Source organism: Gymnodraco acuticeps, unplaced genomic scaffold (genome assembly GCF_902827175.1).
Source record: "Gymnodraco acuticeps unplaced genomic scaffold, fGymAcu1.1, whole genome shotgun sequence".
NCBI classification, from domain to species: Eukaryota; Metazoa; Chordata; class Actinopteri; order Perciformes; family Bathydraconidae; genus Gymnodraco; species Gymnodraco acuticeps.
In genome coordinates, this window is record NW_022991154.1 from 1,007,357 (window position 1) to 1,077,634 (window position 70,278).

The 70,278-nt window shown below is 40.6% G+C and overlaps 2 protein-coding genes and 1 pseudogene across 4 annotated transcripts; 2 read left to right on the forward strand and 1 right to left on the reverse strand.

The window, feature by feature from the left end:
- The first annotated feature begins 24,900 nt into the window (after positions 1-24,900).
- glrx2 (glutaredoxin 2) lies at positions 24,901-28,622 on the forward strand. Of its 3 annotated transcripts, none has more exons than XM_034237384.1 (4): positions 24,901-24,941; positions 26,109-26,169; positions 26,532-26,708; positions 27,694-28,622. In XM_034237384.1, exons 2-4 carry the CDS (start codon positions 26,110-26,112, stop codon positions 27,853-27,855), a joined length of 399 nt encoding a protein of 132 aa, XP_034093275.1. In that variant the 5' UTR covers positions 24,901-24,941; position 26,109; the 3' UTR covers positions 27,856-28,622. The 3 variants fall into 3 exon arrangements, with proteins under 3 accessions (XP_034093275.1, XP_034093274.1, XP_034093276.1); XM_034237383.1 differs by lacking the exon at positions 24,901-24,941 and adding an exon at positions 24,948-25,151; XM_034237385.1 differs by lacking the exon at positions 24,901-24,941 and adding an exon at positions 25,249-25,324.
- A 256-nt stretch (positions 28,623-28,878) lies between these two features.
- Positions 28,879-35,237, forward strand: uchl5 (ubiquitin carboxyl-terminal hydrolase L5). The gene is made up of 11 exons (XM_034237382.1): positions 28,879-29,108; positions 29,549-29,612; positions 29,694-29,799; positions 30,151-30,276; positions 30,873-30,934; positions 31,740-31,870; positions 32,040-32,103; positions 32,338-32,440; positions 34,035-34,148; positions 34,399-34,497; positions 34,895-35,237. The coding sequence occupies exons 1-11, from the start codon at positions 29,033-29,035 to the stop codon at positions 34,937-34,939; spliced, it is 990 nt and encodes a 329-aa protein (XP_034093273.1). The 5' UTR covers positions 28,879-29,032; the 3' UTR covers positions 34,940-35,237.
- A 20,483-nt stretch (positions 35,238-55,720) lies between these two features.
- Positions 55,721-57,579, reverse strand: LOC117560572 (annotated as a pseudogene).
- Between the last annotated feature and the right edge of the window lie 12,699 nt (positions 57,580-70,278).

Consider the following 70,278-nt stretch of genomic DNA (forward strand, 5'->3'; position numbering starts at 1 on the left):
CGTGGTTCCATCCCATTTCAAGTGCTGTTCGACGCTCGACGTAACCCTCTGAGCACACTCTCCAATCACAGAGCTTGAGGACTATCACGGGGTTTGTAAAGCGAAGCGGAGAGAATACTTACTTCCGGGTGTAATATTCTCTAAAGCAAATGAGCTGCTCCGACCCTCGGTCCTGACGGACTCCAAATTGTGTTTATTAATCAAACAAATAAACACAAGGATAATGTGTTATTGTTGAGTAAATGCAGAATTGCACAGGGGAAAATAACGTATCTATACCACAATTTTAGATGCGGATTTTGTTAAACTAATACGTTTGCGCTGTGGACCAACACTATAAATTGAAAGGGAAGGGGGTAGCAATAAAGATAACACCATTAAACAGTTACACAACATAACAGAAATAATATCGATAGCAGCGTCCCTAGCAACCACCTTGGTAACAATGAAAATGTTGTATAGACACAATTTCCTGAAGTAATCTTCGTAATAACTAGCAAACTAAAGATCATGTACATCCACTGTACACATAATCTGAAATAACAACTCATATTTCTCAAATCAAATTACATCAAAACGCATTTTAATGGCCAAACTAACTTTAATAGGCATTTTCCACCGAGAATAAAACGAAGTTCGGCCATGTTTTTTTTTTCTGCAGGGAGAAATTTGAAGATCACGTGACATAGATGACCCGGAAGTCCCTCAGTGGCAGCCATGATAAGTGCCGTTCGAATTCTCTAGAATGATAGGAAAGGAGGTTTCAAACTTACTTTATAACCTCCTTTAGCTTAGGAACCACTGGACCTCCCTAACCGAAAGGAGGAGAAAATGCTTCCCCACAATGCCTTGCAGCCGCAGCATTTGACGTCACACAACAGTCGGCCGTTCACGGACACAAACGATTATGACGGAGAAATTATATCATGAAAGTTACGGTGCTTATTAAGCATTTTAAAACGTATGTGGTAAGTTGCCAAAGTGCTTTGTTTTGAACGTTCATCAGTATTATAATCAAAAAGAGAAATATGAACGTTAGTTTTTACTGAAATGATCAAATAAAGTCAACATTCCACTGAGCTGTGTGGGGTTTGTTCAACTTTTAAAAGATGTTTGAATGGTGATATACACAGTGATAGGTGTTAAGGACTAACGTTTATAATAAATACATTTGTATTGATTTTAAGATATTTTCATAGTTCATACAATCATACGTATTGGGATCATTTGTATTAATGTGGACGGAGGGAGAGGGTTTTTTTTTTAATTTCAATTACAACTATGGTCATGAATAATATGTTTCTCTGTTGTTCATAAAGCATAAAGCAACAGCATCAGAGCACAGTACAGTATGAGTCCGTCGTTCTTATTATACATCCATGTTGTAGTCCGCTGCTGTATAGAAAACTGTAGCAGACGCACACAATGACGTCCGCTGGCGCATCATAAACACGTCGGATAGTGAAAGTGCATTCGGATTCTCTAAAGTAACGCAGTCTCTTCTCCTAAGTCCTTTTGAATTCTCCTATCCACTATCCCTTAACCCCGTGACGTTTCACTCAGAGGTCAAGGAATAGGAGATAGGGTTAGAATTTAGGAGCTGATTTTTTAAACTATCCGAACGCAACCTGGGTTGGAAACGAGTGTTCAGGGACCGTCTGCAAAGTGCAACTCCGAAAAAAGAGAATACAATAATATTAAATCACTATTATACAGCTTCTTATTACCAAACTCACTACACACACCAATAGTCTCCTGTGTGTCATACTACAGCAACGAGTTTGGAAGAATATGCTTTTGAATAATTTTGGGGAATATTTATAACGTAAAATCTTCAATAAATGGCATCATCTTAAATAACTTCACTATTATACAGTATATTTCTACCAAACTCACTATTTGCATTGTTGTTGTTTGCATCTGGTTAGCTTAACAGATATTAGAAGCTGTTTCTAAAACAAGGAAATGGAGAGCTCTGTCCTGTCAGACTGATAACTATAGCTCAGTGAGGTAAGGGACTCTCTGTTTAGATAGTTCACTTTAGTCTAGTTATCTCAGTGGGTCTCAAACGTTTTGGTCACCATTTATGAGAATAAATTAAAAACAGTTATGAAATACTATATGACAGTAAAACAAGAATACAGTTTAAAAGGGGAGTGATTTGTAAAATATCCATAAAGAAAAAGAAAATCTGTTTACCATAAATTCATTTTGCTCTCAAAGTGCACCAGGTTGATGCATTTAACTTCAATATTTAAAAAAAAAAAATTCCCAGGGGAGCATGCCCCCGGACCCCCCTAGAGGAGGTGAGGACCCCCCCCCCCCCACACACACTTATAAATAGCACTTTACCTCTGCTTACAGCTATATGCCATGTTATATGCTGTGAGCTGATTATCGAGCCTTCATTGTGAGTCGCGGGTACACTGTATGTGCGTATTCCACTGTAGCACCCGGTACATTAATGGGAAACCCTAGTTTGTACATGTTTAATACATTTGTAACACTGTGCACATGAACGTTTCTTTTTTCGGTTCACCAAAAAAAAAAATCTCACTCCAAGCTGAACTCAAATGTTGGCAGCCCTGGCTAATGGGGAGAAGAGTCTGAAGTAGTAAAGCTCACAATGTCTTGCTCTGTTGTTCCAATTTTCATTCTTTAAAAAAAGAATGTATGTGTCATGCAAGACTCCTAACTTTAGAAATCTATCTAAATGAGTGTGTGTTATAATCTTTCATCTTTATGAAATACAGTGGCGCTTATTCCATTGATTATTGGCCCATTTTAGAACCATTACAACAACTTCATTTGTCAGAGAAGGTGGCACAAAATCAAAGGTGAAATCTGTAGACCGTCATTAAAGTAATGACGTTTGTTCGAACATTAAGCAGTGGATGGTTGGCTGAGAATCATTACTATTTTTCTTACAATATCATCGAGGTACAGTGGTGTATAGTACTGATCGCCATACATGCCTAAAACAATAATTGTATAATGCAGTCCATGCTCTGTAGACTTACTTCACATCCATTTTTGTTGAAGAATTTTCTTGTTTCCACCCCATTTTGCAACTCAATTTGTCAATTTTAGATCTTAACCATAATATTGTGTGCAATCTCCAGTTTTTTCCCCCCCACTATTGATTATTTAATCCAGCAATCCTCTACACGGTTTAACAGTAATGAGGAATGCACATATTTTACCAGAGAACTGAATAAATGAATCTGACAGGGTCACAGGGGCTGGAGACCATCCCAGACGGGCAGATCACCAGACCATCACATGTCTAACATGAATATTGTTGTGACTCTGAGACATTCGCTGTCACTGTTTAACCTTTGTGGGAGGAACTGGAAGAAAACGGGATCACCCCTAACCTGCAATCTGTGGGAGGAAGCTGGAAACAAGCCAACTCCATAATGGGAGCCACTGCCCATGTTGAGTGTTTAAAGCATATTCAAAATGAGTTGTAATTAAATAATTTTCTGAATAATGATAACAGCAGGGCTCCCTGGTGTCTTCTACATCCACATATGCTTTTGGGAGGTAAAATAAAGCTACTTTTTTAGATGCAATGCAAATGCAGTCAACACAATGGTGGAAATAGAAAAACAAGAAACGGAGCCTGCAGGTGTGAGAAGAAGAAGAAAATGATTGTCTGTGAGATGCTGTACAGATTGAAGTTATAAAAAATGCTTAATCTTTTGTAGACAAAGAAAAACCTTTAAAAAATGAAAAACCTGTCAATTACCGGGGTTTATTGGAACATACACTGCAGACCATTCGTTCTGATCAAACGCTTATAATCCTGTTGAAGAAAATCAGCAACACCACATGTAAAAATAACACAGGCGCAATTCTGTGGCAACATGAAAGGATTCACTGTCAGTCACACTTGCTTTTCAAAGGAATAAATAATATGCATAATAATGACATCACTTTCTTACATATGGAAGACATTTATTATTTATGCATTTCTTCCCGTTAGCAATTATTTATGGTTAAAAATTGCTGCTATAAACAGAAGCCTTTTTGTTTCCTTTCTTTGAGCACAATGAGGCTCAGCATGCCGAGAGCTCGCTGTGTCTGACTCGAGGCAAGCGGCACTTTAACCCCACAGTGCAAACCTGGAAACCTGCAGGCCTGCAACTCGTTACATTTGTTTAAATCTGCTTTCCTGCCAAGATTATTGTGCTTCTGATAAAGTGTTTAAGTTGCCGCAAGGTCAATGTAATTCCTGCTCCAGAAAAAGCAACAGAGACCTGGCGCACTGCTTGTGGGCTCAGAAGCCAGCTGATAATACTACACTGGGGGAAGGATTCTTGAAAGATAAGAAAGAGAGAAAAGGAGAAGAAGGAGAAAGGAGAGTTTGGGGGGGGGAGATGGATTGCCAGCTTCTATAGCCAACAGGAAGTCATCTGTGATTGCTGCAGGCCACCCACACAGGAACAGTGGCAGCGACAGGCCGTTTACTTATCTACCTTGGCCTACCGAGCCTCAGGGGTCGAGGATTATTAGAGATAAATGCTGCATTTCCTCCTGATGTGTGCTACCACTGTGCACTACAACACCGTATTAGTACTGCTCCTGTTTATGCCCGTTTTGTGCACACAATGGTGATGTAGAAATAGACAAATGCATGTAAAACATATCGTTGACTGTAAGTATGAACAGAATAATAATTAAAAAGGTGTTAACAGTGCCTGTTATATCTGTTGCAAACTACGTTTTTTCTGCTCTTGAAAGGATGTTTCACATCTTCAGTGTCTGGCTTCCTCTGCATTCTGGCGGTTGAGCAACAAAGCAACTCTGCCCTCTTCAGTTTGAAAACAGAGTTGCACTTGACTTGTCAGATTTGACAGAGTAAAAAAAAAAGTCCCCCACTTGATAATCCAATTAAAGCCACTCCTTCAAATTTGAATGAAAATGTGTGCAAAATTCAAAGGAATTAATGAATCCGTCAAACATTCATCCAATCCAATTATTATAATCCATTTTGTATGGTGTTGAAAAGACAAAATAAATCAAACATATTAATGGCTTGAGTCAACTTAAAACTTGAAGGTATGGTTGAAATATTAATAATGTTAGAACTTCGATACCCGGTTGTTTCTCTGATTTGAATGACAATCAAGTAAAAATGCCACACAGTGGGATAGTTGTGGAGCACATCAAGCACCTTCGAACATTTAATGAATGTTTCCAGGTTAGCATTTTAATGTGCAGCTTGAGTGGTTGTGTCATGAAACGAATGTATTTAATCCAATCAGAGAAAATAACACTGTATTGCAAGGTGTGGTTGACCTTATTTGTAGGGGACAAGTGCACTTCACGTTGTATAGTGATACAGAGCGGTGAAAGTAGGGTTCAGTGAGTGTTTCAGCATCGTTCATGGGGCCGTTTTATTTGCCATCTTGTATCAAGAGCTCCAGGATTACTGTGCTCAAGGAGCTGTGAAATCTCTTCCGACACCCCGAGACACTGAAACAACTAGTGTCCGCCTCTCCTATTCAAGAAAGACACTGGCCGGTGTCCATCCTTGAATAACAAGGAGAGAACCCACACACATATACTACCTTTCTCTGCGCGCACACACAGGAAACAAATTGGAACCTGTCCTTTTTAGACTTTTAAACACTAACCTAACATGCCACCAATCCAATTTGTGTCAAAAGCAGTCCCTCCACCCGTCAGTCCCCGTGACAAAAAAAAAAGAAGCAATTGGAGTTGACAGCAGTCAGGAGAATACTTACTTGACACATTGTCGTAACCTTCCCTAAAACAAATGTCACCGTCAATAGCACGGCCCCTCTCTGCTGACACGAGCCATGTCTAATCTTTCAACGGAGACATTTAAAAAAACATGGAGGATGCATGTTCAACATGTTGTTTTATACAAGCCTTCATCAAGATCACAATTTGGTAGATTTCTGTTAAATCAGAAAACTGTTTTTTTTCTTTACCTATTGAAAGGGTCCAATTTAGTTTTTTTGCCCAGTCTAGACATATTGGACCATGAAAATGATAATGTATAGAATAAAATAATTCCACCCGTATCTAGTCTACAGAAAATATTTCTTATAAAACATTTCTCAAAAATAAAGAAAAACAATACAATCCACTGTGTCCTTCCTCCCAAAAAAAGACACAAAACCCGCAGAAAGACACAAGTACACTATCCATAATGAAGTACTACGGAACCATGTGTACTAAAATGACATAGTATTAAGCTTACGAGGTGCTTTTAATTAAGTATTTCCTCCTTAAAAATGTCCTCCTTAAAAATTCCTCATACCCCGTTAGTTATGAAGTGTCTACATTAAGATTTATAATAATCCTATAAGAAAAGAAAAATGATATAAAATGGCAGTTATGGCTTTACCTTCAAAGCAGTTCACACCAAACAGACTGTCAGCAGAGATTAGGGTTGAGGAAATACAACTGTGAGTCTGAAAGGGTGAACATACATTGGGAATTATTTAAAGCCTCTACACACCCACACAGGTGTTTTCACTTATATTGATTGGATGGAGGTCTAATCAGGCAGCCTGATTAGAAACACCTGTGTGGGTGTTCAGGGCCTGAGGGTAAGTTTGTCACAAGCACGAGTATACGGTCGTGATCCATGCTCATAAGCAGATTCCCAGGTGTTAATACAAACAATCACTGGACTCAAATCCCTATGTGTATCTGAATTAACGGTGTGCATTGTAAGTATATATTCCCAGAGTGCTTCGTTTAAGACACTTAAAATGCAATATGAAAAAATTCAAATGTTGAGTATTAGTGCCAGTAGGCAGCAGAAATTAGTATTTTTGTCGTGACCTCATTTTACATAGTTGACCTTTTATATTATACGCTCTTTTAATTATTTACCTTTTCTCTTCTGTTTAACAGCAGTGGTGCCATTTTTATTCCACTTTGTTGTAGTCTTGCACAGCAGTATGATAACAAAAAGTAGCGCGTTTTCTCTCAGGTAATTATCTTTCAATGGACTAATCAAGTGATCTCTGCTTTTGTCGTTTCTTTGACTAGACTCTGTCTTGATATTGCCTATTCTGCTATTTACCAAAGACTTCAACCCACCTCCCCAAGTGAGACATTTTATCACAGGTATTATACTGAAGATCTTTTATGGCATGATTCAGGAGCTGACATGCACTATTCCGAGTCAGACTAAAACACTTGAGACGATATGATGCCATTCATTGTGAAGTTGACCTTAAAAACCATGACAACCATGACAACCATAATAAAAGGACTCAAAGGCCACGGGGAGAAAGGGAACAACAAAAGCAACAAATAAGTGGGCTCCTTTGACTCAAAGTCGTATGGTTATTTAAACTGAACAGCCTGAAAGAACTTCTAACTAAATGGAGGAAAGGCTAAATGTTCAGAATCAGAACTCATTTATTAGTCCCATGGCAGGGAAATGGACAGTGTTTGAGCAAAAGTTGAATAGCAGGTACAAAAAAAGAGACACAAAAAAGTAAAAGCACCCATTAGTAATAAAAGATTACAAATAAAAAATAAAAAATAAACCTATCATGCTATTTTTAGGCAATAGCATAGGTCTCAGATATATACAAATATATAAAGAACCAACAGTCAAACGGGATCGAAAGATAACTTTTCTCTTGCCATTGACTTCAATACATAATTGTCCATGCCTCATATCCCTCTATTTCACTTCCTGTTCCAAAAGTGCTGATTTTGGGTATAAAGCTTTTTTATTTTTAAAATAATTGATAAAAAAAAAGAGGAGGGGGCTGAGCTCATGCGGGACCCGGCAGCTACTGTCTAAACTAAATACTGCCGTGATGAAGCGCCATGGATTATCAAGGATTATTTCTGAAACAGTATGGAGCTCAGAGTGTTAAGGCCCTGACACACCAACCCGATTTTGGGAGTCAGAGGCCGTCAGAGGCTGTCGGGCATTCGCGGCGCCGTAGTCAGGTTGGTGTGTCCCGCACCGTCTGCCGTGACACGCCTAATTTGGACTGCCTGACCCGATGCATGGCCGATTCAACATGTTGAATCGGCCATGCATCGGGTCAGGCAGTCGGACCAAGCAATCACTCTGATTGGCTGTTCAGCTAGCGAATCAGAAGCGAAACGGAAGTGAGGGACGTAAACAAACGATTTAAGAAGTCACACACAGACCAGACACAGACCAGTGTTGCCAACTTGGCGTCTTTGTCGTTAATTTTGGCGGCTTTCCAAACCCTCCGGCTACTTATTTTTGTCAAAAGCGACTATCGACTGATCTAACGACTTGTAATGGTGTTATTAGGGACTTTTCTGGTGTTTGGAGACTCACGTATTGTTCTGCAGTTAACGAGCTGCCGTGAGCCCCTCAGCCCTCCCATAGTACTGACAGGCGCGCAGACTCACAGTTGCCTCCCGCAGCAGCTCAGCTGCAGTCAGAGCAGAGAGGAGACAGCCACACTCTCCCGCGTCGAGACAGCTTCAGTCACTTAATCACCTCGTCCACTGTGTGTGTGCCTCTCTGTGACAAGCTAAACATCCACGTAGGTCATCATGTCACAGTCTAAACTGTATTCACAAAAGTACAGAAAGGAGCAGTGGCGTTTTCTCCCGGAGGCCAAGGGAAGCCAGGCTTCCCCTGTTTTTTCGGATTGTAGTTATAACTTAAATAAATAAATAAAAACACTTTGTTTTGTTTCTGTAATTCTACTTTCCTGTGTGTTCCTGCCGGACCGTCTCTCCGTCTCTCCCCCATTCTCATTGAGTATTTTACAAAGAGTGAAACAGCGCCCCTCTAGATGTCATGGTGAAACAGTAGATTGCATTCACTGTTGCGAGAGGAGGCCAGCAGAATCTAGCTTCCCTTGGTGAAAAAAAATTGAGGGATTAACCAATCAGATAAGGCCCACGTGATGCCCCTGCCAACCTGTGATTGGTCAGGGCCATGCCAGGGGAAGCCAGCCGCCTCTAGCTTCCCTTCAGGGGCGGCTGGCGGCTGGCGATTTGATTGGACACTGCCATCCAATCACATCAACATCAATTTGAATACTGTAACTGTCATCACCGCCGTTAGAAATGATCAAGCAAATGAAGCATTATGGAGGGAGGAGATTTGGCGTACTTAATTAAGCATAACTTCACTAAACTTCCGCTACAGCAGCAACTAAAAATTAAAGCAGATGGCAGGACAACGCCCACACTCGAGCTGTGTACACAGAGGAATAAGGGATCTAATCGGACGTTCAATGAGGACAATTATGTCCGCACGGAGTGGCTAACTGGAAGCGCTAAACTTCAGCGTCTATTTTGCTGGCCATGTCTTCTTTTTGACAAGGGTTCGTGCTCCCTGAACAATCCTTGGGCAACTTCAGGATTCATCGACCTTGCCAACCTGTCACGGGCAATTGAGAGGCACGGTAAATCTAAAAATCATATAGATTGTGCTGTGAAATTAAAGCTTTTTAGACGCGTCAGGATTGACGAGGCTCTGGATGTAGCAAGAACCATTAGCACAAAGAAGCACAACGAACAAGTAAAAAAGAACCGGGATATTCTGAGGAAACTCATCATTGCTGCCCTGTACCTTGCACGTCAAGAGCAAGCATTCAGGGGACACAATGAGGCCGCTGGCAGCTCTAACAGGGGCAATTTTGTAGAGCTGGTACGTGCATTTGCAGAGTTTGACACTGCACTCGCGGAGCACTTGGGATCGTCAACAGTCTTCAGTGGTATGTCAAACACCATACAAAATTACATAATTGAGAGCATAGCTCGTTGTATCCAGGATGAGACTGATAAAGAAATACACATTTCTCCTTTCATTGCTGTACAAGTGGATGACACATCAGACATCTCCAATAAGTGCCAACTCACTATCATAATCAGATATGTGAATGAAAAAGGCAGTGTGTGTGAACGTTTCCTCGGCTTTTTTGATGTCAGCTTAGAAAGAGATGCAAAAGCTGTAACATCAGTTGTCATGAGAGCCATCGGGAACTACAGCCCAACAAACAAACTGATTTGTCAGACTTATGACGGAGCAAGCTGCATGAGTGGACAGCACGGTGGCGTTCAGGCTTTAGTGAAAGCACACTGCCCCAATGCGCTATTCATCCACTGCTATGCTCACAAATTAAATTTGGTTTTAGCACAAGGCACAAACAACATCCAAGCAGCCAAACTGTTTTTTGCCAATCTCGATGCCTTCCACAATTTGTTCTCACGTTCATGTAAGAGATCAGCACTACTGTCTGAAGTTGATCGAGCTGTGCGTGTACCAGGGGGTTCTGCTGTGAGGTGGAATTTTAAAAGCCGCGCAGTACACGCCATCCATGAAGGACGCGGGTCGCTCTGTATCGCTTTTGACAGGATAATGACAGAGCCGGGATGGGACAAAGAGACCATTGCACAGAGTGCTTCCTTGAAGCAAAAACTTGAGGATTTTGACTTCACCTTCCTGCTCGGGGTCTTTCAGTCCATTTTCGGCCTCACAGAACCACTCTTCCAGGTTCTGCAAAGCAAGACGGCGGACATCAAAAAATGCCAGGATCGGATCATGAGCACTCTCAGCGCTCTCAAAGCCACAAGAACAGATGAGACATTCAGTCGCATTTACGATGACACGGTCAAAGCAGTCGGCGATCCTGTGCCCCGACGTAAACGACGTCGCCGCGGCTGGGACGACCTGGAGCAAGGGTTTAACCAGCACCAAGAAGGAGACGAGGAAACGGTTGTGTCTTTCCGGCGTCTTTACTTCCAGATTGTTGACGGCATAGTGTTGCACATGACCCAAAGATTTGCAGATATGGAGCACCTGCACTTTTTTCGGATACTGGAACACACATCATTCACATCGTTCTGCAACCCTGATGCATTTCCCAGCAGTGAGCTGGCTCAGCTGATCAACACGTATCCATTCTTTGATGAGCAGAAGTTAAGGAATGAGCTGCACACGCTGTACAACAACAGGTTGTTTCACAAGCCACCAGGAGAGCTGATACAGCTTCTTATTGAGGATGACCTACAGGGCACACTCTCCGAGGTCTACAAGCTGCTCCAGCTCATGCTCACGATACCAGCCACCAGCACATCAGCAGAGCGCTCCTTTTCCTGTCTAAAAAGGATCAAAACGTATCTGAGGAACACGTGTGGACAGGACAGACTTGTCAACCTAGCCACAATATCCATTGACTCTGTTGTTGTGGAGGACCTAAAGGCCGCTGGGAAGTTCTATGACATTGTTATTGACCACTTCGCTACCATGAAAGACAGGAGAATGGCCTTCCTCTTCAAATAGGGTGAGTGAAATGCACACCCCTTTCTCTCTGTGCATACCTGTTGCCTGAACTGCCCGTGTAGCTATGTGTGCCATTTCTGATGTGGTTCTGTTGGTTATTGTGCATTGCTTGCCTGGATTTAGCTGCAGGTGTTCAGTCTGAAGTAGTTGTTTTATTGCAGTTGTTTAATTAGCACAGGGTGCTGCTATCCGAAAATCAGCACCGCAGATAGCATGCCATATAGGGCCCGATCACCTGAATAGATGAGATTGTTTATATTTTTGTGTTACTTTTGGACTACGGACTGAACTAATTACAGAGACGAGGACTGTTGCTGCACTTGCAGTGTGTGTTAGTGTAACAGATGTAAATATGCAGTGGGGTTTATTTAATTTAATTTTGTATAATCACACACATTCTGTGTTTTATATTATTGTATTCTGTGTTCTTCATTTTATTGAATGTTAAATACCTGGCAAGGTCGGAGAGCTGTGCTCAGGAGTTTATTGTTGTGAGGACTTTAATTTCCTTTCTTTGTGATTTTACTTTTTGTATATATTGTGTCCCTCACGTTTCCTCTTCCCTTTTTGTAAACGTTCCAAGCAATGAGAGGAGTCACTGAGGGAAATGTATGTAAAACTGATCATTTTATCTGTTATCAGATTCAGACATTAAACAGAGATCGTCTCAACTCTACGCTGACTCGGCGGGTCTCGTACATTATCAACACAACGCATACTGATACTTTGATGTGAACGTAAAACTTTAAAGGTCTCCTGATTTAGTTTGTGAATGAATGCTTCTTATTTATTAATTACCGAATCTGCACTGCGCATTGAGCGGCTGGTATTGCATTGGTGGGGGGAGGTTGGCATAAATTAATAAGAAAATGCTTAAATTAATAAGAAAATGCATAAATTAATAAGAAAATGCTTAAATTAATAAGAAAATGCTTAAATTAATAAGACGAGAGAGTTTCAGCTGGAGAGTGCATGCGGACCTGTCGCTTAGATAACAGGCGTGTACAAGTCCTGCATCTGTATGATACAAATGTGTGTAAAATGTTACCGGGCGCTGTAATCACTCATCTGGTTACGTTATTGACCACCCCCCCCCCCCCCCCCCCCCCCCCCCCCCGACCCAAAAACATTGGCTTCCCCTACATTTTTCCCCACCCCACGCTACTGGAAAGGAGTGGGAATCAAACCCTGAGTTTAAAGGATGGTTGAAACCATTTATTGGAGATGACACACGGGCATACTATACTGCCTTTATTGTAAGGGATATTTCTACTAAAAACTACTCAAACTATTTCTACTTTCTACTATAATACATGATAAAATATGTCTTGATTATATTTTGTAGTGTTCGGAATCTTCAAAGTTAACTGAAGTTATCAAATAAATGTAATGTAAAACTGAATCAAACCATAAACAAGGTGGCCTGTTGGGATTACTATATATATATATATCTGCATTATTTTATCCCACTTTATGCTTTGCTCTTGCTGCTTATTTTACACTGATTTTATATCTTATTTCTTACTGATGTAAAGCACTTTGAACTGCAATCCCCTGTATGAAAGGTGCGATACAAATAAAGTTATTATTATTATTCAGATGGATGTTTCTGCCCCTCTGTTCATTCTCCCATTATCCTCCTCAATCTGCCTAGAAGTATTTTAATGTTGAAGCTGTTACTATAACCAATACTAATGCTAGGGCTGCAACTGAGTTATGTAGGCACATTGTTATTGTTTCTTATCGCTAACCCCTCTTATGGCTGATAGCTCCAGTGCCGCACGAAACATGTTTTCGATGGACTAGAAGGAAATGGAACGCACACGCTATTTGTTGTTTGTTTACAGGGGTGCCCAACCTTTTTTGAACCGAGAGCTACTTTTAAATATGCCAGTCTGCCGAGATCTACCAGTCCAAATAGAGAGGCGTAGCCATTACTGACAGCCTACTAACAGCCTATTACCAGGTAAATACACACTTCTACTTGTATAAAACTAACCTTTGTACGATTAATACTTCATAAAATACTGCAGATCCTTTATCTTACCTGCTCTTTCTAATCTACACACATACAAGTATTTAACTGAAGTTACACAACAGTGTTGTTGATACAGAGTTGGAGTTTATTCACACGTCACATACTACAGTGGGTAATGTTTTCAAAAAACATTGAACAGTGCTGCCACATATGACACAGGAAAAAAAGAAAATACTCTGAACCCTTTCTTTGCCATTATATAAAAATAGTGTTGCTACAAAAGTATAAATGAGGCTTACTAATAAGACAACTCAGATCTGAAGCTACAAAGGAATCTGCTGCCAAAGTGCAATAAAAAAGACAAAATTAATAGAATCAAACCCTTTTTTTGTTGCATTTTAGTAGATTACAAAAATAAATGCCTTTTAAAATAGGATGCAAGCAACACTAGTTTCTTAACCTGAATTGATAATAGACTATAATCAATTTAAGTTTGCATTCTTATACCATTTTGTACAATAATTATAATGAATAAGTTCAAACAAACTAAAACTTACAGCTGGTTAATAACGGTATCTAACTTGAGTTTTTATTATATCAAAAACCTGTTGAAATGCTACTGTTATTTTTACTGTCCCCAAAAAGCGCGTCGGCAGCCTCCAGGAATGCTTCTTTCACAACTTCGCCGTCTTTGAAAGACTTCATGTGTTTCGCAAGAACGTGACTGACACGATAAGATGCTATGGTAGCAGCCTTGCTCTTGTTGTTGGGCCTGGTGAAAATGGACTGCTGTGCATTTAGCTGTCCTCTCAGGCCCCCCCCCCCCCCTTTTGGAGCGTAGGGCAGAATTAGGAGGGAATTCCGTCTCGTAGCGTTTGTGCACTGATTTGAAATGCCGCTCCTAAATTACCCTTCTTCGATAAAGCCACGCTCGCATTGCAGATTAGACAGATGGACTTTGAATTGGAATAGATACAAAAATAATCATCCTCCCACTCGGAGTGAAAATTATATATGTTTTGCTTCTGCCATAATTGCGGTCTTGTTTGTGTGCGGACTGTCACTCCTGTTGACACGGACAACGTTAGCGAACTAGTGCACTGCCCACCAGCCACGCCCAGACACATGGGGTCACGCCGGCCAATCACAAAGCTTTGATGCGTTCAAGTGCATTATTCTGGCACAGGAAGATTATGTTACAGGACATTAACGATAAAACAGAATATTGTTGTTCTATTTTTAGACACATCTCGCGATCGACTGGTTGGGCACCCCTGGTATATCATGCAGTCTGTTCTTCTTCTCTGTCTTCCGGTTGTTGCCTCTTTTGAATGACGAATACACACTATCGCCGCCTGTTGGTAAGGAGAGTTATTGCCACTCATGCACTGAAGTCTTTGCGGTGTGTTCCCGTGCGACACATGGCCAAGACGCAGGAGGACACGGCGACGCAACAGTCGGCGTCGGCTTGGTGTGTCAGGGCCATAGGTCAGGGCCTTGAGCGATGCTAATGTGAACACCGACCATATTACGTCCAAAACAGTCGGGCATTGTTTCTGATAGCAACTTTCTGATAGGGCCGTGGGTCCACATTTCCAATATTACGTCATATCGGACGCACATCTGGATCAGCTCTGTTGTACCCCCGTTTTTAGAGATTTGGGTAGGGAGGAAAAGAGAGAGGGTTTTATTTTCTGACACTGCATGAGTTCCCTGACACACAGGGGAAACATATTTATGTATAAAATACATCAACAAGTGCATTTTGAATCAATGGCAGCGCCAGATATTTTCTTTTGGGGATGCTGTGGGGTAGCTTGACATTTCATAGAGGGTGCTCAAACATTTAGGGTTTCCCATTAATGTACCGGGCGCTACAGTTGAATTTTCTACTGCAAAACTCCCCACATGCACATACACTGGCCCTTTCTCATTTCTCTAACACCCCTCCTCGACTCCTATCCTCGATACTTAGTCCCGCCCACAGGAGATGCGAGCGGAGGACTGAGGAGGGGAACCGAGGAGAGAGGAGGGGAAGCAGCAGGCGGTTAGAGAAATGAGAACTCCTCTCCTCTGAGCGCTCATTTGAAAGAGAAGTCCATTAATGATGACAGGAGGCACAGCAGCCCTCTGTCTGATGGACAGATGTGTTCATGACGACTTATATATTTACTTTTAATTCATTCACAGTGCGGTATAATGAGACAATAACAGGCTACAGATGCGGACACACACACACACACACACATATATGTATATATTTATATAAATATATACAATTTCAGAATCAAACAGAGCACTCATAATAACGTAACACTATCAGAGACTGGATATATCCCCCCCTCTCTGGTCGCTACAATGAGGAAAATAAATTACGGGCCAAAAGTTGTATTTACAATTATTAAAAGTAAGCAGAGGACACCAAACCAACTGAGACCTGTCTGTCCGCTGCATCTACGCACACACTGTACCTCACACACCTACACATAATCAGGCTACAGCCGTTGTGTATTTTATTATGTGAAGCACTGAATGGTTTTAGAAAAAATATCAACTCTTTGTTTGTAGATATCTACTAAACTAAAGCAAATAAAGAGAGTAGGCCTGTTATACTGAGTGATATTATACACACTGCTCTGCTTTCTGCATGGACCTCACAGCTGTTCTCACTGTAAACATCGCGTTGCGATGAGAGCAGTTAATACAATAATATCCAGGGGATGCATGCAGAGCTGTGATTGGCTGAGATAAGTCCGGCCGTGCGTCACGACTCTCATTCTGTTCCCGGAAATGCATCCGCGAAGGAGCCGTGGAGGACCCATCAGTGTATCCTCGGTTATAGCTCCTCCAGAGAGCCTCCTCGATGCTCGATGCTCGGTCCTCGACGTGCATTTAGAGAAATGAGATGTCCTTCAACGTGGCGCGCTAACATTCATTTCCGGGTCACTACCGGAGGACCGAGGAGTCGAGGAGGGGGATTTGATGAAATGAGAAAGGGCCACAGTGTACCTGCGACTGTTACAATGAAGGCTGGATAATCAGCTCACGGCATATAGGTTTTTTACAAGTGGGGGTGGACCTAACATCCTCTAGGGGGGTCCGGGGGCATGCTCCCCCGGGAAGATTTGTTTTTAAATATTGAAATATTAAATGCATCATTCTGGTGCACTTTTTGCAAAATTAAGAGACCTATGGATACATCTCTCAACACCCATATGAAACAGAACTGTAAACCGATTTTCTATTTCTTTGTGGATATTTTACAAATCACTCCCCTCATATAGTATTTCATACCTGTTTTTCATTTATGCTCTTATTTTTGTATACCTATAATGATCATATAAACGTGTGCCTCAGAAATAGCCTACTTATTTACATTAATCGTGACCAAACCGTTTTGAGACCCACTGAGATAACTTAGACTAAAGTTAACTATCTAAACACTGAGAGAGTTCTTTACTTCACCTGAGCTGACGTTATCTGAGACTCTCAGTCTGACAGGAGAGAGTTCTCCCTCCACCTTCTTGTTGAAAAAGCTCCTTATATTAGCATAGCTAGCACAAAATGCTAACCACAACGATCTCCGGTACCGGTGCACGCTCTCACTCTCTCTCTTGCTCGTGCACGCACACAAAATGGCTCGTGCCACACACACACATAGCAGAGCTTGAATGAAACACAGAGACCCATGAAGCTACTTGTACTGTAGCATATTATTTTACAATCCTTTTTCAAATTATGAATTTCACACATAAAAAAAAAGACAAATACATTTCTTGGGGGTGCTTAGGGGGTGGTATGGTCATAGTACTTTTTAAAAAAATAAATTATAAAGAACTTTTTTATTTTATGACTGCCTATACCCAATGTTGTTTTTCCTCCTGTATTTTTCCCACTTTTTTGCATGGAACATTGATTTGCATTTCATGATATCACACTTTGTCAATCATTTGGATTAATTTCCTGAGAAAATGCTGCACCAAATGAAAACCATGAGAACCAAAGAAAAGAAAGAAAACAAATGCAAAGCCGTGATTGCATCCTGACAGACAATCGGCAACCTGAGTCATGAGTGTAATCAGGAATGGCTGCTGGACCTGCCGCGTCCTGCTGGCGAGCTGGTGATTGTCCACTGGAGGAAGGGTGGGGGTGGAGAGGGGGGTACAGGCGACGAGATTCATGACAGCCTGCCTCGGAACCTTGTGGACTGATTACATGTCCAAGAAAATGCATGCAGCAAATGGATATTAAATCAACACCGCTTATTGCCATGCGTAGGACCAAGCCTGAGCGAGGGCAAAATGCATCTGCGGCTCACCCCTATAAGCACTTTAGGCAGGGGGAGAATTACATTTCTATGAGGGCTCCGGATGAGTTAGGCAATCTTCCTTTCCGCGGCAATGATTAATAGTGATGGTCCCATACATTGTTCTGTCTCCGAAATATATTGCTGCCATAGTATCTGTTGTTTTGCACTCTGAGGCCAAGCTGCCTTTGAGGGCAGTGGTTGCATGCCATAAGCAGTCAACAATGGAGTGCAGATCCAGAAAAAAACGATTGGACCTCTACAGTAGAGGCTAGCTAGATCCATTTAAAACTGACTGTCACTTGCCATGCACATGACATTTTTTCCAAGGGCCTTTTGGTGTGGAATTAAGCACCCAGACACCAAACGAATCAGAAAGAAGTCTGGCAGATTGATCTCATTCCATCTGTCTGAACCCTGTATGCTTGCTGTCATCCCAACAAAAAAGTATTTATTTTTAGATGACTGTTGGGCTATACTTGTACTCAAGTCTGGTCCTTAGGCCCCTTTCTGACGTCTTTCTGTCATGCACTTGTGTTTTATTTGACCAGATCGACCAGATCTTGTCACAGTCAATCTTTGTTTCAGGTTATCCCATTTCACTTAATCTGTTAGTTTGGGGCTTTTTTTAATTAACAGATAAATTACAGGATCTTGGAAATGCACCGTAATGTACCTGTGGCATGTTCTAAGGCAGTGTTTCTCAAACTTTTTCATACCAAGGACCACTTAACCAATAAAAAAACACTCGCGGACCACCTAACTCCACAAATATCCAAAATCGCATCGTTTTTCTAGAACAGATTACAAATCGCCTGAAAATGGTACAAACACGTGGTAACATGTGTGATGAAGGTGTTGCGCTGGGCTATATCATGCAATTTAAAGTGAAACTTAAGCTCGCTCTATTAGGGAGATATTCCCGCGAGAGTGCGGAAAACTTAAATTTATTTATTTATTTCAAATGTGAAATGTTACCAATATACTCGCGGACCACTAGGGGGCGCTCACGGACCACCAGTGGTCCGCGGACCACACTTTGAGAAGCACTGTTCTAAGGTGAAGATTATAGAGTAGTAATTTTAAGGCTTTCTTTATTCGGACTACAAACCATCTAAAGGATAATAGATTGAAAGGTCTTCAACTGTCTGGAGAAAGCTGTGAATTCATTTTTGTACCACTATTTGGGCAGTAAAACATACAACTGACACACAGCCATAATAGTCTGCAATGGCTTATTACATTGTTATTGATTAAGCTGATTGGTTCCTAACACAAGTAGCAATGGGAGATGGATTTCTGGTCACATGACACATTTTAATTGAGCAATTACCAGCTGGTTAATTCTGTGTTCGTCTCTATTAAATTCCAAATGTTACGCAGAGTTATTCAATTGAATGTTTCTATCAAGAATGTACATAAGAAGATTAAAAACATTGACTAGATGACAGTGTAATTGCAGACGTTGGACTTGAAAAGGTCCTGATTTATTCTGATCATGTTGTTGGCTCAGTCTTAACCCCCTTGGGAACTGGTCTTAAGCAGACTTGGAATCAAACCAGTCCTTCCTGACCAAAACTGACATGGAGTGAAAAATCACAGTGACACACACTTTACTTTTCCGCATGATGAGTGCTATAGATTTGAGTGTTAGCTTATTGATGAACTGACTAAAAATGAGTTATTAGGCACTTTACCAAATGCCTGTTAAGCAGAAACCCCACAGCACTCAATCAAGCCATGGCCAAGAGCAATGTGTTGATCAATGGACACTACAATTCAGATTTCTCTTTAGTAACTGGATGCTTGGCGGAAAAAAACTGCTAACTGCAGAGAAAACTAAATTGTGCGAGAGACTGAGCAAACAACTTAAGACTCAACACTTTCTGTCCTCAAAAGTTGACATGACAGAAATAAAACAATTATTGTGTTAAAAATCCAAGAATATTCATTCCACTACATTTTCAAAGTGTGCCGTAATTAATCAAAACATACCTTTCTTTCATGATTACCACTTCAATTATCAAACCAATTCTTAACATCTTACATCTTATTTCTTTTTAGAAAAGGCCTACTTTATTATATTATATTACACACTGACATCAAAGTACTCATAAATTGTGTAATGCAGTCATTCAAAGAGGCTGATCTGTGAATACTTAAAAGAGGCTTGAGGGTATAGAACTAACTAGAAAAAAACATGTCAAACAAATTGTCTTTGTGATTAATCATTGTTGAGCCTTTTTAAAAATAGAGTCTTTGTCAGACAGTGGGGGGAAATGTGACTTTATCAGTGTCACTTTTCACACAAAAAAAGGTAATCACGTATTCCTTAGAACTGCCAGTATGATTCTTCAGAAGTGTTTCTGACGTCGGGTTAGGGGAAGCTGTATCCAATCATGTCTGTTACTTCCCAAAATTGACCATCCCTCATTCAGACTCACTTCATGTTGTGATTAACCAGCTGGGAAGAGGTGAGAAAAGAGCCAAGATCCTTCTTTTTCTAATTATTCATTTTTTTACGCACCTATTTCTGTCACTTTTCATGTGATAAACCCAGGGCAACACTATATTACATTACATTGCATTTAGCTGACGCTTTTATCCAAAGCGACTTACAATAAGTGCGTTCGTCCAACAAAATACAACTTGAAGAAAACAGAATCATATAAGTACATCAGGTTTCATAGAGCAAAAACATTTCAAGTGCTACTCAACTGGCTTTAGAAAAGCCAGTCCTTTATTAGTATAAAAGTGCTTCGTTAATAGTTCTATCGCTCGAAGTGGAGTCAAAAGAGATGAGTTTTCAGTTTGCGCCGGAAGATGTGCAAGCTATCTGCCGTCCTGATGTCAATGGGGAGCTCATTCCACCATCCTGGAGCCAGGACAGCAAACCCACGTGTTTTCGCCGTTGGGAACTTGGGTCCCCCTCGCAGCGAGGGCGCAGCGAGTCGTTTGGCTGATGCAGAGCGTAGTGCACGCGCTGGGGTGTACGGTTTAACCATGTCCTGGATGTACGAAGGGCCAGATCCATTCGCAGGAGACCAGTGCCACCTCCTCTGCCAATGGGTCTGGGTGTATGGGAGAAGGAATATGCAGTGGAGAGAGCTGCTGGGGTGGATGTGTTGGATGGAGTAATCCAGGTCTCAGTGAGAGCAAGGAAATCCAGAGACTGCAGGGAGGCGTAGCCAGAGATGAAGTCAGCCTTAGGAACAGCTGACTGGCAGTTCCACAGGCCACCTGAAACTAGATGTTGGATCTCAGTGGAGCATGTGGGATAGATGAGAGCAGGCCGGTTATATCGATTACGAGATACACGGGGCCAGTGATAATTGCGAGAAGACACATGAACAGGAATGGAGAAAATACACATGATTATAGCATGAGGGGCTAAACAACCAAATAAAATGAAACAAAATAAAAAACACCAGCGATACTTAGCTCAATCAAAGTAGGATTTGCCTCCTCTTTGCCTCCCTCGTGACTCCCACAGGACTCTAATGTCTTTGTCAGTCTTACTCCCACAGGACTCTAATGTCTTTGTCAGTCTTACTCCCACAGGACTCTAATGTCTTAGCCTGTCTGACGCTGAAGCTGACGCTCCAGGAAAGTGCTACCTAAAATGGACACCTGATTGCTGAGTTCTCACAGCTGTGGGGCAACGTCCTTTTAATTAGTTAACTCTCTGCAGCTGGTGGCCCTCAAAAGGAAATCTAGACTGGCTTCGTCCTGATGTGTTATTGTCTTTTAAGTCAATTACATTAAACCCTAAGTTATAAAGTTCTGAGTTTAACCCTTAATACAGTTACACCTACTCAATAAAGCTCTTAGTATTCTACAAATGTTTAAATCAAAGTTAACCCTAGTAGTCAGTTAGATCACTTTTAAGGTTTCAGTCAAATGACTTTTCCCAAGTTTCTGTCTGACAGATGCTGTAGCGGTTTTGAGTTTTTAAAAACACAATTCCAGTCAGATCAACTACAGAGCATTGATACAGAGTACACACACTGAAACAGAGAAGTCTACAAACACAGTGTTACTCACACAATTCTAGAAGTCTCCAGTAGCTTTCTTGTCAAAAACTAGTTGCACACTGTATCTATCTATATTTCCCTGTTGCAAAAAAACATTCAAACACCCATGATCATCTGGATTTGTCTCAAGGGGGAAAGGTGGCAATGACTCTGCTGAAGTCCCAGGTGTTTATTGGCATCCAATTGGCAGTGATAGGCAAGGTGGACAGATACAAAAAAAATACAAGCAACCCTAACATCTTCACTAACTTCACAAACAATAGAAACATAAAAACATACTCGTTGGGAAGGAGTTACCAGATAAACTCTTTGTGTGGCGTTTACATGTCCTCCCTGTGGATACCATATATTTGTGAGCAATTCCTCCACCAATCTGTCAGGAGGATTTGAGGCGTGAACTGCTGATGAGTATTAATGCAACAGTCTATTTATACTATCACTGGGACAGGTATCCAGGCCGTGAACGAGGAAGAAAATGACATAAATAAATGAAGTTCACATACACTTAGAGATTTGCATCAGAAACAAATGTTAAACCACAAGAAACAATGTCAACAACGCAACCACACATGCTGGCTCTAATTTGTCAAAGTGAAGCGTCAGAGGCTTGATGCCAAAGAGATGTGTGACACAGATCACACTAATGGCTGCTCAGTCTTTTCCAAAAACAAATTATCCACCGCTAACAAAACAATTTGTTAACAGATACCACTCTTGATTTTGTCCTAATCTGATCCCTTGATCTATTGTTAATGTAACTGTATTATATAACATCTTGCATTTAGGTAGGCATATCAAATGTGTTTAGGTCAATCTGCATACATGGATGCATACATCTATATTAGGAGGCTATATAGGTGTTATAAGGAAACATAAATTAGATACAACCAGTGGTGCGAATACATCCACCAACAATTTTTCAACCAATATCAGTTCCACATGTCAGAATTTCATTGCAGCTTGAAATGTTTTTCCATGCCTCATTACCAACCTGTTTTACACGAGGGAGGGCACACACATTTCCCTGACTGTGACTGAAATGGTACATTAAATGTGCTTTCTTTGAAATTGTTGTCACTTTTCAGCCCCTTGTCATATTATCTGGTCAGTCAAGACTATTTAGTATTTCTGCCTCATTTTTGTGTTTCTACTGCTATAAGATACAAATATGACATAGCAGTTATGAATGAACTATAAAGAGCTAAAAGTGCTTTCACAATGACCAGTAATGGATGATTTGTCTTTATTTCTATATGGGAACACTTTAATGATGACATGACTACTTTGACAGCTTGGCAGTACGAGCTATTGCCATAGCAACCATTTGGCCAGCCAATGAGATTAAGTTTTCCCTTTCCCCAATGATGGTGAAGGTGTGCCCACTAGTAGATTCCATCTACTTGGCAGGGATCATTGTGATATGTGTGATATATAGGTATTGTAGTCACACAATCTCTCTTTAACACATACACACACACAGTCCAATCCTATCCTATCATCAATGCTGTAAGTAGGTATTTGCACCCTAGCACTTTTCTCCACTGCGTTTCCTAACATTTCTGGAACATGGAAAATGTGAAACAGTTCATTCTGAAATTCCTTGAGGATAAAATGAATAATCTGCATTTGTACAGAACAAAGTTATCTCCAGTCTACTCGGGTGATGTTTGAGTTGGTCTCTGCAGACATAATCTATTATTGTAAGTTTATATTCTTGCGAGGAACAGATAGGCATACTACTCTTGACTGAATACATTCAAAAGGGCCTTTTAGAAAATATTACGTTAGTATGGAGGCTTCTTGGTAGTTCAACAAAGCTACATTCATGGACCATGAATTGTAGTGTCCATGAGTCAGTCTTATTGCCATAAAAGCTCTGTTTACTTATATAATAAAAGTCCAATGTTAAGACATTATTTTTGGAATATGGCAAGTAAAGAAAATACAGGTCAAATTATTTTAGATGTCTTTCAAATAGTATACCTTCATCCTAATTAATTTATAGTGTTAACACATTTGAAACTCCTCCAACTTTGTGGTATATCCTCCTGGGACCCAGCCCATTGAAAATGTCCACTGTAGTGGACATTTTGTTAACATGCATCTCCTTTTACTCTTTTGAGCTACTCTATCAATCCCTGATGTACTGTACAGAGGACATCCTGGTCTTTCCAGAGATATGCCATTGGTTAAAATTGCATGCTGGGAAGTTCCTCTTTCTTTTCATCCAAAATGGCTGGCATACGAAAAACAAAATTGTATAGAAGCAGGAGGAGAAGTCAAATATTGTTGAATAATTGTCATTTTTACCATGAAAATCATATATGTTCTTGTTTATTAACATGTGAGGAAATATATAATTACTTCTGAAAGCAATTAAATAATTCAAGTTTTCAAATAACAGCCCTTTTATAAATGTCCATTCTAGTGGACGTCAGGACCATCTTCATGGACTTTATGACTCAATATTGTTGCAGGAGACGGAACTGAAGCAGACATTTTCTGTACCAGATAGTTCAGGGAGATTAAGATTTTGAGCTCTCAGATGATGAGAGAGATGAGGCTTTCACACCTGGGATAGAAGAGGGTCAAGAAGAAGGGGGGGAAAGATGCAGGATGCTCCATGAGCGCACAGATAGATACATAGAGACAGATAGGGACGAGCTGGAAAGACATGGCCCCCTGTGGGCCAAGAGTAGCACGTATGTCTTATTGTTGTTTTTATTTTAAGTGGAGACATGAAAAATGAGAATTGCCTCAGGAATGCAAGCTTTGTTTCTATGAGCATGGTCAAATGGAGACAATATCGATACAACTAGTCAAGATGACCCTACAGCCCGTGCTGACTGGAGTCCAATGAGGTACTTTCCCAGTACATTGACTACAAAGTCTTTGAAGATCTGGAAAGATTCACCAAAAAACAAGCTAGTTTTGTATTGACCAAATAAACAGCAATGTTCAGATCAATTACTTATTCATGTTTTAAATAAAGGTGAATGTATTATTGTATTAATATCACTCTATAACCATAATACGTTACATAGTCCATCTGTTAATTTTGGCTGTCTTTTCAAACTAATATGGTCCCGAGGTCCTCGACAGTGGACATACTGTAACATTTTAAAATTCAAATAAAATAAAAAAAGTCTAAATTGCAAGATGTTTTTTTAACCCTAAATAGGTAGGAAATCACAAAAAAAAGGAAATATAAGAAGACACTTTTTTTCCTCGGGTCCCAGGAGGATATTTAGGAGTTGTTTTTTTAAGTGATGCTGACGTTGTGGGCGTGACTTTCAAACTGCGGGTTGCGTCAGAAACTGCTTCCGGTGGTCACGTAAGGTAGGCTTCAGCCATAAACAGTGTAAATAAAGGGGGATATCAAACGTACAGTAAGCGCCAGGGGTGCTGTGTGTTTAAGAACAGTTTGTACACTAACCGCATGTTTCATCCAGGCCAACACATCGATTACATTTTGGCCGTATTTTCTTTTTTATCCATGTTTGCTCGAGCAGGATCTCTATCCAGGGTGGCATGGACCGGCTGCCGAAGGTCATTTTCGCCAGCTTGACTGATACATTACCTTGCACGTTGAATACGATTAATAAAACATCAACAAACTATTATATAATAAACCTTTCACCCAATTATACGTAGTAATCGTTCTCTGTTGTTAACTTCGCATCTCGCAACATTACCGTAACGCAGCTTTACCTTGCTGAAAAGTAACTATTCACAACTGCTTCACATCATTCAAAGTTTAGTGTGTTTCAAAATGCCAAACACACATTTGTGTTATTTTTACGAATCCATGGATTCATATGGTCAATTCGGCTTGCATGTCAAACTGTACAAATGCATAATTTCGTCAACTAAGACGACCTTTATCATTTGCATGACTGTTGTCAACGTGTAGCTAGCGTTATGCTACAACTATTATCTCCCACCGAACATATATAAGCAATAACATACATTTCGTTTTAACTGAAAGGTTTAGTGGGAAGCGAATTAAATGTATACCGAATTTAAAGTTAGTTACTCATGTTTTATAAACCACTTACAGCCACGCTTTAAGAAGTGTTGTTGGTTTTCACTGTAGCGTGCAGTCTTGATTTTGCCACATTTTGAATGGAGATCGGCAAATCGCATGCCAACATAAAATCTTAGCCAATTACTAGTGCCAGTGAAGAGCATGTGTACTGCTAATCCTGGATTACCTAGCACTTGAACCTTACTTCAGTAGTAGACCAGGCACAGTGTAATTTAAGACGTAGCCCCTACACATATTACAATGTATATGGGCATTTTCAGACCAGCAGCGATGCTCCAGTTGTATTTTATGTTGCTGCTAATTTGTAGGTTTCAGCTCGTTTCTTCCAGTGACTTCTTCAGGTTTTTTAGGTGTTTGCACGAACCTACTAAACTGTGTCAGTACTTGTAGTGTGTGTAATACTGGACTAAATGCCTTGGAATACTGTTTGATTCAATATTCTGATTTGTCTTTTTCAGAATGGGAAATTTTACATCCTCAACATCTGTGGCCGGTTCATCATGTGTACAGCATGTTCAGGTAAGTTATTGCTTGCAGATATGTTTCCATAGTTGTTACATATCCTAACAACTATGTGTTTGATACCTTTTTTTTTTCAATAGAAGTAACCAGTTTAGCTGCACATTAAATTGTTTAGTGACTCCTTCTTTCAGTTAAAACCATTATAGCATCTCCTGTTTCTCCACATTTTTCAGTAAAAAACTCATATTAAAGTGTACCCAGTTCACTCTATAACTAAACATTAACCATGGAAAATCTGCAGAGATAAGGTTTCTTTCACCTTTGCCCAGCAATTTACATAGGGCTCTGGTATTTGTAGATTATTTCTGTGTTCCACTGATATTAAATTACATATTTCCCCCACCCCCCCGACCTTTCAGGAGATGGTGTCACAGAACTGTGTTGTGATATTTTCCAAGTCCACCTGTCCTTATTGCAAAATGGCCAAGAATGTGTTCAATGAAATTGGTGCGACCTACAAAGTGATTGAACTGGATGAGCACAATGATGGGAGGAGAATGCAAGAGGCCTTAGCTCAGATGACCGGTGCCAGAACGGTAAGAGCCTCAAGTTGTGTTTTGGGTTCGCAATTTCAATTTCACAACCTTTTATTTTTGACTATTGTTTTGTTTGGGCTGCATCCAAGGTTTCATGTCTTTATCTTGACTCAAATAAGCTGCATCTTTGTCATACTATAGTCTTTAATGGTATCAAATATAGACATTAAATTAATACGTTTTAATAATAATGATGTTGTGAATATTTTGTACAAGACTAAAAACATGTAGATACTATTCCACGTTGAGAAAGTCACTTTTTGATATTGTATACACTTGTCCCCATCAACAGGCGACGTATCAGGAGTTACGAGATATAAATAGCATTTAGATCTACATTAAAACTAGACTTTATGACATAAGGGTTGTGTATCTGCACGTTAAACTAATTTACACATTTTAAATGTTGCTTTTATTTTATTTTATTTTTGACCAAGTACAGAGTTGACATTGGCTGTCAGAGCACAGACATGTTTTCCTTTTGGCCTGCCATCAATTTATCTACACATAAACATGAATTAGTGACATCTGATATGACCAACGTGAAGGTAGCTGAAGGTTTTGTACAGTGCTTTAGTTTTTTAACAAGAAAGAGAGATTAGAGTTGGTGTTTACCAACAAAGGTTTTCATTCACACACCTGTATTTACACTTGCACTATTATATTTTCACTGAAAGGATCAGAATTTGATCGGATTTAATTTAGCTTAAACATTTTTTTTTTACATACAAATATGCTCAAACTGTCCCAGCACACTTATCCTTACAGACAGAGCCATATGACAACATTAGTTGTAGCAATTCCAATACACAGCTGCATAGACAATCGTATTGTCTACGTATCGACAATAGTAATTTTCCAATAGTCTTGCCAAACTCCTCAGACTAGCAGTAAATTAATCTAGAGGGCTACTGTTCAGGATGTCAGGTGCCTTTATAACGCTTTGTTTCAAAACATAATGGTACAACATGATCTGTGTGTTAAGGTGCCGAGAGTCTTCATTAACGGAAACTGTATCGGGGGTGGCTCTGATACCAAACAACTCCATCAGCAGGGGAAGTTGCGGCCCCTGATCGAGCAGTGTGCTCCCTGTTGCGCTTCCAGCTCCGACGGCTCGGGTAGCGGACAGTTTGAGTCAGCCAAATGACTAACCGTTCTTGTCGTTCTTTTCAATACGGTGTTTATGAAACATCTACTTTATCTCGTGTTGCAAGTTCAACATTGCTTGAGCATGACTATGTTATATATTTATCAAAGTGCATTGAATGTTAGGCTACATACCTTTTCATACAGGGATGTTATGCATTAAAGCTGCCATATTTAAAACAAAAACTGAACATGAACGTATGATTCAATTGAGGTCATTCTTCATATGTTGTACGATTAATGTAGCTTGTCATTTTGTTATGATTAGCACATTACATGTCGCTTGTTAGACGCTTTTATCCAAAGCGACTTACATACTCAATACTGTGGGCAATCCCCACAGGAGCAATTTGGGGTGAAGTGTCTTGCCCAGGGACACAACGACATGCTGACTGCAGTGGGGTTTGAACCTGTGACCTCCTGATCCAAATACCAACTCACAACCCACTGCACCACACGCCTCCACATCAACTTGTAAATGTATTTAAACATCCAATGTGAAAAATATTATGATTTTGTAAAACATTTTTTACCTAGCCGTCGAAGCATTTGAAAAGTTTACCTGAAATGTTAGCAGAAGCTATGTTATATTCTGAATTTCTTTGTTAAACTTATATCAGATGAATGAAAAGCCGATTGAATCATGATGCTGGTCCGTGTTATGAATACAAATATGTATGGTTGTATTTATAACAACAACTCTGAAATATTTTCTAAATGCCTGAAATGTGTATTTATGAATATTAAAAAATATGAATGAAACCACCATCTGCCTCCAATGTCTGGCTTGCCTTTTTCTTGAAGTGTGCTTAATTTGTTCCCCTCGTTCGCTTAGGCGGGCGGAGATTGATTAAACTCAACGAGTGGGCCCATTACTTTCAGATATTGATCATGGGTTCTTATTTTTCTATTTATATACGTATAGTTGATACGTATGTAACCTTGAAACTTGATTTTGTCGAAAACATTGTTGCAATATATTTTCTCAAATTAGTGTGGCTTTTGGATAGTATACGCTGTCAAACAAAACGAGCGCTCCCATAGTCCCCACATTGCACCGCATCCGTGAGGTCACTAGTGTTTCAGTCAAATTAGCTTGACTAGCGGTAGTACTGCTAAGCTAGGATATTAGCATCTCGTATATGTGTAAGTAGGTTGAATAAACAACGTTGTAAAGAATGGCTGGAAGCGCAGGAGAGTGGTGTCTGATGGAGAGTGACCCCGGCGTGTTCACAGAACTGATAAAGGGTTTTGGTGAGTGACTAGCTGTTCATTCAGTGCATGGTGGCTATACGACAGCGCTAGCTAGCTCCTTTAAAGCTAATGGTAATTTGCAATCAGCTTCTATTGGTTTTCTATGCAATAATAAAAACAAGCAATGGAGGTCAAATAAAAAATATGTTAGAGGCTTTGTATTCTCAGCAACCACCAAAACGCTGCATTCTCTAAAAAGTTGCATGCAGTATTCGACAAAGCTAACTTAATGAGGCAAGCTAACTGGCTAGCATTACTCAGCGTTCAAAACAACGGCGCGTGAAAACAAATCCTCACTCATTAATGACATCTTTGTGCTTTGCTCTGCTGTCAACCCGTCACTGGGGACATTTGGTCACATATGTTAACGTTTTTTAAAAGCCAGACACACCGTTCTATAAGTATGAGTAATTATGTGATGCTGTATTTGTTCTTGCCAGGTTGCAAAGGCGCCCAGGTTGAAGAGATATGGAGTATGGAGCCAGAGAATTTTGACAACTTGAAGTATGTTCATACCTGCAGCTTCTATATATTTCATAATCCCTCTCAAGGCATTATTTTTTTAATATTTCGATTCTGTTTCAGACCAGTTCATGGGTTGATTTTCCTCTTCAAGTGGCAACCAGGTGAGGAGCCAGCAGGGTCTATCGTTCAGGATTCAAGGCTTGATCAAATCTTCTTTGCCAAACAGGTATTTATTTAATGTCATATAAAACTTTTTTTTGTTACACAATGTTGTGGTGTTTTAATATTTGAGTCATAGTAAGTCCTTAGCAAACAAAATGGCAACCTCGATCTGCTTGGTTTTTACAAGTGTATACACACATATCCCTACAGATGGATTGGAAGTATATGATATAATCATCAAATGCATCATATCATGAACACACGGACTACAAAATATAGAAACCCAATTAGTAAGTGTACATAACATAGGAAGATCTGGTTAGAAGATGATTTTTGATTTTATTAAGTGTGTTAATTAATACACAATGGGTTATGGATCTGTATAATAATTAATGTGTTCTCTCTATGTTTTCAGGTCATTAACAACGCCTGTGCCACCCAGGCGATAGTCAGCGTTCTGCTCAACTGCTTCCATTCTGACATGTTGGTTGGGGACACACTGACAGAGTTCAGAGAGTTTTCACAGAGTTTCGACCCTGCTGTACGTTCACGGTATTTTTCCCTTGAATCCCAAAAAATAGTTTGGCAATTGCATGCATTAGTACAGGAATGTATTGTTTACCCATTCACAATAAACTATACACCTTTTAATTAAAGTGACACCAGCATTTACCTTCTAACTCAAGTACCAAGTGACACATTTTTCACAAAAAACCCCAGCTTTTTCTCTCTTTATTACACAACTTGATATACTTATTTCCCCACTTTCATCTCTAACACTTGACAGTTTCATCCTCTTACCTCCAAAACCTTGATGACTCGGTTTTCTGTCCCACACATGTTCAAAATAACCAAGTGAAACTGCTCAACTTCTCTTTTGATCTTAAATGACTCAAGCTGTCCTTTAAAAAAAATAAAATCTAAACCAGTTGGAAAGGGCAAATAATGGGAATAAATCAGGGCATCGTATAGAAGCAACCTGTGAGTCGTTTGATATAGTTAGTACCTTTTTGACACTACTTACATATCCACTATCTAGAAAAAATGAATTTATAAGGGTCCCATTCAGCCTTTAATAGCACATCTTTAGGCAAATGTTATACAGTCAGCATTATAATCCTGTGCCCCCCTCCTCAGATGAAAGGTCTGGCTCTTAGCAACTCCGAAGTGATCCGACAAGTTCACAACAGCTTTGCCAGGTAAGCTCTCGCTCCATCAACTGTTTGAATGACTTCTTGATATGTCTAGCTCTTTATTCTTACTCTGTGGAGAGTGATTGCTGCTAATGCACCTGTCTGATTTTATGCAACTTGCAAATGTGAGGTTTGGTCATTTGTTGGTCACCATGTGAAGCCCTTTCACAACCTACTTAGTAATATAATAATATCATATTTAAAGGGTACATAATATGCTCATTTTCAGGTTCATATTTGTATTTTGTTCCTCTACTGGGACATGTTTACATGATTTAATGTACAACAAGGTCTTTATTTTCTCATACTACCTGTGCTGCAGCACCTCTTTTCACCCTCTGTCTGAAACCAGAGGCCAGTCTGCTCTGATTGGCCGGCTCTGTTGTGATTGGTCAACAGCTTAGAGATGTTCCGCCCTTAACCTATCAAGTACAACGTGTTGGAGCATTAGCCAATATAAGCGAAAGTGTAACATAGTGATGTCACTGCATGTTACAGAAAAAAACAAATCAGTCCAATTGACAGGCAGGGAAGACGTGTGGGAGAGAAACTCCCTCTGCAGGGATTTTAGCCTTTGCAGACCATTTGCATGCACAATATCCTATAACACACTACACGAAAGGGAACCCCCAAAAAGCATAGAAAGGCCTCTTAATGGGTGACATGTTTAACATTTTCTACGTACGATATATTGACTTAGATTGGAGTTATGTTTGGTTTTCGAGCATTCCTAAATTCCAACCTGTTTCACGGCATCTACATGTGACGCAGGATCATTTTCTTTAAAATTGTACCTTTTTTGTTTTTGCAGACAGCAAATGTTTGAATTTGATGCCAAGTCCACAGCGAAGGACGAGGACGCCTTTCACTTTGTGAGCTATGTTCCTGTAAACGGACGGCTATATGAGCTGGATGGACTCCGAGAGGGACCAATTGACCTGGGTAAGCTAGGTTGCTATTTTTTCCTTTTTATTGCTTTATACAATTTCATCTTGTTGGCCATGGCCCATTTCCTCTAAAGCTGTCTGTTTTATGATGACGTACAGTGCAGGGACTGTATGTACAGACAGACACCTGCAGTATTATCAGCTGTGGTCTGTGTTTTCATCAGGTGCGTGCAACCAGGATGATTGGATCAGCGCCGTTCGCCCAGTGATCGAGAAAAGAATACAGAAGTGAATATATTTTTTTCATTTATGTCGGATCAATCCTAAATGAATGAAATCCTCAGTTAATGTTGAATTGTATTGCTATTAAAGAATCTCTTTATACAATACAATACAATAGGTACTGAGAAGTGAAAAGGGAATTCATATATTTTTTTAACAGTTTTTGATTGTACAAAGCAGATCGGTAAATACAGCATGTTCTGCCTAGTGCTCAACATGTTTGATTGTTTCCCTGTTCAGGTACAGTGAAGGAGAGATCCGGTTCAACCTAATGGCCATCGTGTCAGACAGGAAGATGATATATGAGAGAAAGATCGCAGAGCTCCAGACCCAGCTTACTGAGGTGAGTGGAAGCAAAAAAAAAAGAATAATTGATGGCATAGAGTAGTTTACTTTGTCCCTGTGAGGCTAAATGTGAAATGCATCAGATGTCTGCTTCAAAAAGTTAGGGATTATATATATATATATATATATATATATATATATATATATTATCAAACAAACGAACAAAACATTTTCTTGTCGTCATATTCGTCCACAACACATGAAGCGTAGGATACGATTGCTCTGGGTTTAAATAAATGATTGTGTAGTAATTGAAATTGCCACGTTTTTTTTCAACATTAAGAAAATGACACTGATTGTTCTGAATGAGTCGTTTAAGGTGAATACGAGATAACACTACTATTGATCATGGAAGTCTTATACATTATAAAAAGGTAGTGACATTTATTCGATAAAAGGAATCTTGAGAGTTAGGCGGATGTCTAATAATAGTCCAGCATTAAGATTTAAATATAAAATATTTTCATTTGATCTCTTTAGAGAGGGGTCAAGGAATACATTTACCCCAAGCTCAAAGTCCTTGGCAGAGGATTAATTACCAATTAACTTATTGAAATGACCCAAAAGAGCTGGTAATATTCTCTAATGCTTCATTCTCTGTCTCCTTTGGCATAGAGTACACTCAAATGTCATTTTGAAAGGAAAGGGGATGTGCCATCTCACAATGTATTAAGGCAGGAACATTTAAAGCGAAACCAGACCCTTGTGAATAACACTTGTTATCACATTATAACGTGCCCTAATGTAGGTGCAGGGTTCCCCAAAAACTGCCATTTTCTTTTTCTTAGTCCTTATGAATTCTCCTCCAAAGCACTGCTTGACTCCATAACATTTCCCATCCATCAAGGTCAGGCAAAAGTAGATAGGAAAATAGATCTCATCTATTTTTTACTACCTGACCATAGCTCACCTGTTTTTGGTTTTTTAATTAAAAGGTGTAGTCTGTATTACCTGTCGGTTACACTCGGCGTCATTATTGGGTGTTGATAGAAAATAAAGTTTGTTCCACCTGTAACAAACCACACCTAACCACAGTGATGTCAAGGCTTACTGATCACACCCTGATTATTACCCATCTCCATGACTACAGAATGGTGAAGCATTCAACCACTGGAGGTCAGCAAACACAAGATTGTACTTTATTACTAAAAGCCCTACTGCAAACATATTTAAAGGAGTAGGATAGATCTGCCAGTGGTGCAAAGTTACCTGGCAAAATAACTCCAGTACTATTTCAAGGTACTTTACATGAGTGTTTTCACATTGTGGTTTTTTGTACTCCACTACATTTTGTGAGCCAATATTGTACAGCTTTTGTTACCTGGAAGATTTAGATTGCTATTACAAATATAAAAATCATAATGCATTATTCCAGCTTATACTACCAAGCAGTGTTTTAATTAATACAACTAAATCCCACTAATACAATTATTTTGAAGTCGGCAATACGGCACCATAAATACTTTTTGATGCTGATACCTTTGTACAATTTTGAATGCAGGAATTGTACTTGTTACAGAGCAATTCTACTGTGTAGTATTGCTAATTTTCTCCAACTGACAACCTCCCCCCCCCCCCCTTCTGTTTCTCAGGATGAACCAATGGACACGGACCAGAGCTCCACGTTTCTCAGCTCCATCCAGTCGGAGATTGCCAAGTACCAGCTCCTTATTGAAGAGGAAAATCAGAAACTTAAAAGATATAAGGTGGGTTTCTCCTCAACACTGCATTTCCTGCTATTACATTCTGCATTTCACTGTAATATAAATGCAGGGAAATTGCCCCTTAAGGCTACAGTGTATTTGTGTCTGTTGAAAACAACCTTTGAATAAGGAGATAATATATGTACAGGCTGTGTTTACCTTAACGTGTAAGACTGAAAGTTCCTTCGTTCACATCTGTCATGCCCAGGTTTTCTCTCACTTTCTTTGTTGAATTGATGTGTTTTTCTTACAGATTGAAAACATTCGGAGAAAGCACAACTACCTTCCCTTTATCATGGAGCTGCTGAAGACACTGGCAGAGTACCAACAGTTAATACCTTTGGTGGAGAAGGTATTTTATTTTATTGGCTTTCTTCAACGCCACTCGCTTTCTGTGCATGCACGTCTGGAAAAACGTAATCACCTTGACATTTTGAAAAATCGTCATTATTTTTAATGGGATATCTTGTAGTTTTCAGGGACTCTCATTTATACATAATGAAATACTTTGGTCAATGTCAAGAGGCTCAAGAAGGAAAATTAATCAACAAACGTAATGAAAGACCATTTCAGCTTCAGTATTAATTCTGTCCAGTAAAGGGGGAATGGTCATGAATCCAACTTTTGAAGTTAATTTGTTTCTACAATGTTTACCACTACTTTATTCAAAATGAAGTAACATAAAAGGATATTTTGAATTTTTCTTTGTAGGTTTTGTACAGTAATAAACACGTTTTTTGTCTCAACAGGCAAAGGAGAAACAGAGCGCCAAAAAAGCCCAAGAGGCCAAGTGATCAACAAAAAGGACTTCCACACAAATGCATCCAGAACCCTACAGTCACATACAGATACTGTTCATAATCAGTCTTATTCGCATTCATGACCAGGGATGGTCTGCAGCACTTCCGCCCTGTGGCCTCCTGTGACACATCAACGTTAAGAACTGCACTGCAGGTGTAGCGGAGACTGTCCGGCAAAAAAAGAAGCTCTTTTCATGTGTCCATCAGCTCTAATGCATGATAGAAAGAAAAACAATGTGCTCAAATGATGTTCTGTCTTATTTTCATAATAAAATGTCTAGATGTTTGTGAATTTGTGTTGTTTATGGACAGATCTTCAAAACAAATTATCATGGTGGTAAAGACTTCATGGTAGATATTTGCCACCACCTACTGTTACAGCTGAGCAACAACAAGGATTGTCATTTAAAAAAAAAAAAAAAGAAGCCATCTGATAAACCTTTTTTTCTCCACTGTAAACTAATAAGTATGTTTTTGTTCCAAAAAATATCAAACCTTTTAAAAACAATCTTGCAGTCAAAGTTATTTGACCCATAGAGAGAACACTGACAAGCTGCCAAGTCCTTATAAGTGCATCATTAAGATGTGTTTTTTGGAAAGCTTCCCGAAGCACCATGTTGATTTTTTTAACGTGGGAGTCCGTAGTGGCCTCTGTGATTTATCCCATAAGCTAACATCTGTTCTCTACTACACAAAATAACCACGGTCAGCTGACTTAAGTGTTGTTCTTGAACATAGCAGACGTCTAAAGGCCTGCGTGAGTCTGACGTGTGTGAAGACCAAAGCAGAACGTGGTGCTTTTCTATTTCTGGCACCTTTGTTTACATACACACCTTAAGTACTCCTTGGATCCAAGCCCAGTAGTCTGTTGCCAAGAAGCTTCACGTCAACAAAGGCTAACACACAAGTTTTACTACCAGCTCAGAAAGAGAAAGAACAATGTGTCGGTTTTATTTTCCTTTGTTAGGTCAGGCCACATGGTAATAGGATTCATGGTCACAGTGTCCCAGTACAGGGTGTTTGTGAATACCATCACAGCCTCACTAGACATGCTTTCAAACAAAGCAATTATCTTTGTATCACTAACACAACATGGAATATATATTGTGGCATGCTGACAATGATGCAAATACTTCAAAAAGTGTTATAAATAGCATTCTGCATAACAGAATGTGCACTGTGTAGGCCTACTTTGGAGGTCAGGGCATGTTTATTTGTGCAGCTCATTATCACATGCAGTGGCTTTAAGGCTTTTTGAGGCCCATAAAAAGCAGTGGTTCCAAACACCGACCAGGAAAAAGGCCTTTAAAGTATCAATATGGTTGATATGTTGCCTTAAAATATCAGACAAATAACCTTTGATGGAGTTCTTTGTTCGACCAACAGTCCATATCCCAACATATTATATTTTACAATAAATTATAACTAAAAGCAGCAAGAAAATGTTAGGCTTTTGTTGTTGTTGATGGAGGTATTTGTAATTAGCATTTAGCAATTGAGGCATCCCTGCTCCTTCAAATGCCAGACGTGCAAAAAGGTCAATGCAGGCAAAATAAATGAGAAGAAAAGAAAGAGAACAGTTATTATATATGTAACCTACAGCTCATGATACAAGCAAGGTCTGCAACAATTTTAGCAGCTCTGTGTTTTGCCAGAGCAGCTTTTTTTAGCTAAATGCTAAGGTCAACATGCTCATGCTGATAATGCTAACATGATGTTCAGCAGGTATACAGATTACCATGGTCACTATCAAACGTTATCATGTTAGCATGCTAACATTTGCAAATTGCCTCTAAACTAAAATAACTGATTCAGTCATTAGTTTTACGGGAACATACAAAGTATCGGACAGAGATTTTGATGTAATAATGACCCTATATTAAATGTTAAGGGGGTCACCAAAGTAACTGAAGGTCATCTTGAGCAGAGTGAGGATGTCTGTACTACATTTTCTGACAATCCATCCAATGGTTGTCTGGACATTGTACTTTAAACGCAAATCTCAAATTCATGCTGGTGCTGGAAGAAAAGTCGGGAGCACAAAGGTCAGTAGCCCTAATCATTTTGGGATCATGACTCATCGTGTCTACAGATTTACATCACAGTCCATTTAATAATATCAGTCTGGACTGAAAGCATGCTGGTAGTTCTTAAAGCAGTATTATTATGGTTTCTATGCTGGAGAAAATAAGCCTTTTAAATTGGTGTATTACTACAGTTGAGCACACTTTCCCAGCCAGTCTGACATTAAGGTCACATTTCGACTTCTCTTGCCGGAAGGCCAACACAACATACGTTTCTCGAGAGCTGCCGGTGTAAAAGATGACCTCATTAAATCAGGACAGCAGCCCACAGGAGCTGTCAGCCTGTCAGGATCAACGTCCGGGTGTCTGACCACTGTCAGCCTCTACTACGATTTCACGGCTTCACAGCCTCTGTTTCAGAAAGCAGGCACACAGCAGGTGTAAGACTATCTGCTGTCAGTCAAGGTAACACATTGTTACAGTACTGGATCTCAGCTGCTATGACGTGAGCCATCAGCTGCACGAAGAGGAATGACATGTTCCATAACAATGACGAATGTTGTTTTCATTGTGCAGCTTAGAATCAAGCTCATTGTCTCTAAAAATAGGTCATTGTATGTACGGTATGCAGATGTGTCTGACCTTTGTTAAACCAAACACCAAAGTGACAAGCACATTAATCCTTGCAATCTTTTCAAATTCAAGAAAAACAGTAATTAACAGGAAGTTGCAAAATATTGCTTCACTTTGTACAAGATATTTAGGCAGGGTTGCCAACTCTCACGCATCTGGCGTGTGACACACGCTTTCACTCTCAGCGTGAGATTGAGCGTCCACACAGCAGTATGAGGGGCCGTACAGGCCATAATTCATACTGGTCCTCTCACGCACATACATTCTCCTTTTACATACATATATTTTCACTCTTACATACATACATTCTCCTTTTACATACATATATTTTCACTCTTACATACATACATTCTCCTTTTACATACATATATTTTCACTCTTACATACATACATTCTCCTTTTACATACATATATTTTCACTCTTACATACATACATTCTCCTTTTACATACATATATTTTATAATATGCATGTCTGAAGGGAATATATGTATGCAAGAGAAGAATGTATGTATGTGTGAAGACAATATATGTATGCAAGTGAAGAATGTATGTATGTGTGAAGACAATATATGTATGTGAGAGAAGAATGTATGTATGCGAGAGAGAAAGTATAGTGGAAACGGAAGGAGTATGGTTGAAACGGAAGGCAGGTAATTCTTGCGCTGTGATTGGCTCAGAAGGTCGAGCGGGGCGGGCTCATGTTCAGAACTTCTGATTTCAAATCAACATAACATGATGGAGGGAGATGAATCGCGTAGATTGCAGCAAGCATTAGGGGTTTTAAGGAACATTGGTCAACCCCTGAAACTGTCACATCCCTGGCCAGGTGTCCTTGCGGGTGCGTTCGCTTTACTTATCAGAGCGTGCCGTAAGGGCGGTTACTCTTTGGTTTATAAACTCCCGCCTGGGACGGACTGATGCATTAGATTATGTGCTATATGGAGGGGACTTTGACAGAGTATTTCTCACAAAGTACACAGTAAAAGTACTTCAATGTATTGTTAGTAGCAGTCAAACTAGTACCGAGTCCAACAGTGTCCGTTTTATGAAGAACTTGTGGTAAAATATATTTGTAAAAAGAAAATGAAGAGCTACTGATTTGAAAAAACGGCTCTCTGTATAGTTTAAATCTCCTAACAATGTTGTCCATTTATTCTTCTCCCCTCGAGTCCAACAGTGTCAGTTTTATTAAGAACTTTCAGTAAAAAATATTTGTAAAATATAAAGAGCAGCTGATTTGAAAAGACAAACGCGAGAGATGGCTGAGTGACCGCAGTGCAGAATCGCTGTATAGTTTAAATCTCCTAACAATGTTGTCCATTTTAGACACATGCTTATTATATTTACAGCCTTAATAACATTCATTTTCTGGGCTCAATATGTGTCTTGGCCGTTTTCATTGTGATCGCTAAATTCACCTTGTTTCACCTTGTTTATAATTATGTTCAACGTTCCAAGCAAACGAGTGCTTTTGTTTTGAAATCACTTCCGCGAGCCCGCCCCGCTCGACCTTCTGAGCCAATCACAGCGCAATAATTACCTGCCTTCCGTTTCAACCATACTCCTTCCGTTTCCACTATACTTTCTCTCACACATACATACATTCTTCTCTCACATACATATATTGTCTTCACACATACATACATTCTTCTCTCACATACATATATTGTCTTCACACATACATACATTCTTCACTTGCATACATATATTGTCTTCACACATACATACATTCTTCTCTTGCATACATATATTCTCTTCAGACATGCATATATTATAAAATATATGTATGTAAAAGGAGAATGTATGTATGTAAGAGTGAAAATATATGTATGTAAAAGGAGAATGTATGTATGTAAGAGTGAAAATATATGTATGTAAAAGGAGAATGTATGTATGTAAGAGTGAAAATATATGTATGTAAAAGGAGAATGTATGTGCGTGAGAGGACCAGTATTTTTGCGAGCAACCCGACCAACAACCAATCACATGAATCTCCCGCCCCCGACATACAAAGCAATAGCAATGTTAAAACGAAGTAAACTGGATATAAAATCCCCAAACAGGCGAAAACCTACCAGTTTCACTGGCAGATTTGAATAAACGGGATTTCATTGGCTGACGCCTCCGTCGAGGCGTCAAAAGTTGAACATTGCTCAACTTTTGACGCCAGCTACGCCAGCAACGCTCCACGTCGCTTCCCAAAATGCAGTTCGGCTAAAAGTGACGTCACCCCATTCAAAGTGAATGGGCAGAAGCGTTGGAAGCTTCAACGCACGCCGCTGTGTGGACGGGCCGTCAATCACGCCAAAAACAAGAATACCGAAGACTAGAAACGGTTTTGAAAACTGTTGTCACGCAGTGATCGTCTTCTCAATAGAACATCTTTGATAATGTCTTCTGGCCAATCAGAATCAAGATAACGACGTGGTGTTGTTGCAGGAAGTCCGGACGGAGAATACTTCTGCTGAAGTACATCTCTATATACATCGATACAACATTACGTGTTGATTTCTATCAACACGTAATTAAATAAGACCCCACGGTTTGATGATTGATAGGTGTGTGGGCTGTCTTTCATTTTGACACACAGAACAATGGGGGCTATCCACCCTTATGGATAAGGGTAGAGGAGGGAAGAGGCTGTGTGAATGACGTTACATTGTGGATCCACAATGTAAAGTAATTCACACAGCCTCTTCCCTCTTCTCTCTGTGAGGAGCAGCAGGTTCAGCTTTCAGAACAAAGTAACACAAAACGAAAATGGCATTAATTTTTTTAATATGTTGTGTAGTAATACATTTATTTATTTGTCTTCTCAAGAGAGTACTAGAATGTGTATTTTATGTTAGTATTTCAAAAGATCTCCTGCTTTCAGCATGTCAACTCTTTCACCTGTGGGGAATTTGCAGGATTGGCTCCAGGTTGCCCTTTTTTTTTTACTTCAAGACAAATGTGCCTTTTTATTTGATACAGTTCAATTTGGATTGAGACAGGGAAATAATCTAAACCTCACGCGTGGCGTTTCACTGTCAAGGGGAGCGTGTAATTACATTGCAAATACTGACTTGAGCCCCACCATAGATTACTCAACAAAAATACTCTGGAGCCGCAACTGCCGACCCGTATTGCGCATGCGCAGATCTAAGATCCAGTAGAAATGATAAAAAAGTAAAAGTCTACTGCTTATTGTTCTACTAGGCCAAAATACAGTCAAAGAGTATATGAGAGTGAGAGTGTGTTAATTAATATATTTTGGCAGTTTGGAGTAAGTCTGTAGATTTGTTTGTGTGCGTGTGTTTCATGTATAGGCCTCTCACGATAATTAATTTAGTTGGATACATTTTCCCGGAAATTATTGCAATAAACGATAATATTGTCGGCACCGTTGTATGACCATTTTAGACCACTGACATAATGATAATATATAATAATAATTCAAGTACATCCTTTCAAACTGCTAGTCACATCCTCATGTAAATGGAAATTTATCGAGTTCATTTTTATTTATCGTACGATAAGTCAATTTTCTTATCGCACACAATAAAATAGTGGAAACAAACATGTGTTTGACTTTCATTAGTGAATGAAACTGTGTGCCCTTTATAGTCTGTGTCCAATATTGTGTATTTGTATATATTGTATATATATCCTATTATATATTCTAAGGTCCCGCTGCTGACACGATAGCAGTCATTTCGTGCGCATATGTGTAATTAAACCCATGATATCAAAATCTCACTCCAGCCAGGCACCCAAAGTTGGCAACCCTGATTTAGGACAGATTAGCCATTTCAGGTATCTATTTAAAGCTTGTTTCTAAACCTACGGTTGGGAATTTAATATTAAAACATTTGTATTCTTTACATCCCAACATTAATAATTCAAATGATGACACTTAAAAAATGGCCCATGCACTCATTGCGCGTCACAGGATTCTTCCACAAGCTGCTCGCTTGACAGCTGTGAGTTACAATAGTCTTGTTTTGAATTTTGAATGATATGTTTATACGGTGGCCCTGAAATGCAAGTCAAAACAACATTTCACAAAACACCACAGCATTTCAGAAAACACCACAGCATTTCACAGAACACTTCAACAATTCAACATTTACGGAAACGGTATTCCTAAAGTTTAGGGAGAACACGTCTTGTTTGTGATTGGACAGAGCTCACCAGAGAGAAGCACTGCTGTGATTCGTTGTTTTTGCTGCCATTCAAGAAATCACGCTTCGTGATTGGTTTGATTGAGTGATTGAAAATTTTATTAACAGCTTGTATATTGGTACAGTACAGTACAGCTCAAAACATACAATTGTTAAGGGGATGCAGACCAGAGAAAGACTTTCGTCTTGTTTACATCAGGGTCCCCCATTTCCAATTCATCATGTCATTTAAGACATATAAGACATATTTGACATACAGATGGCTTATTTACAATTTACATACAGGTGGTTTTTTTACATACAGATTGCTTGTTTACAATTTTCATTTTAGATTTCGTTCTAATACATCCTAACCGGACATTTAAGACATACCAAGTCTACAGATATACAGTTAGTAACAGAGTCTAAAATGCGAGTATATACATAGATGGGGGGGGGGGGGAAGCTGTCCATTGAACGACAGGTTGAGATTTGTACCATTACCGAGGCCAGTTTTGCAATGCTCTCCCACGAAGGTGCTCTTTAAGAGAGGTTTTGAAGGTAAGTATAGTTTTACTTTCCTTTACAGTTGTGGGAAGAGCGTTCCACCTTGATGTGGCATAATTGCGAAACGTGTATTCCCCCTTTTTTGTGCAAAATCTAGGTTTCACATGATTTGTGGAGCTCCCTCTGGTGTTATGATCATGGTATTCCTTGACCTTTGGGAAGAATTTTGACATGTACATGGGTACCATAGAGGTGTAGTGGATCTTGTAGACCAGGCCCATTGCAAGTAGCTGTACTCTGTCGTCTACTCTAAGCCATCCTAGGTTGTCAAAGTGGGCAGAGGTGAGGTGGGTTCTAGATGAAAGGTCAAGCAGTAGTCTGACCAGTTTATTTTGCGATGTTTGAAGTTTTATTTTTAGCGCCTTGGAGGTGCTATGGTACCATGACGTGCAAGCATAGTCATAGTACCCTTGAATGAGTGCTCCTGCCAGAGTTTTCAGGGTGTTTTTGTTTACCAGAGAGGAGATCCGGTATAGGAATCTAGTTCTTTGATTGACTTTTTTTATTACATTGGATGCCATTTTGTCACAGGAGAGGTTTGCCTCAAGAATAGATCCTAGGTATGTAATTTCCTTCTTACTTGTGACAATAATGTCACCCAATGCAACTGAGAAGTCGTCGGATTTGCTGAGATTATGTTTCGAACCGAAGAGAATGGACTCTGTTTTACCCAGGTGTAATGATAATTTATTATCGGCGAGCCAGGTGCAGATCCTGCCGAGCTCGGAGCTGAGGGTTTTTTCAACCTGCAACCTGTTCCTGTCAGAGACCAGCAGGGCTGAGTCGTCCGCGAACAGGAACAAGTTGCAGTCACATGCTGATGACATGTCATTTACATAAATTAGGAACAGTAACGGACCTAATATGCTTCCTTGTGGAACACCACAGCTCACTGGGAGGGGGGGGGACAGAGTACCGTTTACCTCCACCATCTGTTCTCTCCCCTCCAGGTAGGATTGCATCCAGCTCACCGATAGTTTATCAAAACCAATTGCTTTTAGCTTGTCAATAGGAATGGGGTGATTGACAGTGTCGAAAGCCTTTTGTAGGTCCAGCATCACCATGCCGCAGTACTTGCCCTCGTCCACCTCTTGTTTGATGTGGTCGCTCAAATAAAGAAGGCATGTGTCAGTGGAGTGGGATGTTCTAAAGCCAGATTGAAATTCATAGATTATTTTCTTTTCCGCGAGGTACTTTTCGACCTGTTCATATACTATTTTTTCCATGACTTTCGAGATGGAGGTAAGTATAGAAACAAGGCGGTAGTTGCCTGGGTCCAATTTGCTGCCCTTTTTGTGCAGGGGGGTTACTCTTGCAATTTTGAAGTCTTTGGGCACTTTTCCCTGTTTTATGGAGTGGTTAATTATGTGAGCTATGACTGGTGAGATGGCGGTTGCTGTGTCTCTGAGGAATTTGGAGGGGATATTGTCGTGGCCAGTGGCCTTGTTAGGTTGGAGGGCGCTCAGTTTAATGAGTACCTCTGCTGTTGTTACCCTTGCTAGACTGAAATCATCTTTGCGTACCCCTAGGTTTTTGTAGTAGGTGATCTACTCCAAAAAGCCCTGAGTGGGAGGGTAATTTATTTACAAGAGTTGTGGCTATGTTTGTGAAAAAAATGTTCAAGTACTTGGCCACATCCAGTTTGTCTGTGATGAGCCTGTTATCTGTCTTTATGTTTAAGTTCGAAAATCTCGTTTTGAGTTTTTTACTGCAGCCAAGCTGGTTATTGAGTAATTTCCAAAGTTCACGGGGTTTATTTTTGTTTTCCTCAGTTTTGACATTGATGAAATTCTTTTTGGCAGTTTTGATCATGGAGCTTACGTCATTTCTTAGTCTGTTTCTTTCAATTTTGAGTTCAGTCACGTGGGCCTGGAGTTCACTGCTCGTGCTTTTGGAAAGCATTGACTGACTTTTATGAAACTCAGAGCATTTTTTGTCTCTGGTTTTCATGGCGGTCAGTATGCCGGAGTGCATCCACGGCTCAGCGCGATTTTTTCCCTGGTTGTTCTTAGGGGGGCCAAATCATTGAGTATTGCAGAGAATTTGTTTTTGAAACCAAGCCATGTTTCTTCAACTTGTGTACCACTGAGCTCATCTGACCAGTCCAGGCTCTCCAGTTCTAGGTTAAAGGCCTCGCTAGAGTAGTTTTTGAGGTCTCTAGATATGACTGTTTTGTGACAGCCGGCCCTTTGTTTTAGCTTTTTGCGGGTACAGAATATCATATAATGATCACTTAACCCGCATGCTATAACCCCTTTACTGGAGATCCTGGACTTGTCAGAGGTCAGAATGAGATCAATGGTAGTTTGTGTTGTTTCACATACCCGGGTGGGTTGGGTTGGCTGGCTGAAGCCGTGCAGATCACAAATCCTACTGAAGGACTTGAAGACGGACGTGTCTTTACGTTGCATATCCGTGTTCCAGTCTCCAATAATAATTGTCTCTACATCCCCCACATGGTCAGCATCCGACAGCGCAACATGTCCCAAAACATCAGCCGTTAGCTGTGTTAGCACACAGAGCTCACAGCTCCTCATATCTGTTCAGAAACGGGACAAAAGTTAAACATGAACAAAACACAGACTGTCTGAGTCATGGAGACTACAGTCGCTGCTTTATTTTTGTCCGTATGACGTTGTTGTGAGTGTGGACGGAGCATAGGCTACAGGTTATTACGGTCAAATATGTTCATTTTGTTGAAGTCTACCATAGTATTTACATGGAGATAAGCCCTGAATATTCGCATTGCACAAATCGCTCGAGTTTCACCGCGGCTGTCAGCCGTGTTTACTCCTGTCATTCAAACAAGACGCGTTGGAGAAGGGGCGGGGCTTATATCCATGTAAACACTGTGGTAGAAACCAACTACAATAAAATGAACATATTTTACCGTGATTTAATTGTAATAAACGTTTCAAAATTATGCCGAAGTAACTACATACTGATACCGGTTAATACAAATCATGAATTAATGTTTGACAAGTGTGCAGACAAGACGGCAGGCGAAAAACCTTTTAAAATGCGTGTTTTCTGAATGGAGATCGGATCGATCAGACTAAACTAACCTGTAGCTGCTCCGTCCAAACTCACAACAATGGCCTACAGACATAAATAAAGTAGCGACTGTATTCACCATGACATAGAGAGTCTGCGGTTTGAACATGTTTAACTTCTGTCCAGTTTCTGAAGAGATATGAGGAGCTGTGAGCTCGTTGTTTTGGGACATGTTGCAATGTCGGGTGCTGACAATAACGAAGCATTCTTTCTTGATTGGCAGCAAAAACAACCAATCAGTTTGTAACTGCTGCTTCCTGTGCCTCATTGAAAATCCTTAGCTTTCCACCTCTTTGTTTCTCAGTCCTTCAGATAAACAACAAAGATGTAGTGGTTGGTCAGTGTCTGTGTTGCATGAAAGTAAGTTTACCACAGAACATTGTGCAGGATGTGTGTACAGTTATAGTATGCAACATGCCAACAATTCAATCACAGTAATGAAGTAAATACGTTTCACACAACAGATAAGTACTGATATATCATGAATTATGCAGAGCTACAAACTGGTAACTAACCTGTTCTCAAGTCTAAGTGTCCGGATTACAGAGGCAACAGTAAATCGGCTTAGATTAGGCTGAACCCTCTGTCCAGCCTCTCTCATCGTCAAACCATGGTTGATAACATTTCATTAGAGAGTATTCTTCTTTGTCCACGTCCTCTCCCTCCAGCTCTCATTCTTCCTCCTCTCACTCTCACCCACCTCTTCCTCCTCCTCTCACTCTCACCCCACCTCTTGCTTCCATGTTGGCTTCCATTGTTGCTGTAAGAAAGTACTCACCTGTGGTCTTTTCATAGTGCTAACATCCTGATTGATGAGCCAACAATTATGCTATCAGGTGTTTGGTCAGGTGGAACGTGTTTCTTGATCATTGGTCCATGTGTGAGGCATTTTGAATATCAGTGTTTTGCTAACACGTGACTTTACGTCAGATTCCTGTGTCTTACGTGGAGAAACGTGTGCAGTGGTTTGCAGAAAGTGCCATGTTGATTTGCAAATTGTGTGAAAAGCTGAAAACGTGTTTAGAGTTTTGGAGATTTGAGCCGATGTTTTGCTCTTTGAGTGTCAGTTAAAATAATTGTGCTTTATGTAGAATTTTAGTGTGTTAGCAATCGAGAAAAACTGTAAGCATTTTAAAACGTATGTGGTAACTTGCCAAAGTGCTTTGTTTTGAACGTTCATCAGTATTATAATCAAAAAGAGAAATATGAACGTTAGTTTTTACTGAAATTATCAAATAAAGTCAACATCTCACAGTCTTTACTGAGCTGTGTGGGGTTTGTTCAACTTTTAAAAGATGTTTGAATGGTGATGTACACAGTGATAGATGTTAAGGACTAACGTTTATAATAAATACATTTGTATTTATTTTAAGATATTTTCATACAATCATACGTATTGGGATCATTTGTATTAATGTGGACCGGAGGGAGAGGGTGACGAGCATAAGCTTCACTTTCCTTTTTTATTTCAATTCCAACTTTGGTCATGAAGAATATGTTTCTCTGTTATCCACGTTCATAAAGCATAAAACAACAGCGTCAGAGCACGGTGCAGAGTCTCTATATGAGTTTACAGTAGTCCGTCGTTCTTATTAAACATCCATGTTGTAGTCCGCTGTATAGAAAACTGTAGTTTCCATAGTTTCCCCACAGCAGCAGACGCACATTCATGACGTCCGCTGGCGCATGATAAACACGTCGGATAGTGAAAGTGCATTCGGATTCTCTAAAGTACTGTAGTCTCTTCTCCTAAGTCCTTTTGAATTCTCCTATCCACTATCCCTTAACCCCGTGACGTTTCACTCAGAGGTCAAGGAATAGGAGATAGGGTTAGAATTTAGGAGCTGATTTTTGGATTATCGGAACGCAACCCGGGTCCTTTCATCAGACGGGAAGCGAAAGAACGAGCAAGACCCATTGCTGGTATGATAACAACCTGGTACTAAGCACACAGGCATCTTGTTAAAGTTATCTTATCTTAGCTATCTCTTATTTGGTGGAGGAAAACAATTGTCACATCAGTTATGACATCACTTACGCGATTTGTAGTCTTTCTAGTTGCGTATTTTTCATAGTCTTATATTTCAACAGTTTTACGACAAACTGTGACTTTTTTGACTTGGAAATTATTTTTTAAGTTTGACAAACATATGTGTAATTCATGGCACAATTCAAACGGGATCGAAAGATACGTTTTCTCTCTCCATTGACATCAATACATACTTTTCATTAAAATAAGGTCCCATGGGGCGGAAGTAGATGGGCGGGACTTCGCCACTCTATACCCTTTCCGTAAAAGTTGAAATGTTGAAGTGTTTTGTGAAATGCTGTGGTGTTATCTGAAATGCTGTAGTGTTTTGTGAAATGCTGTAGTGTTTTCTGAAATGCTGTAGTGTTTTCTGAAATGCTGTAGTGTTTTATGAAATGTTGAAGCGTTTTGTGAAATGCTGTAGCGTTTTCTGAAATGCTGTAGTGTTTTCTGAAATGCTGTGGTGTTTTCTGAAACGCTGTGGCGTTTTCTGAAATGTTGTTTTGACTTGCACTTCAGGGCCACCGTATATTTATGTTCATAATAATAATTTTAGGGTGAGTTGTAGGGTGGACTGAAGAGACGGGTTGTCAGTGTTACCATCATGCTACCGAATTTAGCAACGTTTGGAGCTAATGCTGCAATAGCTAATCTTATTGGAAAAGAGCTTGGAATAAGGGTTGGGTTTTTGATTGGATCATTATTTTTAAACATGTTTTTTCTTGCTGGGTATGTTACCTACTCATGCAAAATAGCTGTGGAAAGTGCTTTCACAGATGTGTAGGGAATTGGGTGTAAGGTACAAGTTCAGCTACAGCCAAAATGCATTGATCCTATTTCAATCTATACTAAATGCAACAAGGAGAAACATTAATAAATGTACAGGTTCTCACCCTGACTGTATTATGTGGTTTTTACAAGTATTAAGGACTAAGAACACCATGTATGATTATCATTAGAATGAGCATAACATTAACCTATTCAGTTTAACTTTGTTATGGCTTGGTAAAATATGAAATGTACATATCAGCCGATGTGGTTTATGTTTCGAAAGTGTTTCCATTCTCCAATTTTATATTTCTCAAGAATAAACTGTGAACCATGAGTTGGTATTCCACAAGGAAACTGTCTTGGTTTCCTGCTTATTTCCTTAAAGCCCCTGTCACACTGTCCCGAAATTGACAACCGATGGACACACGATAAAGGAAATGTTCAAATTCGGCTGTGATCGTAGCAACATCGGGCCATTCGTGAGGGCATCTAAGCCATCGTATGACCGCCGGTGGAGTTCTCATTCATAACACTCCGTTCGATGTCTCACTATGGGATGCGCCTCATCGCGGAGCAAACAGAAGCATCAATCTCATTACGCCAATCCTGATTGGCTGGTGATCTTGACGTCAGCGTCAGGGAATTCACCCCCTATAAGTAGCTTGCGCCACGACGCATGCGTCATTCAAACACCTCTTCTCGCTTCAGAGCACATCTCTATAGTAGCCGGACAAGCTTAACGGTCCACAGACTGAACCCAAATATAACCATTTCGGTCGACGGCCGCTCGCCAGCTACTCCTTCTGCTTCGCAAGAAGACGGTAATACTAACGCCAGTTAGTATTAAAATCGACCTCGCCGTTTCTTTCCCCGGAAAGTAAGGTAAGGTTTTTCTCAAGCTAGCTACGCACCTGTTGCTAGCTAGCTTCCCCTTACTACCGACACCACGGTAGCGAGGACGCTTTTATTTTTCTCTCTCACGGAGGAGAAAAGGATTAGAAGTATATTGACACACCAGTCAATATTCTTTGAGAACAAAGGACCCACACCGTCCCTTTTTCTCCGGATTAAGGACGGGTTGGTAACACTTTTTCTCTCAACGACGTACCTGTTACGAGCGGGTCCTCTCCACGCCACGAGGCGAACAAGATGGACGCCTCTCCCCCTCACACCAGAGGAGTCAGGGACTCGGAGGCTCGGTCATGCGGCTGCGGGTTGAAGATAGCAGGCACAGACTCACACCAGGTCTGCTCGTCCTGCCTCGGGCTGGAACACGCCCAGGAGGCTATCGACAACCCCGGCTCGTGCGGGCATTGTGCCCGTTTCACCCGAAAGAGCCTCCACCGACGGCTAGCACACCAAGCTAGCTTGTTGGAACAGGACTCCCTCATGTCCACTGATTCGCCGTTTGGCAATCAAGACACGGGGGCGTCCGCCGCAGAGACTGAGCCCCTCACTGTGTCGGTCTGGGGCTCACTAACAGCGGCAGCTGCGGAACCGGGATCCCACGCGGTGTCAGGCCGGGACCCGGTGGCGGCAAGAGACGCGGGAACGGAGCCCCACGCCTCACCAGGCGGGAGCTCCCGGCGAGACCTCACCATGGTCTCGCCCGCAGAGGCTCGGCCTGCTCTGCATACCGCCAATAGAACTGCTGGTGGCAGCCCACCTCCTACCGAGGATGGGCTCGTCACCAAGCAGGACCCCCACGCTGCCAGCGAAGCTGGACCGTTTCCAGTCGACCATGACTGAACGGTCCTACAGAGCCGCAGCGTTGTCCGCCAGGGCTCTGAACGTTTCCTCACTGCTAACCGCATACCAAGCGGAGCTCTGTGAGGATATGTTGAGTAATCCTGGACCGGCCGTTCTGGATGAGTTGGCCGCGGTCACAGACATTTGTCTCCGTGTCCAACGCTGCGCCGTCCAGACCACGGGCAAAACAATGGGGATCATGGTGGTGCAGGAAAGAGCTAGATGGCTCAACCTCACCAACCTCCCAGACCAGGAAAAGGAGGATGTGCTTGACATGCCCATCGTTCCCGAGGGGATTTTCGGCTCCGCTCTTGCCTCCATGCAGAGGAGATGCGAGTCGAAAAAGAAGGAGGACGAGGCCCTCCACCTCTGCCTCCCTCGAAGGGCCCAGCCGCTGCCTTCGCAGCGGCAGCCCTTCGTCCAAGCTGCTCCGAACCCTGCTCGGTTCAAAATACCGAAAACGCAGAGGTCGCAGTCCGCCCCGAGTCCCCAGCCCAGGCAGGGGACGAGGGCGAGCTGGCCTAGAAAATCTCCGGTTCCGGCTGCTGCCCAGGCGCAGCCAACCCAGAATTTTGGCCAGCAGTCGAGGAAGAAGAAGCGAGTGGCGTGACAGCCCCTCCTTCTCCCCTCTGTGACAGAGCTGGAAGTCTACGGTTCCCCAGCTCTAAATGTGTTCCCGCCGCCTCGAGAGATGCCTCAACACCATCCTCAAGTCCGCATAAACACATGTCACACACTTATTGATTTTTCTGTCATAAAACATTTTCCGCTTACGCATCCAGGCTTCGAGCCAAGGGCGCAGCTCGAAAAAATGAAAAGAAAAACAATAAACAGTCCGTCAACTGTTCCCCTTCTGAGAGCAGCTACGGTCTCTCTCAAAGGGCGGACAATGGACGGGTCTGTGAAGGCACCACCGTCACGCGCATGCGCAGTGCCGGCTGGGGCTGTAAAGGCACCACCGTCACGCAAATGCGCAGTGCCGGCTGGAGCTGTAAAGGCACCACCGTCACGCGCATGCGCAGTGCCGGCTGGGGTCGTGAAGGCACCACCGTCACGCACATGCGCAGTGCCTGCTGGAGCTGTAAAGGCACCACCGTCACGCGCATGCGCAGTGCCGGCTGGTGTCGTGAAGGCACCACCGTCACGCGCATGCGCAGTGCCGGCTGGAGCTGTAAAGGCACCACCGTCATGTGCATGCGCAGTGCCGGCTGGAGCTGTAAAGGCACCACCGTCACGCGCATGCGCAGTGCCGGCTGGGGTTGTGTAGGCACCACCGTCACGCGCATGCGCAGTGTCGGTGGGGATTGTCGAAATGGGGCACCACAGTGCTGACACTGGAGGGCCCCATAACACAACAAATAGAGACTCAAACTTGATTTGAAGGCTCTGAACAAATATCTAAAAAGATATAAGTTCAGAATGCTCACTCACACATCTCTGCTGCGGCTCGTGCGACAAGACGACTGGTTTACATCAGTCGACCTGAAAGATGGGTACATCCCAGTATATTACCCACACAGGAAATATCTGAGATTCGCATTTCAGGGGATCTGTTATGAATACAGAGTACTCCCCTTCGGTCTGTCTCTCAGTCCAAGGGTGTTTGTACGGTGTACGGAAGTCGCGATAGCCTCGTTAAGACAACAGGGTATTCGCCTGGCGACCTACCTGGACGACTGGCTGCTTCTAGCACAGTCGGAGCAGGAGGCTGTTACGCAGACAAATGTCCTCGTAAAGCACCTGCTCAACCTGGGTTTTCATAATAAACACAGAGAAGAGCATGTTGTGCCCCGCGCAGACTATACTCTTCCTGGGTTTACGCCTGAACTCGGTGCCCTTTTCAGCTTGCTTGTCAGCGGAAAGAGTGAAAGCTTTCAGAGCTTGTCTCGCTCTTTTCCAGCTGCGCAAACATGTTCTCTTCAGATTGCTGGGGCTCATGGCGTCAGCCATCCTGGTCGTACGACTGGGACGCTTACACATGGCGCGCGGAGAGTTATGGTTACTGTGAAATGCGTAATGGCACTGCGCCACTGGCTGCACCCGACTTTTCTAGTACGAGGTGTGCCTATGGGTGCTGAAGGTCGCCCGGTGAGGGGTCTCTGGAGCAGAGACCTCCAGCGGGCGCACATAAATTACCTGGAGCTTTTAGCGGTGTTTCTCACCCTAAAACGCTTTCTGCCTTTCCTCAGGGGACATCACGTCCTCGTGAGGACAGACAATACGACCACAATATCGTATATTAACCGCCAAGGGGGTTTGCGTTCTCTCCAGTTACACACACTGGCGCGCAAACTGATCTTATGGAGCGGTAGACGTCTCCTCTCTCTGAGAGCGACGCACGTACCGGGAGTGATGAACCTCGGGGCAGATCTACTGTCCAGAGGTATACCACTTTATGCAGACTGGACTCTACATCCAAGGATTGTGAGCCAGCTGTGGGTGCGTTACGGCAGAGCCGCGGTGGATCTGTTCGCATCGAAAGACAACGCTCAGTGTCAGCTGTTCTTTTCGATGCGCGATCTAAATGCACCGTTAGGCGTGGATGCACTCGCGCACGATTGGCCCCCGGGCCTTCTGTATGCGTTCCCACCCCTGGCTCTGATACCCCCAACTCTGGCCAGAGTGAGAGAGCAACGCCACACACTTATCCTGATAGCTCCGCACTGGCCAGCTATGTACTGGCCAGCGGAGATATATCAGCTGCTGTGCGGGCAGCCATGGCAGCTCCCACTACGCAGGGACATACTGTCCCAAGTGGGGGGGGCAATCTTTCACCCACACCCAGAGCGCTTGGCTCTATGGGCCTGGCCCGTGAGTGGTACAATCTGAATACAGTGTGACATGAAGCTGACCCTGGCAGCTGCCAAGCGAGCCAGTGGCACTCATGCACTATCTGTACAGTCTTCATGCACTCAGTTCGCCCCAGGGCAAACAGAGTGTGGTTGAAGCCCAACCCTACCTTTATCTTAAGGCGGTTGGTTCAGGTACCACATTTGACATTGAGGCATCCTCCCCGCCACTGTATTCCTCCGGGGAACAGCGGCCGGATTTGCAGTGTCCAGCCCGTGCTTTACGCACGTACAGGGACAGATCAAGGGTGCTTCGTCATAATGACCAACCCCTTGTGTCCTGGGCTAACCCTTATAAGGGCAAGCCTGTTACTAAGCAATGGCTCTCCCACTGGTTTGTGGAAGCAATTGCTTTGGGGCTCATACGAGTCAGAGTTCGCAGGCACTCTCGGGTCCGCGAGCTCTTTCGACTCAGGGTCTGGCTGCATCCTGGGCTCTGTCCAGGATGTCTCCCATCCAAGACATTGGTGCAGCGGCGAGCTGGTCCTCGCCGCTCACTTTTGTCCGCCTCTTAACAGGCTGGACGTTCTGCTCCCAGTGTGACTCAAGCTGTGCTGGGCACCTGGTTGAGTCAGAGCTCTACCTGTTAAGTTCTGGTTGGTTTGGTGATTTTCGAGATAAGCTCGTCTGACAATACGGGAGCTACAATTTCCCATAGTGAGACATCGAACGGAGTGTTATGAATGAGAACTATAGGTTACTTACGTAACCCCAGTTCTCAGAGTAACATGAAGTGAGATGTCTCACCAGACGGCCCTCCTTGCTATGGTGAAGCGAGAAGAGGTGCTTATTTTGAATGACGCATGCGTCGTGGCGCAAGCTACTTATAGGGGGTGAATTCCCTGACGCTGACGTCAAGATCACCAGCCAATCAGGATTGGCATAATGAGATTGATGCTTCTGTTTGCTCATCCCATAGTGAGACATCTCACTTCATGTTACTCTGAGAACTGGGGTTACGTAAGTAACCTATAGTTTCTCAGGCTCCGGCAGCAACTTCGTGAGCGGCAACTTCGTAAGGCACTCGTGAGGGCATCTTGTCAAATCGTGTCATCTTCGTGTTATCATCGGTGCATTCACCCTCACTCTGATCGGGGTGAATGCCCGATGGCACCGATGATAACAAGATGCCCTCACGATGGCCTTACGAAGGGCAAAATTGACACACGAATTCAACACGAAAATGAACCTTTGCAAGGTCCTTCGGCTATTTTTTGGCATGCCAAAAATTTTGCCACTGCTCACCAAGTTGCTGTCGGAGCCTGAGAGACTCCACCGGCGGTCATAGCCTACGAAGGCTTAAGATGCCCTCACGAATGGCCCGATGTTGCTACGATCAGAGCGGAATTTGAACATTTCCTTTATCGTGTGTCCATCTGGTTGTTTTATTGCACAACAAAATCATGTAAACATATTATGTAAATAACCCAATTTGTGTTCTGTGAAACTGAAAAGGATATAATATATTATTTTGAAGGCGAGTTGACAGAAAGTTGTTGTTGCTATGGAAACAACAACATGACGGAGAAAACGTAATATCTTCTACATATAAAGACGGAGAAAGTAAAGAACAAAGTCTGAAAATATCAGTACAGTATCATAGTACTGTAACATAATTGTTTTTGTTACTTTCGTTGCAGTTGTATGTCTTAAATGTAATGTAAATGTTGCCTTCGTGTGTGGTTCAGGGCCATCTTCGTGCGAAATTCACAATTCCATATTCGTGTGTCCATCGGGTGTCAACTTCGGGACAGTGTGAGAGGGGCTTCAATGCTTGCATTAAAGGAAGGGTAGGTAATTCACTTCAGAAATATTTTTTGTTATATTCCATGGAATGCTCTTAATATCCCGATAGCAATGAATAAATGAAATGCTTTGACAATAAATATATACAAATACTTCATTCATCTGTGGAAGCCGTGGCGCTGTAAAAAGTCAGCCTCCCATCTCGTGCACAAACTTATCTCGTGCCCTCATTGGTCCTGTGCGCGTTCGTGTGTGTTGGAGGAGGGGAAGGAAGGGGCAGTTTCGGTTGTGTACTTTCAAATTCTAGCTTACTCGAGCTGGTTTCTCCATGCTTACCCTACCTTTAAGTTGCCGTACTATTGTAATGCCCTCTTCTGTGGCATACCAAATAAGTTATTAATAGGAAAACTTAGCACCCTGACCAGCTTGAATAAATACTAAAGATCTATCATTAAGAAGAAAATACTTTGCCATACTGCAAAGCACTTTGAGTAATATTTTATGTAAGAAAAATGCTTTATATTATATTATCATTATTGAAAAAGTGCAACATTTTTGGTTGAACAAGTAAATAAATGCATCATAGAAATTTCATGAAGAATACATTTTATTTCTGAAGCAGTCCAGCTGCCTGCAAACTTAATTTCACAAACAACAGATGCGATATTTATAAAACATAACATTATCACAGTAATTTCACGTCACATACATTCTACAGTGTAAGTTGTGAATATAAGTTAAAATCACACTTTATGTGTAAACTGATGCAAATACAGCAAAACAGTGTAATTTTCATTTACACACAAGTCCTGTGTGTATGAAAAGCTGTGCAAAGTCTTCCAGTGGAAATCTGCACACAAATACATTCTGACAGCATCGTCCCTAAGAGATACATTAAATGTTTTGACATTCATCTCAGCCGGGAATGCAGTTAATCCTTAACACCATTCTTTTAAAGCGCATCATTTCCAAAAATACTTCATTTAAATAGTGCAGGTAATGGCCCCGTCAAGAAAATGCAACTGTAATCCAATCTGGTGGAAATGATCTGTGCACCGCCTTCAGCAGCATACAGCATCCAGCCTTATCATCCAAACTTCATTGGTGGTGAGCTCCCAGCACGGTCTAAAAATGGCTTCTTTTTTGCATTTGCCCCTTACGCACCGTTATTGTTTATTCTCAGGATTTGCATTGAAGTATATATCCCGTGTCAGTGCATGGAATGAACATCCTCAGCTCTTCACACAGTCACAGTGGTAAACAAATGACTTCAGGAGCCGGAGTCTAGTTTGACTAGGACTTAATGTGCTTGCCCTCTCCCCTGGCAGCTGCACTCAGTTCTTTGTAAAGGTCGGAGTAGATAAATCTGGGGTAGGAGTTGTTCTCCATCAGGCTGTATACCTTCCTCTGAGCTGACAGGAAGCAGGCGGTAGTTGGCTCATGGAGGCTCTCGGGCAATGTCATTTTTGGTGTGGAAATCCAGGTTTATCTGTGACCAAATAACAGTCATTATTAGCCTTTGAAATCCATTTTTAATAAGAACTTGGCACAATCATTCTGTTTTAAAATACGTTTGATGAAACAAATACAAAAAAAAACACATTAATTTAGATGAATACTGAATGCTATAATGGCTACCTCTTTGGGAGCTTCATTTTGAATGAAATCCTCGTAAATACTGTTGGCCTTGGACGCCATCTCTTTCTTTGACGTGAGGATCCTGAACTCCTCACACGCCGTCCAAAACTCAATGTTCTCCTCGCAGTACTCAGACTTCAGGAAGATATAAAATGCAGCTTTTCCATCTGTGGGCGGGAGAAGGAAGAAGAAGAATAAGTGTTAAAGACAAGGCAAGCACCATGAGCTGAGGGAATCATCCACTCACTGTTTGCCCATTAGTGTAAGGTAAAGGAAGTGAAAAGCCATTATAGCAGCTTTGTTTTATTGGGGCCAATAAAGGGCATAAATTCAGCACACAATTGACCTTTGAGACTCTTTAATGTAATCGTGTACCAATAGTGCGTTGAATGACTCTTACATTTATGACTCAGTAGTCTGTCAAGTGACTGCGCCCACTGCTGCACGTCATCAGCTGTCGGCCTGAGGGAAGAAGACATGGATTGTTTTAGATCATCATAGAAGAGCAGACGACCACGTTTTAATGTAACTTTTAATTCACACTGCAAAATCCTTGAATTGAATAAAAACAATCTGATTGTTCATATAATAGCTAATAAATCATTGGCTTATTGTATGATTTTTAAGTTAAATATTATATAGGTTATTTTTGGAATATACACATTTAAGGAACTGGTGGAATTGCATTTGACTGCTTATACAAAAGGTAAAAGTGAATCTGAAAATGTGACAAATAAAAATGATTGGTTTTCGAATTTGTTGTTACTTTTACTTATACAGTGTGTCCATGCTGCCATGGGGATATCATTGAATTTAAACAATTTATATCAGACATAGTCATTGTTATCTGGCTTAGTTTGTTTATTAATAAATCAATACATTCATAACATGTTCAAAACAGTATATGTCATAAGTCAAAAGAAGTGCATGTAAAACTAAAACAGAAGTTGAATATAATTCACTATATTCAAATATAGTTCAATTCCAATGTAATTAAAAAAGAAAAAAACCTGTTTTATTTCAAACTAAATAAACTATAACTACCAAACAAACAAAATAAAAAACATTCTTACAACAATGATCACAATAGAAAGGGTCTCACCTGTGAGGTCTGGTTGTCATCAGATGTAGAATTGACTTGGAAGAGTTTGTTTTCAAGAGAAATCGTATTCTGTTTCTCCAGTTTTTCCTCCTGGAAACAAAATGAAATCACTCATTAGAATTTTATAGCAGCATCATTCTGAGTTATATCCTTTACCAAGACATCCATAACCCTGAATCATTCTTCAGCAAGACATTAACTTACTTTATCCCCTTTTCTGCAGCAAAGTCAGTGGGTTTCATACAGTCAGTAAAGGCCATGTTTTGGGATAACACACAGGCAAGGTTCTCTCTCATGGTTCAATCTCTTCTACTCCTCCTCCACTTGACAGGCAACTTTATAGTTTCTCTCTGCAGCCACCATCAGCAGTGTGGCAGGCAGGAGGCGGGCCTGGCATGGTCTTTAACGTGATTGGCTGTGGTTGCGTAAACAGTAACTTGGCCCGGTGTGACTCTCAGCCTGAGGCAATGATAGGCTGTCATTGCAAAAGTATTCCCTCCCCCAGGAGCCTCGGGGCTTCCATTATTTAAGAGTAAGGTCAAGATGTGACGCCTATAGGAGACTCAAGACCCTTATTTACTGAAATAAAGTTCAAGTCAGGGGTAATTGGAACTTTACGCTCATCTTTCCTTGTGTTTTTCTTGCTTGTTTACATTTTAAGAGCATTGTGGAAAAAATCAACAGCTCTCTTCTGTATTTATGTACATTTACAAATCAGTTATTATCACCTATTTTACTTGACTTGTGAAAGAACCACACAATAAAGTACTACTATATATAGAAAGTGCCTTTTCAGTTTGCCAGTAGCTGTCGCTTATCACTATCTCTGATGTACAACTGATTCATTGTGACTTTGCGACACTACCTGTAGTGTTCACATTGATGAATTAGTCACACAGGGGTGTGTATCAATGAAGCATTTGTTCTGTTGATGATGGCATGTCCAAATATGACAAGTTGGTACAAGATGATGATGCAATATCCTCTTACTTCTATGAATGTTTAAAAAAAGAAATGCAAGCTCTGCTGAACACATCCCTCTCATATTCACCCCAGTTCATTAAACACGTAATAGAAAACATTAGCTCTTAGGTCAACTGGGGACTTTTAAGGTTACATATTTGAAAATTATCGGCTACATTGTTGATATGTAGAGGTTGTTTTTAGACGTCTATGTTATCCTATCAACAACAGCTACAACCTGAAACCTTGAAACGTCAGTCAGCAACACGCCAGTCAAGGATCTAACCATTTATAGCTAAAATGTGTATAGTTATATTGGGTGGAAAAAGCTTTGCTGTTTGAAGGAGCTTGAGGAATTCGTTGCTGCTAGGAGAACTGATCCCCCATCAACAAACACATGCATGAACATGAGATTATTAAAATCAACAATACCCCAAACTCTCAGCACCATAGGAGGAGGTTAGAGGGAGCAGCACTGGCACAAGGGTGTCAGTTGCGAGAAATGTCAGCTAATCAAGGTGCGTCTGTACCAATATGACTGAGATTGTGAAGCATGAATGAAACAGCTGATACTCATCAGCTGACTGAAGTTCACTGCTCCATCAGAAATCTTCCATTTGCTGACAGGCTGTTGAGAGGAAACATGTAACCTGGACATCTAAAACATGTAACTGTCAACCACTTCTAACTCAGTTCAACCTTGAAAAGTGAGGTCTGATTTAAGCAGCATGTTTTTGGCCTTGAGTGGGCTGAATAAGTTTCATAACAACGTTATAAGTTAGAGCTGTTTAGGATAAAGAAGATTCCAGTTTTTGAGTCAGTGACAAATTATTCACTCTTGTCTTGAGTTGTTTGGGACTTTCTTCACCAGCTAGTCACCACGTTTTGCCTCATTTCCTCTGCTTAATATGACATAGCTATACTCGATTCACCATTTTTTGTTTTCCTTTAGCAAAAGTTATGGATTGTACTTTACCTTGGTTGACAGGATAGTTATTGATTGTTTGCTGTGAACAACTTGAAGCAGGTAGACTTGAGCACTATAGCACGGCTATAATAATAATAATAATAATACAGCAATAATGTAACTTTTTGTTTCTGAGTTTCTCTATTTTGATGTTGTTGCTCATAGATGCCCATTGCTGCTGACACAATTGGACGACAAAACTAAAACTAATCCTTGGCTAGGAGCAAATCAAAACTACCAGAAGTATAATAAATATTCCCTGAACGATCAATGACAATGATAAAAGCTCATGTGATGAATTTAATTACATAAACATGCCAGAATTTACGTACAGTCCTGCACATCCTTTTATGCCCAAAACGGAAGCACTCTATTTCTTTCCGTTTTGTATAGGCATCAGGCTGCATATTAATCCATTGCGTAATCTTAAAATAATGTCTGCAAAACCAGTTTTTGTGCCAAGAAGACATCTAACCGCATCATCCTCACTTTGTACTATCCCTATGTTTCCATTCAGATGCTGTTTGCACACAAAGATGCGTCCATGAACATGTTGTTCATTCTATTACAGGTACAACTTGTCTGCATGACACAGAAGTAAACTGAAATCTAAAACTATTCCAAAATAAATATTAATTTGCACCACATGATGAATGCATGCTCTTGTTAGTTTAACAGATAGTCAATAACTGTAAACATTAAAAACAGTAATTAAATAATTTCCTATCAGTCTTGAGGCTTGAGAAAACTTACGTGCAAACTCATTATTCCAGTAACGTGTTGCTGGGCATCGCCATCATATCCCAGAAACATTGATGGTATTTCTATTGCGGAACACGACACGTATATGTACAGAAAAATAACAATTTGTTCTAGATTATCTGTGCAATAGCGTATATGCGTCACCTGCTGTGTTGTGATCATCATTGGCCTCTTTCTGCTCTCTCTGCTGGGTGAAAACACGGTGTTCATCCCATGTGTTTATTATGATGTGCAGACTGTGTGTAGGCAGACGTCTGTTTAGAAGTGGAGGAAAAGCAGAGCCAAGTTTCCACCAAGGCACGAGGTCTATTCAGAGTGCTTTACGCAGAAGGAGATTCCCAGCACTGGCTTGCAGATTGTGTCCTCTTTTGGGTTTGGGAATTGTGGCATTATTTTATTTTTTTGCTTTGCTGCTTCTAGTGCCAAAAGCATGTGCCTAAAGCTAGTATCAAGCTTCAAGTGCTTAAAGAAAGATATGCAAAACATCAAGGGTGGAAAAGAAGACATGTCTGCAAGGCAGACTGCATGCAACAGGAACTTTTGACAGAAAACACTTTAAATCAAGGAATAATAAAGAGGGCAAGGCAATGCACGGCAAGGCATAGAACAGACCCTTAAGTTACATGCAGATGTGGATCAAACCATGACTAAACAGAAAACCAGCACCATCTAAAGGAATGAGGGGATAAGGTGCAGGGCTAATAGAACAAGTGTAACTGATAAGGCCAGGACAGACAATCAAAACAGGCGGGGAAACACAAAGACATGAAGTAAAAACAGACATGACATAGGGCGAGAACATGTTTGTGTAATATGATATTCTCTGTTTTTACTTACTGCTTTTTTAATCCATTCCTTGTTGCCTTTCTGTTTTTGAACAGTTTAATTAACATAATATTCTTCCTTATTCCTTGTTCTTCACAATCTCTGGGCTAGGATACTACTATAATTTTTTTTTTCTGGGCCTCTTGAATAAGTAAAATGGGATTTTTTTCCATTGGATTGTGCACTTAAGCAGAAAAAAAAGCTTTGTGGCAAAGGAAATGTAACAATTGCTTTTTGTAAAAGATAATCCTCACAAATGAACACCTCTTTTATGATCTTCGATGACAGGTATTCACCAGAAGTAAAAACCTAAAGTTGAGCTAAAAACAAACTACACTTCAGTTGCCTAACTCACATCACCACCACAAAGCTAAAGGAGAACTAGTGTTCAGGTGATGACATTTAGAAAGTCTCATTTAGCCACTTATACCACTTCATGATTCACAAGTAAGGTATTTACTGATGTATTTTTATGTAAACAATCTAACCATTATTATGTCATGCCGCACTTTATTAGCACTTAGCTGAAGGCAGGCTAGTGTTCGCGTGAAGTTCATTTATGACTCTCATTTAGCCACTTGCTAGCAATATTCTCATTTACGACAGGTAAACGCTTAAAGTGGGGGATTAACCTACTTATTTTATATTTAAGAACATAATGTTTAAGTTGTTAAAGCTTGTGTAATCCACCTTATTTCAGACATCTAACCAACAATCTGTTCAAAAGAAACCCTTGACTTTGAAACAATGAAACTTCAAGTGCTAGCATGCTAACTCATTAGCATGACTCTTGGTGAAGGTTGACACATTGATGGCCTTTTTCCCGTTGTCCGACCCAAACGCAGAATGAGGAGAAGGGGTACAAAGTATGACAAAAGGCGCGCTTTATTCAATAAAAGCCGATGATAATGAAAACAATTCAAATCCATAAACCGGTAGCACGAGGAAGCAACCGGACAAAAAACCAACAGGGACAAACATGGAGGTGCAAGGAAGACGTCGACCGAGCATGGAGCAATGGGGAAGACTAGATTAAATAGACAGAAGGGTAATCACTGGACAAGACACAGCTGGGCAGGGAAGGCAGAAACACAAGGGCAACAGGTGAACCCAATGAGACAATCAGACACAGGAGGGCAAACACAGGAAGGAAGACCAGACAAAGGGAGAACAGAATTTCTAAATAAAACCGGAATATAAAACTAAAATCACGACACCCTTTTAGAATCTATCTTTGTGCATACTGAGACCAGCAGTGGTGAAGTGTGTTTGACTTGACTGTGCCCTCCCCTTCCTGTATATTTCAATGTCGGGCAGGCTATGACAGGGATCCTGGGAAAGGCTTAATATTGGATGGGAAGGCATCTCTATGGCGACTGATACATGTTCTGATATGTTGGGTTGTTTTTGTGTTATAGTAAGCAACATAATGGCTGGCTTGTTGGAAGCAGAATCAGGTCATGGCATGTTTTATGAAGCTTCAACTGCAGGAAAATACTTGCTTAAATGGATGAGAAGGTATGCAAACTTTCTTTCTATTTTTATAGAAATGTAATCATTCAATCCTACAACACCTACTTACATGTTGAACAGATATACAGTAGCTGTCAGTGTTAAAACGTACTATCTGGTCCACAGGGAGAAATGCAGTCGATCAACAACACATAAAGGACAAATCACAGCAATAAAAACACACAGAGAAGGAAATACAAGGATTTTATATTTCTCAGGGGTCAGCCAAAGCTGGTAAAAATCCACTGTGTGACACCAATAAAATGCAATAGCCTACCAATAAACCCAGAAATATTCCTTTAGTCAATACAACACAAGGTTTAAAAAAAATATGAACTCAGCTGGGCCCAGCACAAGACTGTTCTGTGCAGCATTTTTAACTGTTCAGATTAGCCTATTTTTATCATTAATTTTTATGTGATTTAAGAGATAACTTGGCATTTTGGGAAATCTGGTTTTCTAATTGTCAATATTAGGAATAATTGATGCGGCAGGCTGTCTGGATGATCTGATTTAAGTAAGACTAATGAAGTGGCAGTATTGTCTTGCAACAAGGCTTATACCATGTCCTGACACCAGCTGAAAACCAACACACTCTCACTCCCTAAGCGTCCAGGAGCGGCGCTTGGTCAGGATCCCGTGGCGTCCAGTTGTGACGCGCCGAGGCTCCTTCAGCTTCATAAACGGACGCAAAGAGCTTTCAACTGATTGCAATGTATTCCCATCGGCGGCGGTATATGACGCTTAGGGAAGCACTGCATCCATTTATGTCGGCAGCTCTTAAAGGCTATATCACGGTCAAATCAATCGACAGTCGATTGATTTGACAGTGATATCTCCACTACTAATAAACTCAAAAACACCAGATTACCTTTGTTAATTAAACGACATTGATAGGTTTAAATTGTGTACAATGCTTTTGTGTTTTTCCCCTTCAATTCTGAGAAACAACTTGTTTTCTCTGAAATGTGGAGCGCCAAAGAGACTATACTACCCACAATCCCCAGCTATTGTTGTGACGACGCCTGTCCGCTTTGCGACAAACTCTGTGATTAATCTTCAAGCTCTGGGATTGGATGTTGGAGTGGCAGTGCGCCAACGTTACGCCGAGCGTCAAGCTCTTTGAAATGGAACGAAACCCACGGCAGACTATTCAAAACTGGACTTGAACGCCCCCCAGAACTACACATGCTGGCTATTGTGTTTCGCAACATGTTCTCTATGGCACAATGGAATTGTAGTTTTAAAAGAAGTTTTCGTTTTTCCCAAAATTAGAAGTTGCCAGTATTAAACTGTGTACAGCCCTGGAGGTTTAGGCGATAGGAAACACATTGGTTTGTACACATTTAAAACATGTAATTACTAAATGGGTGAAAATCGCTTGTATCCATAATGGGCAGCATATGACAGCTCATTGTTACTTTGTAATTCTACTCCACTACAATTCAGAGGTTAACCTGGTATTTTTACTCCATTACATTTATTTTAGTTACTTTGCAGATTCTGATTAATGATGTGAAATATAAACAACCCTTAAAGCAGACTTTAGTTACACCTGAGTAAAAATCAGGGAAAAGTGATTGTCAAGTGCCAACAATCAGGAGAGATATTTGATTGTTGGTGCTTGAGAAGACTAAACATTTATCTGCAGATCTCTATAAAGTATATTCATTACTCGTTATTCTCTACTAATAGTTAATTAAAAACGGTATAATTGCTATTTTGCACATCCCTTTCAAGATTTTCAAAGGTTTATTGACATATCATATACACAACTACAGTGTAGTTATGCAATGAATGAAAACTTGGGTCACAGGTTCCTCAACAGTGCATGACAAGACATCTATCAATATGTGTGTATACCTCCACCATTAAACTGTCAAATTCTGCACATTTCTTATACTATCTACATACATAAGAGTATAATTAATGTGTATAATATCAGTGAAAATATGTGCTTCGACATAGTTAACATTGCAGGAAAGCAATATATTACACGTTAAATACTTTGTCAGGCTTAATATTTATCTGTAGATAGATACCCCCAAAGCTTTTTTCTTATTTGAAAGAAGACCTTAACCTAAAGTATTCTTTAATGTGTTAATAAAGGTTAATTAGTTTGTCTGTTTTGCACATCCTCATATTAATATAATAATAATAATAATAATAATAATAATAGCTTAGATTTATATAACGCCTTTCATGGGACCCAAGGTCACTTTACAAGGAAGATATCTGTGTACATCCAGCACTCAACTGTTTTATTGTAGAGATCACTTACAGTATCTTCTTGATTTTTTATATTCTATATTTCTATCATTGACCTTCTACTTTCCCCCTATGAAAGTATGTACTCTTAATATTTTTTTCATCAAATAACATTATTCAACAAAGATAATTCAATAACGTGCTTTAACCACTAGGCGGTGCACACAAGGTACACACAGCATACTAATAATAACTTTGTATTATTAGTGTAGGACACTTATGTATGTATAACATCTGAAGATGTGTAGTTTTATTCATGTTTTTACATAATTTTACAGAATATTGCTATACTACTATACTATTTCTCATGCTTTACTTCTACACATTAATATCTGATTTGTAAAACATCACAGACAGAAAGCCATATCCGTCATTTAATGGTAAGCTATTGAAATTGTGATTCCATAGATGTGTCTCCCATTACCCAAATCCCCTGACTATTCTCTCAACTCAGTATTTACATTCTTATATCGGGGGAATCAATTAAATTTATTATTTATTTACGTACATATTCCCTATCATGTCTTTTTTAAGTCCCATTTATTGTTTTTATTGTTTTTATAGTGTCTTGTTGTTTTTATATTGTCTTGTTGTTGCATGTTGGCACCTTGAGTTTATTGTGATTTCGTTGTACCTGTACAATGACAAAATTAAAGATCTATCTATCGATCTATCTATATTCAAAGAAAATCAGTAATATCTTTACAAACGTGCATTGCGGCTAAAACATCCAATCAGCGAGCTGAGGATCTTTCCTGCGTCTGTTTCCGGTATTGTTCCTGTAATGAGAGTTCACATTTATGCTACATTGAAGGGTGGAATTGACTACAAATCTTCAGAAACATAATTTGCTTCTGATATAACTCATAGCAAATAAAGTATACAAGTAATAAAAAGATAAAACACTGGCATGTAATTTATGTTAGAATAAATAGAATGGTTTTGAGTAATAGATGAGAGTAAAATCTACGTCACTTTTTTGTATGAATTTATGTTTCATCCAATCACAGAGCTTGTTGACTTATCACGAGGTTTGTCAAAGCGTTGTCACAACAATAGCTGGGGATTGTGGGTAGTGTAGTCTCTTTGGCGCTCCACATTTCAGAGAAAACAAGTTGTTTCTCAGAGTTGAAGGGGAAAAACACAAAAGCATTGCACACAATTTAAACCTATCAATGTCGTTTAATTAACAAAGGTAATCTGGTGTTTTTGAGTTGATGAGTAGTGGAGATATCACTGTCAAATCGACAGTAAGGAGAATACTTACTTCCGGGTGTACAATTCTCCGTTATCCAATGGGAATGGACACTCACATTGCCTTTAAGAGCTGCCGACATAAATGGATGCGGTGCTTCCCTAAGCGTGAAATACCGCCGCCGATAGGAATACATTGCAATCAGTTGAAAGCTCTTTGCGTCCGTTTATGAAGTTGAAGGAGCCTCGGCGCGTCACAACTGGACGCCACGGGACCCTGACCAAGCGTCGCTCCTGGACGCTTAGGGAGTGAGAGTGTGTTCAGAGACAATAAGTTATGTTGTGGCTTTTCTATTGGCTTCCATCATGGAGGCTAGAGCCAGTGGAATCACCATAGTGGATATTTGAAAACAGTCTTCATTAGTCATACTTTGTCCGTTCTTCTCCACTTGAGGGTTGAGCAAATAAGATTGATTGATTTAATTTCCCTTTCCTCTCGCGAATGGCCGACAAATTGGCAAAAATGTGCATATGCCAGCAAAGATGTAGTGCTTTCCAGGAAATCCCGATACGGAAACACGGAACGTGTAACGTGAAACGTGCCAACTAAAACATTACCTATCAAATTTTTTTATTGGCTTGTTTAATATATATAATGAACAGATTCACAAGTTTAGAAGCTTTAATGTGTTAGTAAAGTTGTAAGATGAAAACACAAAGTCCATGCAAACCGGACACCACAGGGTAGAGATCTGTCAATCATAAGGTATAGCCCTAAATCATACACTGTTTATCATCTGTATATTACTTTAGATGGGTTTGTAATTCACAAAATGAATAGGGATTGAGACCATAAACTGATTAGGAAAATGTTTAATTACAATAGCTTATAAATCAACTGGGATGTAGGATAATCTTTTCATAGACGCACTCCGCTCTGCATCAGCCAAACAGCTCGCTGCACCCGCACTGCGAGGGGGACCCAAGTTCCCATCAGCAAAAACACGTGGGTTTGCTATCCTGGCTCCAAAATGGTGGAATGAGCTCCCCATTGACATCAGGACAGCAGAATTAAAGCTTACATATCTTCCGGCGCAGACTGAAAACTCATCTCTTTCGACTCCACTTCGAGCGATAGAATTATTAACAAGCACTTATATACTAATAAAGGACTGGCTTATCTAAAGCCAGTTGAGTAGCACTTGAAATGTTTTTGCTCTATGAAACCTGATGTACTTTTATGATTCTGTTTTCTTCAAGTTTGTATCTTGTTGGTCGAACGCACTTATTGTAAGTCGCTTTGGATAAAAGCGTCAGCTAAATGCAATGTAATGTAATGTCATGTAATGTAATAGACTTCTATAGAAAGTGACTTATTTTTGCAACCAAAACTTTTATAGTTTGAACGTAATGTGATGTAAATGTAGCTTGTCAGTAATCAGCTAACATGGGAGGGTCATTAGCTGATTAAGCCATGCAGCTTTATAGCATTGTTTCAGAATAAAAATACATTGACTCCCTAATTGTCCCATTCCCTGAGCCAGTTTGTCACAAAAGTGATTCTGACTCCTTCTTCTGTTCGATTGTTGATGCATCCTCATTACCTGAGGCAATTTTAATAGGTGATTCAAAAAAATATAATTGTTCCGTTAGTAACAAGAACTTAAGCTCAAAATGTGTAAGAAAACCCTCAGAGCTTATTCTTTTAGATATTATATTGGAGGTTGCAGAACACATTTGACTCACTTGCCTTATTGAGCCCATTAACCTGTTAAGCCGAAGGTCCCAGCCGGCGGGGACCCTGTTTTTTTTTTTCACGACACTGTGTCTCAGGGTATCTTAATATTTAAAAACCTATTAATGTGTTATACCAGATTAACGAGAAGAATCTCAGCTAACTAACTATACGAACCATTTTTACCGAAACAAAACACAAGTCTCACAAGAAGCGTTAGCATTAGCCCTTAGCTAAAACGGGCAGATGCTACTTCCGGTGCTAACTAGCAAAAACGATCTTTAAAACTTAATATTTTCTGCACAAACTACATATCATCTGAAAGCTGATACTCCACAGATTATTTTGTTATAAGTATCATCACTGTAGGAAACAAACTCACTGAGATATCAGCCAGAACAGAGAAGAAAAAAACAACTGTTTTCAAAACCATAACAATAATTATGTTTTACCGTTGCTGTTTTGTGATCAAAGCTCTTGTTCAAGGGAATAAAAACGCTGTTTAAGGTTCATCCAATGTCTATTAGTCACTTTAGAATTGTTCCTGATAATCTATCATTACATTCATGGCAGCAGAGTAGGTAAAAAGTTTCGCAGTCCCGAGCTAATGCTGTCTCACATGCTGTTTACGCAAACCTCTCTCTACTTGACGTAAGTGTTTAGCGGGACTTACTAACTGTCACTCGATTATATTGGCTCTAACGGTTCAGAAAAGGTGTCAATCACCGAAATCGACCAATGGGTTCCAAAGATATGATCCTGCGTAGTATAAACTACGCCCGCTCCGGCTTCATTACGCATTACGCAGCCAGAAGGGAGAGTTTCACCACTGAGGCGAGCAGGTGCTAGAGATGCTAGCTGACGATAGCTCATACCAGATGACTCGTCGTCGGATGATGAAGATCTCCTCCAGCCAGACCAGGATCCGGACAGTAGTGACTCGGATGTTGAACTTCCACCACGGGAAAGGAATGTAATCTCTCTGTTTTTATATATTACTTATGTGTTTGGTGGAACTACGTCACAGTGCTAGCTTAGCCAAGAAGCTACAGGAATGATTAGGCAAAATGCTAAATAGTGTTACTTGTCTTTTTGGAGTTACATTTTCTAAATGAATGGCCAGTGAATGAATATACATGTTTACTTATTTATTTGGTGTAATATTATTCATTTATAGTCCAATATTATCCTATAAGTATAAGCCAGTGAATTAATCTAATCTCTTTGTTTTTCCACATTTGTTAGATGAGGAGTGACCCCAGCAGGACAAAGCCACACACCCAGAAGACTTTCAGGGAGCAGCTTGCTGCAGAATTGTTGGAGTTTGCTGAAGGCCCTGCTGAAGGCCCTGCACCTCCACCTCCACCACCCCCTCCTCCACCACTCACATGCATGTCCGAGTATTATGGGGAAGATGCCACCAAGGTCAGGAAGAACTGCAGGAGTTGCCTAGATGCTGGACTCAAAAGGGTGAAGACACCTGTGTACTGCAGGAAGTGCCAGGTTCCTCTGTGCTTCACTGTCAAAAAGAACTGTTTCAGGGAGTGGCATGACCTAAATACTGGAACATTCAGGTAGGTATAAAGTTCAGGTAGGTATAACGTTTTGCGAGTGTTTATTTAAAAAAAAATACTTAAATATTTGTTGTTTTTACAAACCTACAGTGTGTTGGTAAAATGTTTGAAATACATCTGCCCCAGTTGGTGTCAAATGTTACCTATGTTTCTGTTTTTTTTTTATTTTGCAAGTACACCTACACACAATGACCTACAGTGTGGTTTTATTGTATAGTGCGTTGGTACAGTTACATACACACACAGCTACACTTACACATACACACCTACACATACCCACACAGCTACACACACCTACACTACAGTACCCACACAGCTACACTTACACACACACACACACACACACACACCACACACACACACACACACACACACACACACACACACACACACACACACACACACACACACACACACACACACACACACACCACACACACAAACATATTTAAAAAAAAATAATATATATATATATATATATACATTTTTTTTTTTTTGGGTGGAATGAATACCTATAGTGATTATTCAATGTAATACAATAATTGTTATAGTCTGGTACCTGAAAAAGGTCAAATGGCACTGATAAAACTAAATGTGCCCAAATGTGCCCAAAGCTTATTCCGCCTGGACTTTATTTTCATAAACCTCTCTAAAAAGGGCAAATGTCACTTGTTTTGCCTCAATCTTGATACAGGGTACTTATTATATGTTATACTTTGGATTCCTAAAGCTTTTAGGCTACTAACCCATCATTCAAGGTTGGTCTTCACTATAAGTAATGGGTTTTCTAGGCGGAGACAGGAATTTACATTTTTTTGCTATGTTCCATCTGAATTTACTCTGACACAGAAAAATCTATATTGATTCTGACACTTCTACATCGAACTCACAGATGTAACCTTGCTTTGATAACAACAATTATTCATATAAACCTTTTAGAAGTGAAGTTATAGTCATTTGTTCTGGGAATGTCATTTTCGAGCCTGAAACCTGAAAAACAGGCTCGGGGTTTAACAGGTTAAAGTTGACACATGTCAATTTCTTCAAGTTTTCAGCCCAAAGACAGACTCACCCACACACACATTGATTACTTTTTTTCTTGACCTTTAAATGTCAAGAAAACCACATAGTCTACTTCTGTTAAAAGGTACAATGTTTCATTCTGCTGTGTTACTACATTTCAAGGAAAAATCTAATTTCTCACAATGACTAATTTCATAAGAAACTG

What these genes read in the sequence shown, in the direction of transcription:
- uchl5 (XM_034237382.1), top strand. Translation starts at nt 29,033, where the DNA reads ATGGCTGGAAGCGCAGGAGAGTGGTGTCTGATGGAGAGTGACCCCGGC. An exon ending in AGAAACTTAAAAGATATAAG is followed by an intron (nt 34,149 to 34,398) that starts GTGGGTTTCTCC and finishes TTTTTCTTACAG; the next exon opens with ATTGAAAACATTCGGAGAAA. An exon ending in TAATACCTTTGGTGGAGAAG is followed by an intron (nt 34,498 to 34,894) that starts GTATTTTATTTT and finishes TTGTCTCAACAG; the next exon opens with GCAAAGGAGAAACAGAGCGC.
- glrx2 (XM_034237383.1), top strand. Translation starts at nt 25,042, where the DNA reads ATGTTTCATCCAGGCCAACACATCGATTACATTTTGGCCGTATTTTCT. An exon ending in CATGTGTACAGCATGTTCAG is followed by an intron (nt 26,170 to 26,531) that starts GTAAGTTATTGC and finishes CCGACCTTTCAG; the next exon opens with GAGATGGTGTCACAGAACTG. An exon ending in AGATGACCGGTGCCAGAACG is followed by an intron (nt 26,709 to 27,693) that starts GTAAGAGCCTCA and finishes CTGTGTGTTAAG; the next exon opens with GTGCCGAGAGTCTTCATTAA.